The sequence below is a fragment of the Lytechinus pictus genome, chromosome 12 (genome assembly GCF_037042905.1).
Source record: "Lytechinus pictus isolate F3 Inbred chromosome 12, Lp3.0, whole genome shotgun sequence".
Taxonomy (NCBI): Eukaryota; Metazoa; Echinodermata; class Echinoidea; order Temnopleuroida; family Toxopneustidae; genus Lytechinus; species Lytechinus pictus.
The window spans coordinates 2045798-2117886 of record NC_087256.1 but is presented as its reverse complement, the minus strand read 5'-3'; the positions used below and the strand labels follow the sequence as shown (position 1 = coordinate 2117886).

At 34.3% G+C, this 72089-nt stretch overlaps 2 protein-coding genes across 2 annotated transcripts; both read right to left on the bottom strand.

Moving 5' to 3' along the window:
* Positions 1–1064: 1064 nt before the first annotated feature.
* LOC129273354 (uncharacterized) lies at positions 1065–16047 on the bottom strand. The gene is made up of 7 exons (XM_054910378.2): positions 15437–16047; positions 14428–14908; positions 11943–12139; positions 11189–11345; positions 10363–10545; positions 3272–3404; positions 1065–2896 (listed from the first exon to the last, which is right to left on the bottom strand). Exons 1-7 carry the CDS (start codon positions 15724–15726, stop codon positions 2676–2678), a joined length of 1662 nt encoding a protein of 553 aa, XP_054766353.2. The 5' UTR covers positions 15727–16047; the 3' UTR covers positions 1065–2675.
* Positions 16048–22253: 6206 nt separating this feature from the next.
* LOC129273353 (Kv channel-interacting protein 4-like) lies at positions 22254–46906 on the bottom strand. The gene is made up of 6 exons (XM_054910377.2): positions 46839–46906; positions 39132–39202; positions 35513–35620; positions 29340–29444; positions 28706–28768; positions 22254–27628 (listed from the first exon to the last, which is right to left on the bottom strand). Exons 1-6 carry the CDS (start codon positions 46891–46893, stop codon positions 27581–27583), a joined length of 450 nt encoding a protein of 149 aa, XP_054766352.1. The 5' UTR covers positions 46894–46906; the 3' UTR covers positions 22254–27580.
* Positions 46907–72089: the final 25183 nt, after the last annotated feature.

The following is a 72089-nucleotide window of genomic DNA, read 5'->3' as shown; positions in this document are numbered from 1 at the left end:
CATTGTCACCCGATGTCCATGGAATGGCCTTTTTAGACTGTAAAATTCAACAAATTCAATTAGCTTGCTCTAATTCTCAGCCAGACATCTTTCGAAGTACCTGGGAGTCTGGGATTGTACTTTCGTGGTTTGTGAAATAATCATGAATCCATATCAGCGCGGTGCACGAATGACAGTATTTAAAAATGTAAATTCAATCTTGTTGATAACAATATGCATCAGTTATTTCGCTCCGTCTTTTATAAACTTTTCTTCTGTGTACTATTGTTCGAGTGGTTTTTTAGCTTTTCCTCGTACGAAAGAAATACCCATCTCAAATAAGTTTAAGGACGTAATCAAACCGACACAGTCTTATTACAGAACTGTTTCAGTAAAAGATGGAGAATAGAATATGGAATATAGAATTATGACAGACAAAATGGTGTAGTATGTGTCACAAGAAGCCTAACCTTATTTTTCTTCATCATGATCGTCCCACCGCCACATTTATCATAATGACATCATCCATATCATTCATCACCAACATCGTCACTCGTTATATTAGTTAACAGCATCGTGTTCACCATCATCATCATCATCATCGTTATAACATTTTCAAATTTCGGTATTTTCAATAGTAAACTTTATGTTTTCCTTTTCTTCAGTGCTGCTTTTAGTGTGATTTGAAATTGTACATAACCAATTTGTCAGATTTGTTTAACGTCTGTAAGTCCCGAATACAGGTTTTATTAATATATCGTGTATATTCACTTCACTATCTTTCATTTCCCCTTCGTCTTTTCTCCTTTCATTCCATTTTTTCCCAAAACAAGTGCAGAACTATTAATGAGGGCGGAATTGAGTGCACTGTAAATATGTTATTTATGTTTCATCCTGGTTAAAATCCCCTTTCATAATTCATACTTCTCTGAGCTTATTCCCTTTTTATTTTTTTAGTTTGATTTATTAAAATCTTGCCAGAACATGCTCCATCTCATGAGCTTTTTTTTGTTACTGATCCTAAGGAATCTTATTCAAGCATTTTGAACAAAACTTATCGTAAAAACAAAATCACAGGACAACAATTTTTCGAAGTTTATAATTCTATATTTTATTATACTTTCATACAAATATAGTTGGGTGTATATTATATGCCATTATTTTCTGGGTGATCACCCATTTACATCATATAATTTTCTGAAATACATATTCCTGAGGAATATATTGTTTAAAGAAAAATATCCAATATGTTCAGATCAATGAAAACTTGGATATAATAGACTAATTAATGAACATATTTCTTATGTAATAAAAAATGAAATGTTTTTAGTGCAATGAAACTATTTTCAATTTAATACAATATATTCATTTACATATTCAAATTTCAACTAAAATACGTATAATGCCCAAAGCTAAATAATATTTATCACACTAATATTGCAGGTACTGAGACAAGCTATATATGTAATTACATAGCATTATCACATATCCTTAAACAAATTGTTCAACAAGCAACAGAAATTTTCTTACTTAAAAGTTAAAACTTTTTGTCATAACCCCTCTTGACATACATAAAGACATGTTTGCTTTCTGTAAGGTTATGCATACAATATCAAACATTACGAGATATATTAAAAAACTTCCATTTCTTTGAAAGAAATGAAAGTTGAATACTTGAGATAAGTTTGGTCTTTAACAACTATGTATATATGAACAACAATTCAAAATGAATTTCAATTCCAAACATAATTCTATTATGTATATACAGTAAATGCTACATACAAATGTTTTGATAATATTCTCAATCAAATATTGCAAAAGAAGTTCAACATAAAATTGAAATTGATGACAAAATAACATCCCATTATTGAATGAATATACATATACATACCTTACTAAATCTTGCATCAAATATTTAAAAAAAGGAGCTTATCCTGAAGTTCATATCAAACAAATATAAAAATAGAAATTCATCATCTTGCATTTTGGGTGAAATGTGTCATAATATTCCTGTGAATAGGTCTCCATTATGCAAATGAGGATCAAGAATGGAAGATCTACTTGGATTACATTGTTTTCAGTATTCAAAGGTCATTGCATACCATAGTTTTTAAATGAATTTAAGATTACTTGCTAAGAAACAAAAGGTTGATGACATGATTCAAGAACAAATGAGAGACTGTCTTAACTTACACTACATTGTTCAAAGTATATGTATGCTGTCAATGTGATGAGAGGAGCGGGGGGGGGGGGGGTTGTAGAGGATGGTGCTGGAGAGAATGGGTAGGGATAAACAATGAACCTCTTTTTGGAATGAGGTCAAAAAATTGACATTTTGCATTTTAGAACAAGAATCATCATAACAGATGATGGAGGATTGATGAAGATACTGGTGTAAGGAAAAGGAAAGGATGTGGATATACAGTAAGTAGCTTTCTTTCTTTGTTTCATATCGTCAAGAATATTGTCTTTAACTATGGAGAGGTTAGAATAAGGGTTTATGGTAAAAGACAATGGAGGATCACATTAGCCATAACACTGTCCGGATCAATGGTACTAGAGGAGGATGAATGCTTGAATGCATTACAGGATTGGTTTGTATAAGGCAACTACTATCAATGCTTCAGGTAAAGGCAACCATTCCAATATCAGAAGATCCTGCAGGGAGGCTGAATGTCTGCAGATGGCAAAGACCTCTAGGTTCGTTGACAACGGTAAGCTCTGATGACATCCCTAATAGGTGCCCTGCACATTGGACAGTGCGACCCCATGGTTGAGAGACGAAGGCCACACGTCAGGCAAACGCACATATGACCACACTGGTACAGCACTGCATCCACTTCTTTATCAAGGCAGATGATGCAGTTACCCTCAGAGGCTGGCTCCGAAACAGGGGCAGCAGGAGAAACAGCAGTACCTGAAAACATACAAGAATGATTTGAAAAAGAACATTATTAAGTGACTTTTCAATTCCTCTAGTAACACAAAGCCATCTGTCTTTCATTCTCATGTATGGTATTTTCCATATCAACAATTTCTTCAGAGTCAGTGCCATGGAATACCTCCCCAGACAAAGGTATATGTACTGGTATCCATGTCCTACCAACCCTAGGCGTTATCACCTCTTCATGAAATTTGTCAGTACTGAGCAGTCACTATCTGATGATTACCATAGATAAAACAGAAAGAGACATGTGCTTCTCAGCTAATCAAAGCCAAGGAAAGTTCTGTCAACTTTTCAGACAACAATCATTGATGAAATGCCTCCCTGATTGTCGAAGGCCACACCTACCATTCTGTTGATGAAGTGCCGCAGCCACCTCCTGTCTGATGGCTCTTTGAAGATCAAGCTGCATCTCCATGCTCATCCTAACCATCTCATGGAGTTCAGACATCTTAGATTTCAAGCTATCCATCTCATGGATCTGCAGGAAGAAAAAAAAAAGTAGAAAAGATTTGATAGATCATCCATCCGACCAGTCAATATGATGTTATACTGTAAGTTAACCCTTAGGATCTATGCCCAAATAAACTTGGGATAGGGTGTATGGAAAAGTATGCACAAAAATCAAATCATATTCAATGGGTTAAATTTGACTACATTAAGGGTTAGCTGGGTGCAACTGTTTATATTAGTCATATTTGACTATTTCCTGATCCAATCTGACTAAAACTGTAAATATGACTAGACCTATTAGTTGCTTCAAGTCAACTACTAATCTAGTCATTTAAAGTTCTTGTTTTTTTAAGAGTGTAAAAATGTTGAAATATCTGTTTATTGAACTTCAATTGACCAACAACCAAATTTGAACCACTAGACAGAATTTACTGAATTATATAGTGACTTATTGAAAAACTATTCTTATAAAACAATGCAAAACATCTCTGTGTAGGGTCTGCAAGTTCATGTATCACATTGCTGATAATTTCATAAAGAATAAACATATTGCAAAACTCAAATTCAATGTCTTTGTATTAACAGAACGTGGCATTCTCAATAAATAAGATTGCAATGTATTTTGCAATACATAAATAATCAACAAAGAGAAAGAAGTGTTGAAAGGCAGCTCAATATTCATCATTATAAGGAGAACATTCAATTATTAATCTTATCAGCAACAAAGACCAAGGCTTCCTTTTTGCATCAATCTCCAAACTGACCTTTGCATGTGAAATACACAACCTGTTTCTCAAACCACCCATCATATTCAATCCAGGGTCACGCTATTAGGACTATCTATTATTCAGGAATTGCAGATGTGTTTATGAGTATTGTCCATCTATTTATGATACATGCGTCCATACATTGAAATGCATGGTTCATGGATAACAAAAGAATGGACTTGTACAAAACAACCCATGCACAAGGCCACCCCATATTTGTTTATTCAAAGTATACTAACGCTTCTGCTATGTATTAATGCACATACTAAAAAACCAAAGCAAGCAACAATATTTTACTGGAAGCCTATCACTGTGAGTGAAGGGTAGGGGGGTTTATCCTTTTAATGAAAATCTATTTTTCCTTCTTGTACTTAAAAAACATTTTAGATTGAAAAATGTGAAATTAATTTTCTCTATGACAATTCTCCCCTAATCATGGTCATGATGATAGTGGGGTTTATTTGTCAGATATAAAACACTTCAGAACATTGTCAGGTAACAATCTGTGTAATTGTTTATCAATAAATAAAAGGTGATATTAATACACGTACTCCAACCCATAAAAGCAAGAGATTTGATATTGACACTGTTCTTAGAATCCTTCCAAGATTAATTCAGCATAAAAACCCCACCCACTTCAAAATATTTTGATGTTGAATAGTAATGTGATGTTAGAGTAAAAGTGATGTTATTTTGTAGAAATCTATATCATTTGTGATGTTACTTTGTGTTTAATACATGAATTGAAAATAACATGTTCAGTAGTGAAATGCAGGTAACATTTAAACTGAATGGAACAATTCTAACATCTTACTTCTGAACAAGCAGTATATTTCCCCCATTCCTTTACCCAATTCCAGTAGTTATCTAATCTAATGGAAATCAACAAACTTCAATTTCATGATTTTGTTTTTACAGTCCCTACCAACACTCAAGTTGTGAAGAAGCAGGGGTAATGAAGAGCACCCATTCACCTGTTAGGGTGTTCTGAGAGCGCCTCTTTTCTTGTAACCTCCCATTGGGAAGTGGGTCAAAGAGGGTAACATGGACACCCCTTATAACCCTCTCCATTACCCTCTAGGCACAGTTAACTTGACCACAGCTTTTTTCTCTGTCTAGATCGAACATGCCAAATATGATTGGGGGCGGGCGATATGAGAGGATTCAGACTCCATTCCAGTCTTCAACATCGTGGATAAAAAGAATACAACGCTATTCTTTCCCTATCAACATATCCATCTATTTAATACTCATCTAATGTTAAAAAAATAATTTTAAAAAATCCCAAGACAATAGAGTTTTTGATGATCACATTTTTAGTCAAATGGCTTTGTAAAGAAACATCTATCTATCTATCTATATATATACATCTATAGATCTCCCCCTTTACCTTCACATATTTCTCCTTTGCTAACCGATTTCCACTTATAATTCATGAATTCATTTTGAGCAATTATAAAAAAAGAAAAATTTTATCACTGTTTTCTTCTTTTTACTTCACTAATTTTCCTACCCCTCTCAAACTGGGTCTAGCTGTTATGTTAAGAGTCATCTAAATACAATCTTACCTTGTGAATGTATTTTGATGTAATCCATATTGCCCTTTTACTTCAACCATGCAGAAGGCCTATATGTGTATGTGGCCAATTTATTATACCCTTCCCTAACCATTATACTCCTTCTTTAATCATTAACATTAACCTAGAAAATGTTGAATTATTTTGAAGGGATTAAATTAGATGAACCATTAGGAAATGAGGTATTCTAAACAACCTCTCAACAAATTAAATTCCTTCTTGATTTCAAGAGTAAAAGACATACATGCAGGCCTATATTATTATCAGTAGGGTATATAATTGTATAATCTTGTAGAAGTACACAGCCTTGGCTATTCCCAAGAATGTTTACGTATTGAAATACCCATATAACATTTTCAAAAAAGAACAAAATTGCATAACAGACTATTTTTAATTCTTTTATCTTCTGAACCAAGTAACTCAACAATCTGAACTCATTGAGTTCATTAAAAACTAATTTTGGTTGCACTTTAAAATGCACTATTGTCCATAGAAGTGCTTAATAACATGCCTTTATGTTTAATCCAAATAGGAAACACGTTGTCTACATGGAAATTACATTTAACCACAGAATAACAACAAAAACCACCCCAAGGCATGGTCAGTTCATTAGTCTGGCTTATGGTCAAGAAAGTACAGTAGTCTGGAGTTTAAGGTCTAAACCTTGACCTGCAATCATATTTGAGATCTTTTCATACAGAAGAGTTAACAAAAATGGAGAGGAAGGGAGTGTGAAGGCAGGGGAAAAGTTTGTTAAAAGCGTCCTCCTCGAGAATGAGTAAAAAGGAACTGACCTGACCTGGTTCCACTACTATAACCCTATTGTCAGCATTCCAAATGTTTTTATGATTACTGTTTTATGGTAGTACTCTTGAATATAGCATTAGTCATTATTGAGAAAACAAAACCCTTTTTAAACAAGTTTAGCTGCAGAATAAAATTTATATTCTCATGTCTTCTCACCAATGCCAAGAAAGTAACATTTGATATGCCAATTTGTTTGGTGTTTTCCTAAATAAATTTCTTGTAGAGCAACTAATCAGTTATGCCGATATCTTCTGTGTAACTGCCAATGATCCAATCAATTTGTATTTGTTATAAGCATACACTGTTTTCTAATGAAACCATTGTATTTTTTTTATTTCAAAATGTATAAAAGAACTTTGTTTACACAGAACAAAAAAATAGTAGTTAGCATTCCATGTATATTATCCAATTGTTCTGTAGTGTGACATAAACAAATATTTTAAAATAAACTATAAAGCAAGTAGTTTTGTGATGAGTAAGGGATATTTCTCCGTTTCATTATTTCTGCCCACTTCAGAGTGATCTTTATAGGAATGATCATCGGTACATCATCTGTTTCATACAGTCATGCATCATCTATCCAATCTATCTAATTCATTTTAAAATGGCTAGCACAGGTCACTGGTCTCCGTAAGTGATTAATCCACTTCTAATTTATAAAATATAGCCTACCTCCTATAACAGTAAAGGCCTACACAAAAGCCAATCCATTTCTGATATACCCCGCCAAGGATTCTCACAGCTTTATACTGGTATTAACAAAGCATTCATGCAGTGCTAATTAATTATACATTTCCTACCATTAGGAAAACAAATTTTCTCATTATGCTTGAAAATGCCAATGTCAAGTTTGAACAGTGACATAACCTTCTAAAGCCTATTCAATTCACCAAGGCAACCATGGTCATTTAATGGGTCGTATTCTTATAAATCATTTCTCTCCATACCCCTTCCGTCCATTTTAATTTCACTTTGCAAATGCCGACTTAAGCCTTTAAATGTGCAAACCGGTATCAAACCCATGAGATTTATCTCCATGTTTAGTCGTCAACAGGTTGATGATAGAGTTATTGATTTCGGCATGAGTACTACTGTTACGTTTTCAATATCTGCGCATGAGTCAATGCCTATCATTAATTATCTAATACTATTCCAAAATTTGAAAATGCTGCACCTAAACTTTGGTTGTCCATTCAATTCATGTTGGGTTGTATATGGACTGGCCTATATTAAGTGATGATGATTTTCATTTTTTTTTTCAAATTGAAATGATAATTCTTTTAGCAGTAAACTAGGATAGCTAATGCTACAGTTTGTGGCATCATCCAATGTGGCACCCATCACCATTTCTTCTCAAAATAAATCACAAACCTTAAAAATAGAAAGGAAATTAACCACTAACCAGTAATACTCCAAATAATTTTCTCCAAAATTGAAATATTTATAAAAATGTGGTATAGTCTTGTTATTGTTGTTTTCACATTGCATTCTGTTTTTACAATTTCTTAGTTAAACTCAAACTGCAAGCAATATTAAAAACATAGCAGTTCTCTCCGCAAGCTTTGAATTTACTGTAAATATGTGCTTTTTTTCTTTTCATTTCTAAACTTTACTAGGTCATGATTTTTTCAAATGGTATGAAATCTACAGTACCTAAAATCAAAATGTTTTGATGAAACTTAATCCTTGGCTCATCACTTACAGTAAACGTGCAACTTTTGAATGTGAATAGGGTCTATTTGTGTTGGTCAGGTCATGTCCATAGAGAGTGTAATATTACTAGGGTTAGTGGATATAGGATGAGGTGACCATTACATTCAAACCACAATCTGACCTTCTAGTTGAACTCAATATGACCTCACACTGGACCCAAACAGGTCATATTTTCTGAGTTCTTCATCATGGTGTGTTTACACCATCATATATTCAAACATCCTGATATTTTAGGTTTTAAGTCATTACCTCCTTGGTGTAGGTACTTGCTTTACCAATCGAGACCATCAAAGTTTCAAACATTAGACTGATATTTAATCCCTACAAAAATGTGCAGGTTTCTGGGTGGATGAGTCTCGCTAAACAGGTTTAATGTTGCATAAAACATTTAAATTCTTCCTCTAGGGGAAACACTTGAGGCAAATACACTTGAGAAATTGTCTGCTTAATCTCTATTGAGCTTTACAGTTATTGTTTAAGCCCTGGTAAGCTTCCTTATTGTATCCTTCAAGTGTGTTGTTGGATGGGATATTTTCACACACAAAAAAAAATGTGCTTAAGATATTAAGACTCCAAGATAACAAGATCGATCTGGCGCCCATTTCATAAAACTTGTTATAATAACAAATTTGTAATAACAGTTACAAGCTACTGAAATCCTTCGTTTTGATTGGCTGATTGTAAATTTGTTATAGAAGTTTGCATTTGTTATTATAACAAGTCCTTATGAAACCAGACCATGATCTTATTTTCAACTAGAACATTTAAAACTTAAGTGAACATTATCATTATAACTGATGATTGTCTCTGATGTACATTTTCCACAAAAAAATATGCTTAAGAAAGTACTAAACAGATAATTTTCAGAAATATGCCCCAAAAATATGCCCTTTTCACTAAAAAATTAGTTAATGATGTTCTAACATTTCTGATATATAAATTTTGAATTCATGCCTGGCTATGAGAACACAACTAATGAATGCGCCATGCAGTACAGAGGGAAATGCACATGAAAGGAGAGATGTATGGACTGGTATTAAGATTGAGGTCAATGCGTTTCCAGCAGGATACACAAATATCCTTTCTGAAAGTGACCATGAGTTGAAACATGGTTGGATGAATTCACCCATTCATAAGGCCTGCACTTTTGTTGCTGACTGAAAAATCATTTATTTAGTTCCTTTTTTCATGTCCACTGCATTGTAGTAAGGTTGAGTGCCTTTAAATGGAGCAATTCAAGCAGGAATGATTGGCCTACATACATGGAGAGCTCTTTCACACTGCTGTACTTAAATTACACAATGTGAATCATCATACAACTGTAAAGACTTTACCAACAGATGGCGCTAGACTTCCAATGATAAGCAGCCCATAACTTGCCCCCCCACCCACCCTCTCTTTCTCTTCAAACTTTTCATTATCTGCAACATTGCAGTGGAACGAGCTTGGATGTATATGAATGTACTTCACTCCTTTCCTTCCATGCAGCGCACTTCTTGCGATCCAACAACAGATGGGGCTAAGATAGTTTGAATGACTGTAAATAAATCTTTGGTAAGCCATGAGTCACTTCCCAGATAAAGTTGGCACACGTTTGCACTTTGCATCCTGGCCTAATCCTACCACTGGAGGGTGCTAGAGCAGTTTGATTGCTTTCATATGTTAACTTTTATCAACCGTTGTTTGTGATGATATATATTTTTTTTTAAAGAAAATAAATATTAAATGAAATACCATTCAAAAAATATAAAATTTAGAATGGCTGCTCTTATTTTTAATACTTTAGTTTAATTCAGTTGATTCAAAGATTCAAGGAGGGCTTGAATCATTTTACCAATTACACGATTTGTACCATAATGGTTCACAAAGATAAATTAGTATAAGTTAAACTAAATTTCCAAAAGAGGAGTATACAGTCAGAATTCTATCCAATGATGCTATTATTCAAATCATCTAATTTTAGAATTTGTATTTGCTACTTTAATATCTTTTGATTGCTTTTGAACTGGTAGTTACATCCAATTCAGAGGGAGAAAATCAACAAAGATATCAAGCCACTATTATAACCATCATTGTCAAAGCACCCTCTCTCACTCAATCTCTAAGTGAGTTTGTTACTTACGAATGCAGCAGGTACTGTAGCGCCCCCAACTGCTCCGGATAGTCCATCATCCCTCTGTGTAGAAGGAGCGTGAATTCCGAGATGAGAGAAATCATTTCGTCTGATATGTTGACTCTGTGGGATTGTGTTGAGAAAGTTCATCACCCGTTCGCCAGACTCGGGCCCGATGGTTTCCAAACGATTCTGAAAAATTGTAAAATACACTTTAAATGAGATTTACAACCCTGTAATTCAAAAAATTCCTCGACGTCTCATAGACAATAACATAGATTGTGCGTCGCCACCAAGCGGCAACGACAATTTCCTGCCAGTTCAGACGAGCTGAAGAAGCGTCCCGGATCGGACGTGAAACTGTTCCCCGTTTCAAACCAGTAAGTCCAGATGATCAGATTTATTTCTATTCATAAAATGAGATATTGTTAAATAATCACACTGATCAGCTGATCTACACAAATAGCAAGTTAATTTGAATAAATAACAACTTAATTTGCATAAAAATCAAGTAAGCATAACAGTGACCAACTAAAAAATAGATATTACACCTCAAAATTACTGCTTTTTATAGTCATTTTTCATAAAATGGCATACAAAGGCAGAATGTGGTCTGTTTGTAAATGAGGGAGCGGGGAAGATTTGTTTATAGATTTACAAATTATAGCTTCATGCATAAATTGGCATCTAATTAATTCATATGAAATAGAACAAATAGATCAAGTGAAAGTTACCTATGGGAACCTGTTATTTTTTTGTGATAACACAATCTGCAAACAAGGACAAACAGGATTACAAAATACCCCTGGACTACTAGGGTTAAATTGACACTTACCATCATCAAGAATTCTAATCGTCCTCTGAAATCACTTTCTAGGGTCTCTTGAACCAACTGACGATGGACTAACTCACTGATCTCAGAGACCACAGCCTCTCTCTGGACCTGCTGTAAGACCTGGACCCGATTGGGAGGTCCCTGGGTTCCATTCACACTGGAAAAATAACATAGAGATAGTTGATATTAATTCAAAGGTAAGGTTTACAAACCCAAAGGCGCTTTTTAACTTTTGCCCAAAGATCTGTAACTGGTAAAATAACCTACTGTATTGGTTTGCACTGGAATTTGCTATTAGGTAATTTGACCCTTTTTGTATACTTGACTTCTGTACAGATCTCATATTAGCACTTCCATGTAGAATGCCTAGCATAGCACCATGTGTGTGGCCACTGTCCATTTGATAGTAATTGTCAACACTTGTCTACTTGGGTTGTTTGTGAGGTACGGGATTTTCTTTAATAAGATATCTTGCAAAGACAGACATTTCAAGTTGTTAGAAAGGCAGGCAGAAAGGTTAAGTTTGATTGGTTATTTGTATAACTTGTCTATGTGGAAGATTGACGACATATTTAGGACTTCATTTGGAAATATATTTTACATGCATGTTATGTACGTTTCTTTCACATAGAATATGTGTCGGCCAGGAAAAATGTTGCATATCACTGGCACAGAGTATTTCACTTCAATTTGCATTTAATCAACAAGATTACAAATCTTGAGTTTTCCTCAAAGTTGAGTTTTAAAATCTTACCTGTTTTGTACCAACCAAGGTGCAGTAGGCATGGGCCATCTGTTGGCTTGTTGTGGTTGTTGTTGAGGTGGTGGTGGTGGTGGTGGTAGTGGAACAGCATTCTGTGGTTGATGATGTTGCTGGGGTTGCTGTGTTGGGGGTGGGGGCGGGGCTGGAATGTGATGCTGGCCAGGAAATGGAGGAAGAGGTGGTGCAGCCTGTTAAAGAGAAACATAAGAATTTTTTTGGTTTAGGAGCTATAGCAGTTTAAGCATTGCACTTTTTCTGATAAACTTCATTGGGGATGAGGGGGTAATAGAGTTTTTGTAATTTTTATATATCACATATTCTAAATGTCACATTTCTCTAACAAAAAATACAGGCAAATTATGACATAATTAGCTAGTTAAGAATGGGTTTGGGGAGAAAAATAGAAAATGAAATAGAGTAGAGAGAATGTGGCTAAAGGGGGCAAAGAGTCAAACAAATATGATGGAGTGGGAGGGGAAGTGATTAAAAGAAAGAAAGCATTCAAAACAGGACAAGATAATCTATCAAACCCAAGAAGGCAAAATACATGAAATAAAAATAAAAGGAAGAAATTCAGAAAAATAAAAGAAAAGGGAAAGGGAGAGGTGGGAGCTAGAGTACCCCAATCCCCTTTCCCTGGGACAACAAAAAATGTATGTTTCTAATCACAGACCTTTAAAAGACATGGTAATAGATATTGATAGGTTTGAGAATCTGCCAAAAGGCATGATACCCTACCCCTGACGAGGGCCCCAAACAGCATAAGCCTCTCCAGGCATTGTAAGGGTGTTTAGTCATGAGTTATTTCCTACTAGTATCAAAGTCCAAACCTTTTCAACAAGTATGCTCACTTCCATGTACTGATACCAGTAAATGGATGGGACGTACATATTTATCATATCAGTTGACTTAATACCCTCATCATCAATAAAATACATGACATATTAGGAATGACATAATTTCTACATTTATTGACATTTTTCTTGATCAACATGCATGATCTCATCATATAAGCCAATACCTTTCGCACTGGCCTATTTCATCGAGAAAATAACATAATAATAGTTTGTTTTTTTTAGATTTGGGTAGTTTACTGCCATACATGTAGTTCTTGTCATGAACATGCTAGAATTGTCATAATCTAATCACATTTCTTAAAATAAATTAGCCAAACATTTGTCAGTGGGAAAAGAGTGTTGTCTTGTCTCATTAGCATTACGAGCCAGATTGCAACACAAACGCAATGTATTGCGCAAGCAATGAGTCATAGTAGATGCTACTACATGTTTGTCACATAACAAGGATATTGACATTTATATGGCATTAACTCTTAGTCTTAAAGGTCAAGTCCACCCCAGAAAAATGTTGATTTGAATAAATAGAGAAATATCAAACTAGCATATTGCTGAAAATATCATCAAAATCAGATATAAAGTTTCGCCTATCTTTCACAAAACAGTTACATGTACAACTCAGTTACATGCAAATGAGACAGTCGATGATGTCCCTCACTATTTATTTTGTTTTTGTTGTTTGAATTATACAATATTTCATTTTTTTACAGATTTGACAAGAACCAACTTGAGTGAACCATATAAAATTAAACAACACTAATTCCACACTTTCAGGGAGGAACAAATTGTTGTTTCACATGACAATGAGGAGAAAATTATAATATTCCATATTCCATATAATAAAATACAAAAGAAATAGTGAGTGGATGACGTCATCAGTCTCCTCATTTGCATACCGACCAGGATGTGCATATATAACTGTTTTGTGAAATTAAGCGAAAATTTAAAATGTCATAACTTTCTTATTTTACATACGATTTTGATGAAATTTTTGATGAAGTTATGCTTGTTGGATTTTTCTCTTTTTATTCAAATCAACTTTTTGTTTGGGTGCACATTTGATGATATCCTTCACATTTTGTTCTGACACTACTCAATGAAAAATTATGTTTGTTATTTAGTGTGTTAGGACCATTAGGTAAACATGTTACAGTCATCACAATATTATTACTACTCTTAACATTTCACCAATTTAGATAAATTTTGTATTTTATCTGGATTATTTGTGGGGGGATGAGAGATTGTATATTTATATATTAGCATATGTTCCATTTCTTCAATTACACAAACATAAATAAAATTGTGGTAATAATCATAAATTCCATTGAGGTGCCTGTATAAGAGGCGAGGGTGTCAATAATGGTTGACTTAATTGGTATAGATTTCTTAATTTCTATAATTTACATCTAGTTTTACAACATATCACATAAAAGTGGATTGATAATGAAATGGTATTACACATTATTATTTCTATTGTGGGGTTGTGTTCCCTTTATCCTCTAATAATGTGTTCAAGATGGTACGTAAGGGGGAGGGGTTACAAAGTCAGTCTGTCATTTTATTTATAAGAAAAATATATCAATCCTGGATATGGCCATTGCATTAAATAGAGAGTTACCTACCGGAATACCATTCAATCCTAACATCGATACTGATGGAAGGAGAGACTGTCCACTGGAGACTGATGAGACTGCGCTGATAGAACTCCTCGTATCAACTCCACCTGCTTCACCAGCAAGAGGGAGGCGCCTGTTACCAGGGAGACCAGCTGTACGCAACCTCAGAGCAGCCTCAACCTCCCTCTCCTGTCTTATGACAACGCCGCGAACCATGTTCTCAAGATCGCGACGGAACGTCGGGCAACGGAGACGCTGGGTGACGGACTGTTGCTGTGACAACCCTTCCAGCTCCTGCATAACGATACCATTCCGCCTCCTACGTCTTGGAGATTGATTGCTGCCCTCGTTGGAACCCTCACTGATACTGTCCGACACATCACCATGGAGATGTTGACGGAGGAAGCGATCAATGTTTCGTCTCTGATCACCCTTGCTTACTGGGCGATGACTGTTCTGGATCTGCCTTAGTTCATGGTTCAGCTCCCTAAAGAACATGATACAAAAAAAAAATTGTCAAAAATAATTAATTTAAATTGTTTTAACAATGCACATATGCATAACACTGTGTTCTATTATAAAGATGCACTTATTTTATTATTAATTTATTCTCATTTCATTTTGCAGTTGAGACCGTTGATCTAATCTAAAAATACCCCACATGATCCCAGGATTCTGGTCCCCTTTTTACTCCCCTTTAGTATCACCTTTTTTTTCATTTTCTTTCTCTCTCTCTCTCTCTTCAAAGCAATAGTTTCGACCTCTTTCTCGCACAGTCACATATTCTTTCCTCTATTACTCTATACTGAAAAATCCACTGTTTCATAGGTTCTTTTTTTTTTCAGTCCTCCTCCAATGATGGGAGGGGATGCAACAAAAGCAGGACAAAGTCTAAGCGGAGCATATATATCCTGATCAAAATAGACTGATATTTTGGTCTACGTAAACTAAGACTAATTTTAAACTAACCTTCCCTCATTGGCTTAATGATCATACTGCTTAGTTTAATTCATACCTGCGTTGTTTGATAAAAAGCTGATCAATATAATCCTGTTTTTCATTTCCATCTCTAGAGCCCCGTACATCTTCTGTTGAGCTCTCCAAATCACTCAGTTTGGCAGCAGCGGCTGCTAGCTCACCGGCCTCCAGTGGACTCTCAGCCGTGGTCACCATGGATGTCGATGCCTCTGCTTTGGGGTCCACTTCCTTCGGCGAGGACCTCCCTAAATCTGTTTCTTCAACATTTCTGGAAACTCGACGAATTCGCCTGCTAGCACTTCGTAATAATTTTCTTGCAGACTCCATAATATCTTCACAGTCAACACTAACAGCAGGCGATGACAACGGAATTACTTTCTTCCCACAAACAGTGTAAGTACCATACCTTCTGCACAGTATTGAATTTCCTTTTTATACCGCTCTCGCGAACAATATTGACAGTTTGATGTAATGCTCTAAAAATAGATTAGGGGATGTTCCGATCCGTGGGAAGATCGCGCTCTGATTGGACGATTCGTTGGGAAGTACCGTTACATCATTGTGTGGTATATTCGGCGCGAGGCTTCACTTTAGCTCTATTGACAATTCAAAAACACCACACACTGAGGGTAAAATCAATACGTGAATAACTTCTTCCATCATTCATAGCCAGTTGATTATTTCGCTATTATAATGGGACCCAAAATATACAATCGTTCACTGGCGGATCCAGGGGGGGGGGGGGGGCACAGCCGGCCGTGCCCCCTCTTTTGAGAGGCACAATTAAGATTTCTAATGTAAAAATGGTGTTTAAAAAAAAAAAATGTTTTTAGCTTGTCATTTTCTTTACGTGGACGAAATACCCTTAATTTTTGGTTCAAACCCTTTTTTTTTGCTTGACACATTTTCCTCGGGAAAATGTGCCCCCTTTAAAAAAATCCTGGATCCGCCCCTGTAATCGTTATCTGCGTTAGTTTATTAGTTGTAAAAATACTTTCGATTCCTTTTACTTTATTAAAAAAAAAAAAAATCGTTTTTCAAACCTAAAAATGGAGATATTGTTATTTTTTTAATGCTTATTTTACTTTTCCCCAAATAAACATTAATGGGTGCCTTTTGAGGATAAAACAAAATTGAACAAACAAAATACTCCATGAGATAGCCGTTTGTTTTTCTTCGTATTTCACATCAAATCAATGATACAATGTCATGAGATACACAGTGGTGGCATTAGGATTTTTAAACTAGGTGGCAAAGGAATGGAAGTGCGAGATAATATTCTAATAATATAAGCCCTACTGATTTGAAAAGGGACCTTTTAAGGACTGTTTGCAGTGACTCGTGAGGATGATATCCCACCACTATAGCGTACCTAAGGGGGGCAGACTGCCCCCCTGACGAGTCACAACTGATTTTTTTTTTCGCTTGTCAATTTTTTTTCTGGTAAGAAATCCTATATTTGTGGTTGAAGACCTTTTGTTTTGCTTGTCAATATTTTCTGGTAAGAAATCAAGTAGATGATGCGAGCGCGAAGCATGAGCTGAAAAATTAATATCCTGAGATGGCATTTAATGGTTTATTCAATAGACATGTATCGCAGTAAAAACTGAATTACACATGCTTTACAGGGTATCAATTAAAAATACATGGTAAAAAATACAGAGACAATTAAAATTATTCACATACATCTGCACAGTAATGAATGAATAACAGGAGAATGCATATGATAGATTGATAAAATCATTCATAACAAAACTTCATTAAAAAATCATAAGAAATGTTAGAACTGGACGTTCTAACAACTTTTTGTAACCATGAACAGGATGAATATCTAACTAAAAAATGATGCGAGCCCGTAGCGCGAGCTGAAATTTTCTGATTTTCAGCACTTTTTAGTAGAGTGAATTTGAAGAGTGAACATATGCCGTTTTGGAGCACTTTACACCATGAGTAGGATGATTATGGCAGCATACTATACATTTTTAAAAGTTTTTAGTATTTCGGGGGGGGGGGGGTCAACGATCCTGACGGGAGGGGGCAAGTGCTCTCGTGCCCTCCCTTGGTACTGGCATTGCAAATACACATAATTATATAGTTGCAAATATGTTGATAACTCGATACGTTTTCAGGATCACGTACATCCCATACATCCTTCTTTTGTAAAGTCATTGAAGGTAGAATGAAAATCATGGCATATTTAAAGAAAGAATTCTGGGGCCTGTTTCATAAAGAGTTACAACTGTTGTAACTTTGCCATTATGGCAACTACCATGGCAACAGAGCTCAGCAGCCAGTCATAATCGAGGTTACCATGGTAGTTGCCGTAATGGTAAAGTTACAACAGTTGTAACTCTTTATGAAACGGCCACCTGGTCTGTATTTTGTAATATTTAATTCAACGGTTTAAAGCTTTCGCTTCTATTATTGAACTTATTCTCTATTTTTGTTATAAAGCAATCCATCAATCAAATTTCAATTAACATTTCTTCTTTCCTTTGTCATTAACATTTTTTTCTCTCCATCATTTAGCTGACTTAATGGTATATCACGCAATAACAGAATGATAGACTGATCTATCTGTTTCCTATTTGTGTTATTCATTGAATCTAGTGCTAACCCATTCGGATACTGACGTATTTCCACAATTTCCTTGCAAACGTCAAATTGGTCGACCGCAACAAGATTTCGATGGTCAGATGTTATTTCCTATCCAAGGGGCATATTCATTATTATACAATGCAATTGATTCTTTTACAGTATCTGAAATGATTGTTTATCATACCAGTGATAATGAACAATCATTTACAAATACTGGTACATTAAATGAGAACCCATCGTTGGTACACGATTTCTTTCAATGAGAGTAGCCTATTTGTGTTTATATTCTACATGTATGTCACATGTCAGGCGTATCCCGCCACACACTATTGATATTTACAGAATTACTCATTCTCCTCTTAACAAATATGTTATATAGATATATTCTTTGATAACAGATGATTTGTTATAATATGATATTTTGAATGAATGAATTAAAGTCAGAGAGGATATGTCACAGAAAGCGGAGCAGACAGAAGAGTTGTATCCGAAACAAAATAATGACAGTAAAAAATAATACCGAAGTCCAACATGTCCAAAGTTGATTTGTATGAACTGTTTATGATTAAAGGAAGTACATGAAATGTAAAGTAGTCATGAACATGAACCCATCATCCAATAGAACGAGATGAAGTTTGAGAAGAATAGACAAGATGAGGAGGAGGAGGAGGGGTTGGAGAAACGGAAGGATGAGAAGGACTGAAGGGGAATAAAGAGAGGGAGAATATAGAAGAGAAGCACTGTGTGTGTATGGGGGGGGGGGGGGGGGGTTAATGGAACTCCCGAACAAAGAAACATCACCGAAAATTGTTTATTTAGAATATTTCATTATTTTATTTTTATAACTAGCTTTTATGCGACCTATATAATATTATTCAATTACATTGCGGACGTAGACCACATTATTTCGTTATCTTTAAATGAGACCAAATAATTTATAAACTACATAAAAAATAATTAAAATTATGATGTAAAATAAAATTCCTATTAATATATAAAAAAATTATTGTCAGTTGGAAAGTTCGTTGTATTTCAGCAAATCATGTCCAAAATTTATCCCCTTTCTTTCTTATTTTTGGGGGGCTCGTTAATACGCAGTACGGTGTTTCAATATTACTTCCATTCCTTTGAAGTCGCCCCTTTCTAGTTTTCCAAACAATCCTTTTTTTGCGAACAGTTTGCAGTTCTGCAAACAACTATTATTCTTTTCATTTCAAGTCAATAATATATCTATGTAAATTTGGATTCGTTTGTATAGCCTTAAGAAAGACTGATAGCAGTTTTAATTTTTTCAAAATTTTTTGCCGGTAATTTCTCAACGCATTTTGAGTAAACGCGCTTTAAACAATAGAAGAGACGAAACAACCCCCCCCCCCAAAAAAAAAAAAAAAAATGTTTTTGTTCAATCGTCATGATTATTTCATTTAATTAGATAATTTATTGTACAGGCACCATAAAAAAAGTTTGACAAATAATTATATGTAATGAAGTGATCAACCGTTTCAAAATAGGTTTGGACCCCTGCCCCCCGAGAGAGAGAAAGAGAGAGATTGAGAGATAGTGTGCTTCCCCTGATATGATTTAAGTGTTATATTGAGTGTATAGACAACAAACACAGTAGCCAACGCCCACCTATTATTACGTCAGCAAAGATCACACAATGCTTGAAGGACTGTGTTATTGTGTTTGATTAACAGGGCATAGTTTAGTCAACAATGATGGATGACTCATTGCTTCTCTCATTGTACTAATGGTCGAAGTGTAGAATAAAATACGCGTAATAGATTGGTATCTTGTTGATCATTGTAATGATTGATTTCTTGTCAGGGTGTGAAAACAGTGGCATCAGCACCAACACTGTCTTCATCAAACTTAGTATCAGAAAAGAGGGGAATGGGAATGGTGGGGAATCAGGGCTGATCAAGTTTGACCAATTGGATGGGGGGGGGGGGGGGGTAGGCATCCAGATTAAATTTTAAGTACATTTTAAATCGATTTTTCATCTATATAGAACTGAAAGCGGATCATTCTATAAAGAACTTCTAGTCAGGAATAGGATGAGTATCTATGTAATTGATGCGAACGCGAAGGTAAGCTTAACTTTTTTTTAATCGACCTATACCGGGCCTGATAAACGACAATATATGAACTGTTTGGAATCTAATAACGCGAGTGCAAATAATGACCCGGAAAGGAAATACTCTTTGTCGGAGTCGAAAATGAATGACACGCTATTTACCAAAAGGTAATGTGAGCGCGAAGCGCAAGCTTAAATTTCTTGTACAGATGAAAAGCGAGATATTAAACACACTTTTTCATTATGAACATGTTTGTTCTTTCCCCTTCCTTTATCTTTATTCTACTCCCCTTTTTTCGCACCAATAGTATATTGGTGCACCCAGGATCCACGTCATGATGGTGTTGAACCATGATAATGATAAAAAAAAACTCGATCTGTCCCTGGTAAACACAGAAATAGCGCCCTCTTTTGGGTTTTTATACATTGATTTTCAACAACATTCCTGTTTGATGAAACTGCAATTTGTTAAAATAAATTATTGTCAATATTAGTGATCTTTGGGGGAAATCGTTACCACCTAATTATAGTTGAAGAAAATTTTTACGGGGGTGATCTTTTGGTAGGACTTAAATTTAAAATTTTTTTTTAGTAAAGTAAATGAGTGAGCAAAATGAATTGTAATTAATGTCTGAAGACTGGCTAGTTATTGAAAAAAATATGGATGAAAGTAATGTTAAGAATAACCAAATGATTTTATAAAGAATATGCACTTAACACTTTTTAAAATTTAAGAGCACCTAACCTCTGGGGAGGGGCCAGGGGTATGTCCACCTCTGAAGGAGAATAGGGACAATATAAACGTGTGTGAAAATTTTGTTTTGATTCCCCCTTCCTAGCATTAGGGGGGGGGGGTGTAATTGGTGTGAAGACATTTTGTTTGAATCTTACAAAACAAAACTGACAGGAAAGTCAAATTGTTTTAACCCTTGACCTCATTGGGGGTATGCCAGATAATTTTTGAAGAAAATATAAGCCCCCCTACTGGTCAATTCTGGATGCGCTTCTGGTAGCCCCCACCCCCCAACCAGTAGGGGAAGGCGGGGTAAGTTGAGCATAGGGGCAAGTTGAGCCACCACCCCCAGGCCAATAATGAATGAGTCAGACATTATGGTGGTGTCATGTATTGATGACCATTACATAACCCTTAACCCCACCACATTGTTTTCAACTTTGAAACAAAAAGTATTTTTTTAGAGGGAAAAATACAAATTTCAGCCAAAAGAGTAAAAAAGGGTGTGAAATAGATCATTGCTTTTTACCCACACACGTCTTTGAATATAATAAGGAAATAAGAACAATATTTTTAGTCCAGGTATAGATTCTCATTCTTGTCATGGTCTTTTACATGATGGATGCATAGGAAATATGTAGATGTGAAAATATCGCATGAAGTTCGGAATAGGGTATTTTGAGCCAGCCAACATGGGGCAAGTTGAGATATAGTAATTCTTATGGTAATGTATAATAAGAAAACAAACAAACCTTAAAAAGCCATTGATATCCAGGCAGAAAGGAGCAAATTCACATGACAGTTCTTTTACTTTAAGAGGATGTTAGTATTAATAGCGAATTAGCAAGTGAAAAGACTTTAAATAAAAAATTGACATGCTGGTTCTTCCCGCATACATTTTGTATATAGTTTTTGTGGCTCAACTTACCCCAGAAGGTGGCACAACTTACCCCACAGATGGGGTAAGTTGAGCCATTTGACATCGTTTTTTCAAAGGTCACAATGACTTTAAGTGTGGGGGTAGTAAGTTATATATAGGTGAAAAATATTTCCCAAGAATCAAATTTAAAGGCAAGGTACTTATTTCTACAATATTATGGTCATATCAATTCTAACATGCAAAGTGTCACAACTTACCCCGCCTTTCCCTACACCTGTGGTTTTCAACACTAATATTTAATTTTTGTGTTCATTTAAACAGGCGAGAGTTTATTCCTCCCATTTGCTGAAAATCAGAACATCATAAAAGTCAGTAGAATAAGTTAATCATGGGGATGATTTTTACGATTGATCATACACAATCAGTATAATCCATCAAATAAATCAGCCCCGAAAATCAATTGCCAATCATCCTTTATTATCAGGCCCTTGTATGCCAGGCGGAATTTAAAGTAATTTTACAAAAGGCAGAATAAAACAACACTAAGAATGCAGATGACATTGTGCTCGTTTCCAATCTTCGTTTTATTGTGAAATTACGTCTCATAATGTTTGGTACAAATATTGTAATATGTTTGTATATTCATCAGTTGCATTCAGCACGGAGCACCTCATTAAAAGAGAGCAGTGCCTAACCATGCTTGAATTCAATGAACAAGAGAAATATTTACAGCAGAAAATGGGCAAAAATCCCATATTGTAATAACCCTTTCCTTCTATATACCATGAAATGATGACTAAAATTACTTGTATGTAGCAAAATTCTCTACCATACCGAAATGGAAAAATACACATCTGATGGAACTAAACAGAAAGAAAGATGTACAAAGAGAAAGATTACTCACCTGGCATATTGAATTTTAAATCATTTTGAATCTGGAGAGTACTTGTACACATTGTTTTTTAAGCATTTCTTGTTACATAGACATCTGTCATGACAAGTTAAAAATGTTTTGAGATATTTTGAACAAATGGAATTGCTAAGTATAGTTTTTACCTCATTTCATCCTTTTATAACTAAAGTTTGATTGTGAATAAGTTGAGTAAACATTTATGCCATGGACAGAGAAAGAAAGAAATAGAGAACGATAGACAAAAACATATTTGTTTTATACAAGCAATACAACTTTACAAGCATTGAGAAATTCTTTCATTTTCATTCTTTGAAAACAATGCAGAATGGTTCACAATTTAAACACATATATCCAAAAAGTGTAAGAAGAGAAAGCAGTGAAAACACACATTCATGATTGAACCATAGAATTATTTGATCAGACGAAACGATTAATCACTTTTCTATTATCTGATACTGACGGTGAATATGATTTAAATGCGAATAGCTAACACATTCTGTTTTCCATGCATAGAGCTTTCACTTACTAAACTGGAAAAAAAAATCAGAGTATATTTTAAACAAATTTTTGTGAGTTTACTAAAACCATCAGGAATATATATTAGAATCAGAATAACTTAAAACCCTGTCCCCAGTTCTTGATATTGTTGTTTTAACGTAACAATTTGTAAGGCTCATTTTTAATCATGTGAATGATATAATCCTAGATCAGTAGCAGAAATTATTTTTTATTTTTTATTTATTTGTCAAGCCCTTTCAGTTACAAGAACTGCTCCACCAAGGGGCCCTGTATCAACAGAAATTAAAAACATAACAAAACAATATCACACAAAAATCGTCAACAAAAATGAACATAATAATCACAATTTTTAGTGATATTAATGAAAAAGTTATATTAGGAAACAATCTCTCTTCTTTGTTACTGTCATCACTTATTACCGTTTTATATTTTGTTTCCAGTGACAAGGGTTAAAAATAAAAATATACAGCAACTAATCAGGCTTTTATGTCATATTGAAGTTGTCTATACATATAAAATGATGTGCCTCAATCTAAGCCATATTTCCAAAATGTGCACAAGAAAAAAAAGTCCATCTCTCAGATTCTGTTCAAGAAAGACGATAGTTTGCCTTTTCACTTAAGAAAGCAGGGACAACCCCTTCCCACTTGCGTCAAATACCTGTACATCTATAATAATTTTGTGGGTATAATGCAATTTTTTCTGTTGACTTTATATGTAGAGTAATACTGCATATGCTTATTTTGAATATGTGATTTTATATGGATTGAATATGATATAATAAAGATTATAATTTTTTGTTGACATTTGCTGTTTTGGTTAACTATAATACATGCCCTTTATACAAATAAAGTTGGGATAATGAAAAATGAATGCAATATCCACAATATACACCATAGAATACAAAGAGAGGTATTATGGTATGATAAATATACACATAGTAGCAATGAATTGCAATGCTTTCACAAATATTTTGCAGAGAAAAAAATTTATCCTTACTGAAACAGAACAAATGCAACACTTATTCATATCATACACTTAAAATGAAATCCAATCTCCTCATATCTTATAGAATCAAATAAAAATACTGTCTATTACTCTGGCCACATCCAACTACATTCACACATCATCTCCATATTGCAAAACCCACTTTTATTATTCATTCAAAACGAAGAAAAAACAAAAACAAAGAAAATATTTTTCTCAGAGACAGATATGATGTACCAATGTGATTTACATATTTTATCTTTTCCTAAAAATTACATCTTTGAAGAAAAGTGATTATATCATATTCCATAAGTAATGTAGATAATTCATAATTTTCTCTTGATAAAACTCTCATACAAAGCTTTATTTGATCTTAGTGTTATATTGGTGTGTTCAAATTTCCCTCTTAACCCGTTGGAGACTGGATAATTTTGCTATAACACATGTTTTCCATACACACCAGCAGGCTAAGTCTACAACGGGTTAATGAATTTAAAGTTACACCGACAAATCTAAAGCTATTACATTATTTCAAATGGCATGTTATCAGTCCGCTTACAATTGTTTGTGTGACTTAAGCAATAAGGTAGAATGATAGGGCCTTCACAATACAAGTATTGTGTATGAATAACCTGCTATAAAAGTCAAATATTACATGATTTATTTTTATCGATAATGGCATAGATTTAGATCAGATTTGCAGATAATTCAATAGGAATATATACACAGAAGTACTACAATAAATCAAGAAGCTTGAAAACGAAAAAAAAATTCAATCCAACATAATAGACAGCAATCAATTCTATTAAACATTGCAAATTTATGCCTTCCTAAATAGCAATAACAAACTAAAATCAAATATATCTGAATATTTTTGTTTAATACCATATTTTGTGAAGTACTATAAATGATAAACTTCTGAAATGCATAAATGTATTTTTTGTTTATTTACATACCTCAATAAAGCTTCCAATAAATATGAAAGGCACTTTGTAAAAATGTGATCATAATCAGAAGAGGAAAACAATATCATTTTAACTGATAATAGCATAAAATATCAAACTAAAATTCATAATAAAACTAAACATTTCATCTAAGGTCGTAAACACAAAAATAAGCAGTTCATTTTGATATATAGAAATGGAATGCAAAATGTACAGAGAAGTAAACTACATCATTCAATATCTTCACTCATTGGACCTTGACAGTCCTTGTATAAAGTCTATGGAGATTGCAAAATTTAGTAAACTGGTTAATCAGTTTAACATACAGTCTACTGATGAGCTTTAGGGAGAAGTTAATATCATATAATATTGACTGCTCTGGAGGGGAACAGTAAATATGTTGCCAGGAACAGAATAGTACTGCTCTTAGTCTTTAGATAAGGGCAATATTGCAAACATTTTCCAAGTTCCCCAAAATAGACAGTCAATGCTATCATTACCTAGAGTGGTATAAAATGCATGATTCAAGCCTATTTTTCCAAGTTATTCAGGTATTTAATTAATTCTGGATTAAAAAAAATTGTGATGTATTTATACCATGTCTCTTTTAGATGTAACAGTAACTGTGCATTGCACTTTGATAAAAGCACAGGATGCAATATAAATAAATATTGCCCTTTTATTTGTATAGCCATCAATGATGGAAATCCAAAAGAGGGAAAAAGAGAAAATGTTGCCCACTCCCAATTATAATTCCAAATAGTATGCAATATATATTTGCAGCCAAAATGCTTAGTATAGCTAATAATATCAAACATTGCCGTTTATGTCATGAGGAGGAATATTAATTTGAAAAATACTAGATAATAAATCAAATTTATTCACAGAGAGCATTATGCTAATAAATGCCAACTTCAAGATACGGTATACATATTTGGAAGAAAATAATAAATATGAGGAAACATTGATTAATGAAAGAGTTATTGATTGTTAGTAAACAGTTCCAGCATTCATAATGGCAAACTATAGAACTTGCATTTCAATTTCGGCAAGGCAAGCATAAACACTTGTTCTGGTAAATTTTTAATTATTTGCTCCAAACACCTAAATTTTCAGGGAAAAAATTGTACCATACATCAAAATGACAAAATCATACTCTTGCAATGCAGAGTAGCTACACGTTTTAAAATCAACAAGAAATTGGATTGTCTTACAATTAAATTTGCTTTCAACAAATTTATCTATCTGGCATTTGGAGCTCACGTAGGTATTAAAGATATCATCAAATTCAAACTGTCCCAATAAACCTATTCGTTTACCTATTATGCTATTCATCTAATCCTTCTAACAAGTAATCAGAATTCATTGTACTAGTACTCTTTTACTAATGATAACATTCCTTATCTCATATAATACAGGTATTATGTAGTAAAAACCAGCTTCACCTTCAATAAAGAATTTCTTTGATATAGCACCGGTATAAATCAAGACAATAGAGTTCTCCCCCTCCTTCAATCCTTCGAAACCTTTAAGAATAATTAGACTTGCATCCATGCTCTCTGTTTCTTTGTTTCACTATCACTGCATTTTCACCATATACCCCCGCAGAATACAGGCATTTTTTTTCAAAGAAAAGACTGGCGCGGCAGTCTATACAGCACTGAGAGTAGAAAAACTGCAAAGAGGTTTTTGTACAAAGTAAGAAAGGACACTTCAGGCTAAAATAGTTGGGCCAACTTTTGTCTTTTCAATGAGTACAATTGGATAATTTTACTAAGTAAAAAGATCTTTTACAAATTCCTTTTCTGTGTTGATATTTAATTTTTTTTTCTATGCATAGAATGTACTTACAGCAGATAGGTAAGATCTTTGATACATGCGTAAGCACTAAACTTACTCAGTTTCTCTTCAACAATTTATGAGGTGGGAAAATCATGTAAGATACTGAATTCATTTCAATAAAAACCTGGATAATTCATAATGCAAATTTTATTTTCCAAAGATCCATTTCATTAAATATTTTAAAGAAAAGTGGACGTGAACAAGGGGAATTGAAAATTCCAATAGAACTGAACAATCAGCATGCTTTTCTTTTGCAGAATTAAACCATTGCGATATATGAATATGAATTAACCATGGTATTGATTACAAAGACCAAACAATTAATACAGTAAAATCCAGTAAAATATTGTCGGTAAAAGTTCAGCCGATTAAACTCGTAATCAACAGATGATTTTAAGGGTCTTCTATTTTAAGTTTTACTTAGATTTAGATTGGTCAATCACTGCTTGGGTTTTGATTCCATTTTACTAAACTAGTAGTGCAGCGGACGAATCAGAAGCTAGATGTGATGTCACATGATCAACTGATTTGGGGACAAAGATGTATAAAATCTTGCAAAGAGTCTGACGATTTAATGGTGAAAGTTTTTGCTCCTAATGTATTAAAAATAAGTCTGGAGGATATCTCTCCTTGCTCATCCAATGTTCTAACATTTCATCAGCTGAACCAAAGAGGGCGCCAGTGCAGATCATAAGATCGTGTCAAACACGTGCATGGACTTCTTGATGTTATCGTCCTAGAAGGAACAAAAAATATAAACAAAATGAAATAAAAACACTGTCTTCTGAGCTTGTTATAGTGCACAGATACAATAGATTCCAAAGATCAGTAGCTGAAAATAATTTGATTTCAACTATCATGATGAGTGATGAACTTTATTATAAATTCAAATTCAACTAAACATGTAAAATAAAAATAAAGATAGATGGAATTGATTTTGAAACTGAATCTATTTTATCTTTTTTATTTTCGTTCTGTATTAAATAGAAGTATTTTCACACAAATTACTATTCGTTCTGACTAAATCTTCTAAAACCATATTATCCTCAACTCATTAAACCTGTAGTATTGATGGTAATTGGTGATTTTTTTACCTGATTTCTAAGAAAACATGAATGCTTGCAGGCAAGTAACCAGAGGACCAACGGCTATAAGTCCCATGATGCAAAATTAGTGTTAAAAATCCTAAATCACCCCGGGCCAGTTATTTAAGTATATAATCATGTGTTTCTTGACCTCGATGGGTCCAATAAGAACTAAACCGCAGTGATAGAAGAGGGCCACAAACACGCAAAATGTTGTATACGAAACTGGATTTGTGTACGTATCTTTCTTCCCTTTAATAGTTTCCTTATTTTGGGGCCAATTTTCTTCGTTCAAAACTGAAAACAAATTAACAATGGATTTCAAATACAATATGCCTTTGAAAACTTGATTGAATATCAAATACAATCATTCCAAAGGGCCTACTACAGGCAGAGCTGCTGTTTATTGTCTAACCCTTGCTCAACCCTTATGCATGCCTGCAGAGGTGACATGTTTCATAAGAGGGATTATCAGGCGATACAGGAAATAAAATATCTTGGATCCTCTAACAAGGCTTTTCGAAACGGGTATAAAACCACAGTTCAGATCTGAGCCGCAGTCGTCTCCCAAACGAGGGTTTGACATAATGCCTCTCCGATGGACCTGGTAATAAGGACACTAGCACACTCGGTTGGGGATCAAACCTCGAGTCACTAGATCCAAAACCCCCGCTCTACTGATTGAGCTATCGCGCCACTCATGTTAAGCTATGATAGTGAATACTCACTCTTTTACATGAATCAATGAACTCATCCATGGAAACTACACCATCTCTGTTCATATCCATTTTCTGTAGAGAAAGATAGTATTCAGAACAGGTAGTCAAATTACTTTGTCATCTTTAACTTTGTCTTAATAAGCATTGTCATCAACACCATTTATTTATGTATTCATTTATATTAAAGTCTCATTTGTATGCATGCCATATAAAATTCATTGATATTAATACTACAATATTGCTGCTACGTACATTATAAATGGTAAAGATATAATACATGGTGATTACTTCTATAACATTATGTTATAAAATACTAAAACATCTTGCACTCGATGATAATAAAAAAAAAAAACCTTTTGCCATAAAGAGGTTACTTTCCTTGATAAAGAACTAAATTCTTGGTATTCTATTCAAGGGAGGTAACAATGTATTTTGATGGAAAAGGGAGGGGCATACAAAAATGATATAAAGATGAGATTACCCTTTTTTCCCTTTAAATTAATATTATTAGCATATCAGGGGTATATCTCTCAGTTTTCCCTTTGTGCTATTCTTTATACACTCTTTTTTTTTTTGGGGGGGGGTAACAAATGTCGTGGTACCCCTGATCTCATCAAGAAATGATGAGAAAAGATGAACTAACCTGGAAGACTCTTTCGACGTGTTCTACCGGTGAGATATCTTCTACCGTTGGCTCGGAGTATTTACCCATCATATCGTAGATAGCTTGTACTATATTTAACATTTCCTGCAAGAGGCAAACAAAAAATTCTCTGATAAGTAACGAAAAAATGACTCCTTCACCTTTTCTCACATTTTTTGTATGCATAGAAATAATGGGAGAATAATCTAAAGGCTAAAACTGCTAGGTTATCTCCAGTAGCTGACAGGAAGCACATATTAATAATAATGTAATATAATAAACTGAGAATATCATCTCTAAAGTATTTAACTCTCATTTGTTTTTACCAAGTAGTTTGTTATTGATTTCTGGGCAGTACAGGCAGTTATATCTTAACATGATTACCAGTTAAACTACTAAGAAAGAGGCAATGCAGGCAAAGTTGCTTTTAGAAACCAAAAAAAGTCTCAGCAAATTGCTGGTGAATCACACCAACTTTTTAAAAGTGAATGCTGCCCTCTTTTGTCTGAACTCATCCAATGATTTTCTGGGGGGGGGGGCGTATCCATATGGGGTGTTTAAATGATATGTTTACACTGCTTTCCCTGCCTTATATCTTCACTTTCATCACCTTAACAGAACAGTCTGGCTTATTCTAGTGCTCTCTTTTTCTTCTTCCCTTCATTCTATAATGTTAGTCTCTGTGGCTGTAACATATTTCCATTACTTGGCAAACCCAATAGGACCAATCTCCAAACTGATTTATATGCATTTAGGCCACCGTCTCCAGCAGACCTCAGCCATGTAAGCTCTATGCTATATGTATGCGTTAAAAATCCTCTCAGTCACATTAAACTTGACAAAATGATGAACGGGGGTGTTAGGGTGCTGCAAACTGGAACATAAAGGGACTCCTGGGAAAAGTTAGAGCAAGCAGGTCGTTTGTCTCTGAGATCACACCAATATAAGATGAGGCTAAGAGGTCCTTGACTGGTATGGAGTAGGAAAAAAAAAACAATAAGGGAATGTAGAAAATAAGGGAGTTATTATCACTGTAAACTATGGGTCATCTAGCCACTTTCTGTTCATCAAAGTATCCGCAAGGATCCTAAATCGTCTCTAAGAGCATGTGAGCTAGTAAGAAATGATGCCTGGTAGGTGGATTTAAAGAGATCTTGCTTGGTACCACTAAGGGAGCCTAAACGAGCTGCGATTGGATGACCCAATTTAATAGGACGCCCCCTGCTGACAACTGATTATCTTTGATAGGTAGACCGTTTGGTAGCTCTCCTATGAGTTGGATGGTGACAATGTTCTAAGGTAAATGCCACACTACTGGGGAGGTGCATTGCTGAACTGTTAGGGCCACATGTGATTTATTTTTAAACAGTATATCCTTTGTAAAGGGATTGCTTGAAATGTCATACAGATAGTAAACAAGAAGGATTTTGCCAAACTGTTATAATTTAAACTACAAAGTATATGGTATATATTCTATCCTTAGTAGTCTTAATGAAGCAGCTAGCTATCCCTTTCCTGCCAATTTATTTTTTAGTGAAGAAATGTTCCTCTTTTTAAAGAAATATTTATTTGGATTTTGTTTTGGATGTTAAAGTTGATGCTGGTAATTGATGTTTTGATGATTTTTTCCAACTAAACGGTACGAGCTAGAGAAAACTGATCATGAGTAATAATATAAATGAAATTTGATGACCCTAGTTTGCAGCAATTTGTAGAGGGATGAATCACTGGTTGTAAGATTGTGATGGTCCTTATATTAATCTGATAGAAATTGGAGAATTTCAAAGTCAACCATTGCAACAGACTCCTTTGTGACATTCTGCAAATTATTCATAAGATTCAGAGTGATAAATAAGAAAGAGATTCGTTATATGACCCAGTGTTTATTCTTTTCCAAGGGACATTAGACATCCTTTTTCTTTTCATTTTATAGGAACATAAACTAAAGAACTGGTTTCATCAACTTTCAGTCAAAAACATGAAACAGGAGGAGTAATTGGGTTCAGCCACATTTGGAAAGTAATATAAGATCCTGAACCAATACATCTGTAGCCATGGACTTGATTTATGATGTAAGAAGATACTCTTAAAAATACAAATGAGTTGAATTCCGTGGCATAAAAAAATCCCAGCAGAGATATGAAGTATAAAGGAAAATACAAGGCTTCATAACAAGAGATAGGATAGAAGTGTAACCCCCCACGATTAATGCTACTCTGGAGAAGGGGAGGGGGCATATCATCCGATACTTTCAACATTTTCCAATGCAACTCTGTTTATATTTGAATGATAATTTGGGACCACTCTATTCTTTCATCCTTCATAAATCTGGATAGCAACACCCTCTGCCTATTTGGAAAACATATCTCAAACGGACCCAACACCCTCTGCCTATTTGGAAACATATCTCAAACTGACCCAACACCCTCTGCCTATTTGGAAACATATCTCAAACTGACCCAACACCCTCTGCCTATTTGGAAACATATCTCAAACTGACCCAACACCCTCTGCCTATTTGGAAACATATCTCAAACGGACCCAACACCCTCTGCCTATTTGGAAACATATCTCAAACTGACCCAACACCCTCTGCCTATTTGGAAACATATCTCAAACGGACCCAACACCCTCTGCCTATTTGGAAACATATCTCAAACTGACCCAACACCCTCTGACTATTTGGAAACATATCTCAAACTGACCCAACACCCTCTGACTATTTGGAAACATATCTCAAACTGACCCAACACCCTCTGACTATTTGGAAACATATCTCAAACTGACCCAACACCCTCTGACTATTTGGAAACATATCTCAAACGGACCCAACACCCTCTGCCTATTTGGAAACATATCTCAAACTGACCCAACACCCTCTGCCTATTTGGAAACATATCTCAAACTGACCCAACACCCTCTGCCTATTTGGAAACATATCTCAAACGGACCCAACACCCTCTGCCTATTTGGAAACATATCTCAAACTGACCCAACACCCTCTGCCTATTTGGAAACATATCTCAAACTGACCCAACACCCTCTGCCTATTTGGAAACATATCTCAAACGGACCCAACACCCTCTGCCTATTTGGAAACATATCTCAAACTGACCCAACACCCTCTGCCTATTTGGAAACATATCTCAAACTGACCCAACACCCTCTGACTATTTGGAAACATATCTCAAACGGACCCAACACCCTCTGCCTATTTGGAAACATATCTCAAACTGACCCAACACCCTCTGCCTATTTGGAAACATATCTCAAACGGACCCAACACCCTCTGACTATTTGGAAACATATCTCAAACTGACCCAACACCCTCTGACTATTTGGAAACATATCTCAAACGGACCCAACACCCTCTGCCTATTTGGAAACATATCTCAAACTGACCCAACACCCTCTGCCTATTTGGAAACATATCTCAAACTGACCCAACACCCTCTGCCTATTTGGAAACATATCTCAAACGGACCCAACACCCTCTGCCTATTTGGAAACATATCTCAAACTGACCCAACACCCTCTGCCTATTTGGAAACATATCTCAAACTGACCCAACACCCTCTGCCTATTTGGAAACATATCTCAAACTGACCCAACACCCTCTGACTATTTGGAAACATATCTCAAACTGACCCAACACCCTCTGACTATTTGGAAACATATCTCAAACTGACCCAACACCCTCTGACTATTTGGAAACATATCTCAAACTGACGCAACACCCTCTGCCTATTTGGAAACATATCTCAAACTTGGGTACTTGAATATAGGCCTACTCCATAAAAATCAATTTCACTGGAAATATGTCATCTAACCAAATGTATTATAAACAAATTTTAATAAATCTTGTTTTCCTTCTGGAGGGTATTAAGAATACTATCAACTGAAGGAACAGTGACATATAAATTTTAAGAGACATTCAATATGATTGTGTTGGGATTTCTATATACAGTTAGGTTTGCATGAGAACACTTTCCCTTGAAGCATTTTTTTTCTTCAGACCAGTGCAAAGAAGGCATTATTAAAAACTTCAATTTCCAAGTCTCTGGTCCCAAGAGATTTTATTTAAGCAGATTCGCCTGTAGCCCCCCCCCCCTTTCTCAGAAAGGAAATCAATTCCATTTCCTTCTTTTTGGTTACTTATTTCACACTTAAATCTGAAATGTATGAATCCCTTTTCATAAAGAGAGATTTTATTTTTTATTTATTTTTATTTTTTTAACAACTGCTAAGTATGTTAATACTTAATATTGCATGACTGACACTTAACCTGATGTGAATGACATCATTATCCCTAAACTGTGATATAAATAAAAGTAATGTAATAAAAATAGCCTCAGCTGGGGAACTGAATGCAACATGGATGTCTTTTTAATTCGTGATGTCATTAGAACAATCATTATCTCATTAGGTCTCTTCTCTGATTTTATCATTACAATCCTATCCCACGACACCTGTCATTTGGACTTGCTTAGTGATAGCTTGTTGATAGAGGACCATGTTCATATCATTTGAACCGCCACTGCACAGCTGGTTTCTTTTAACCTATTTCATAAGAAATTTTGTTCAATTTATTGACCTTTGGTCCCAAATAAGGAGAATGAAGATTGCTGGAAGCATGGAGGTAAAAAAAGGAAGGACTATCTCACTCGTTTCATTTAAAGCCACATTTGATGCCACAGTGGAAATTTGCAAAATATTGATTTAAAAATTGTCAAATTCTGAGTTTTTTTTCACATTTTGAAACTTATCATACAATATGCCGCCCAATTTCAGGACATAAGGCTTTGAGAGATATTTCGTCATGTGGGTAATATCCACGTTTTGTGTTCAAATAAAATTGGAAATATTCGCAATACCTATTTTTAACACAAATCACTTTCCAGTTTTCCCACGTACCTGGCGGCATCACAAGTTGCCTCCAAAGGCTACAGTGCACCTGTGTATTCTTGTGTACTTCTTTAGAAATCAAAAGCTGCATGAATTAATTTGCATTTCCTTGTCACTCCAAACGTTTTTACCTCCATGCTTGAAACAACACAGAGTGTTGCAGTGTGGATATAACTGATGTTCAGACTGCTAAAATGTTCAAGTCCACTGTGTAAACATACTGTACACACTTATACTGTGGAAGTGTCTGCAGTGTGATATTATCTTCACATTGGTATTTCAGCATTCACATCTTCATATAATTCTTACGTACACACTGTGACCACACTAATCTATCCAGCAGGGAAACGGGATCAACAAATACCAAACAGTATACATAATCTTAATGAATTAATACTTGCTTGCTTGCAAGTAAGAAAAATAAATAAATTGTATATATGAGACATGAAAAAAAAAAGAAAATGAGGAAGCAAGCAACTAAAAACCCTATCAGCTAGGTACAATTCATCCAAGAAAAGAGCTGACCTTTTCACAGTGTATCGCTTATCACTTCAAACCTTCTAACCAACTCATCATTTATTGTACATGATAATAAATAAGTGGGAGCTAATTTAGGATAAGGTCTTTTAAAACGTAACTCTTTCACCTGAATTTTAGAGTAGATTGTAAATTCAATTTAGAATTTGTTCGAGATCGTCTGATAATCTGATATAATCTTGTAATTAAATATATAAATTGAGAGCTAGATGGACCTGGTTTTCAGGTGAATCTTTTTGATAGAGTGTATTTATACAATGCAATTTAAATGTAATTACTCAAAACAGGAAACCCTTACCTTTCTTAATGCTTCTATCTATCTAATCATAAAAACTCCACTATTTCCAGGTATAAGTTGTTTGTTTTCAATCCTTTTCTGTACTTCCTTATGTTATTTCACGATGTAAAATAAATTTGAAAGACTATAGAACCAGGTCCTCGATAAATACACTGAAAGTCCAGTTTCATTATTGAATTTTGATGATACTAACCAAAGTAATGCAAAATTTCATTGAATCTTTATTTCAAATTTGTTTATATGATTGTGTTGCAAAGCCACTTCCTGGCTTGTTATGAATTTTTCCAAAATAGTTACAATAATAATGGATTTTCCTTTCAGACAATTATGCATTTTCCTCATCATATGATCTTATTTAGACCAGTTTAGACAATACTTGTCATATCCATCAAAGCCTGTCCTTATATTATTAGAACATTCAGTAGGTACTTACCTCTCTGGTTATGTATCCATCTCTATTGATATCATAGAGATTAAAGGCCCAGTTTAACTTTTCTTGTAATGATCCTCTTGCTAGTATTGACAAGCCTTGTACAAACTCCTGCATGGGGGATAAACATTAGTCTAAGATAGAAACACAAAGATGCTAATAATAAAAGAAGTATAAATCAAGACATTCAAAGTAAAGCAAAGCAATGATAATTCAAAAATTTTGAATGAACGAAACGCCTCAAGCGCATTAAGGCCTTTAAATTGGATTTAAGGGATAATATCATGAGGAGACGGTTTGAGCACTTTTAATGATATTGTCTGTTGAGAGCCAGAAACTCATCATAAGGCTGTCTCTGTTAATAGTAATTATTGTAAACTCCAAGTGATCCATGTCCTCTGATTGGTCAAAACTGCAAGAGTAAAATTGATCATGACTTCCGGCATATTGTTGACCAGTTTTATAGTTCTTGATTTCACATTAAATGCAAGGAGGGAAATGATATACAAAATAAACCATGGATTATTTATCCGGGGGAGTTCTTTCACTAAATTTGGCCCAAAATGCTTAAATACATTTGTTTTGTACTATTAGATATGAAGCAGTTACTATAACTAACCCTTATTGCAATATCACATGATACTTACCTACCTGCTAGGTTTTAAAATTGTGATTGCGTATGTGTTCCTTGAGCAATAATGTCGATAACAAATCATGATTTACCTCATTTAGATTCAATCCCATGATATCCAAATTTTACTCTGTATAATATTAAGCTAGATTATCTCCTTAAATTTGCACGACGAATAAGGTTGTGTCTGATTAATTCACTGTTTGAGCAAGCTTAATTGCAGAATATACACCAGTACAAGTACTTTGAATTTTTTATGAATAAAAGGTATGACTTAAAATAAAGTTGTAAGTTTTACAAGTTTTGCAAAGGTGTCTTCCCTCATTCTTGTTCTTAATATCCCCCTTAATAACTGATATTAAATTATTTTTAATACCGGTAGTAAATTCATTACTGGATAATATTTTTCAAAATGTTTTTCAATATTTTTCAAAATGCATACAACAAATTTAGTTTACACAAAATCTTGCAATTAATTATGGAAATGTTACAAGCAAAAGCAATAAACACTCCAAATCTTGTCAGGAAATCTTTAATTTTATCATGAATTAAATGTTTAATGTTTCATTTCATTATGATAAAATTTCATTCATCTGATAAGCAACAAATTTGTATTACCTGCACAGTTATAGGCCTAAGTTCATGTAAAATAAAAAAAAAATAGAAAGAAAAGCTTTCCCATCTTTTATTCTTCACCCTGCTTGCATCTGATCAATCAAATACAGTTAGACGGAAGTATTTGATTCATAGTATGTCTGTAGAAACACTACAAAGGCATCGTTACCTCCCATTTCCATCTAAATTTCAAGTACTAGAGTTATCCGTCATTGTTAAAAAAACATGCACAAACACACACAATCTCTTCTAACATGTTTGTCAGTGTTATTGCATGTAAGCTCCTCTATCTAGTTTTTACATCGAAGGAATATAACAGGAGAGGGCGGTGCCTGCCCACTGAGATTTCTTTGAGTGAAAAGGGGTTGAACAAACATCATGCAAGCGGACGGACGAGGGATCCTTTCCTATTTCTAAAGATCAAATATAGACAGAAATGAGTTCTTTTCAGATGATTGATGTATTCTAGGGATGTTATTCAGTGATAATGAAATGTGACCTATTTTGGCTCAGAGTTCACTATCCCTGTTTCATATTTGTTAGCCAGGAACAAACAATGTATTTCTATACTGATGATTGAATTCATGTCATTTTCCAATGAAACTTCACTTCTTATGCAATTTCTGAAAAGAAGAAATTCAGGGACAAGTATTTCTCACTATAAGAAATGATAGCACCGGAGAGTGGATATAGGGATGGGGGAGGGAAGGAATGGACTTACTTATTTATTCAAAAATTAATGAAAGCAACTGCATGGGGTATTTCTCTGATAATTTGAATCAACATCAAATCTACACTATCCTTCAAGTTCTCATCAGACAATATCACATTTCTATTTCTAGAAGACGGACTACAAGAATTGGAGTGGCTTAGCAGCATGTCAATACTCGAGAGTGAGACTTTCTTTTCATTTGAGAAAACTTAGCAGACACCACTATCTAATATTCATTTATATGACAGAATATACACGATTTAGAGAAGCACTGTATGTAGCATACATCAAGAAATAAGTTAACATTATATGATGACCGCAGAAAAACTTTATCAAAACTTTGTCCATACACATAGTGATAAACCACCTCAAAATAATACAGAAGACACAAACAAATTAAGATCAGAATACTGCACTTTGCATTACAAACTCTCAAAGAAGCAGGCAAGTTAATATGATTGAAGATAATCTCAAAGCACAATTATATTTTTTCACCCAAGTTTATATTTATGGTAGGTTGCATTTAATTCTCATTCCACTTCATTTCATATTTGATGAAAGATGGTTTACCAGTATTGCATGAACAAGGCTAAACAATATGAGTTAATGCTAGAATCAAGGCGAAAAGTTAAAAAAAAAAGATAGGCAAGCAGAAAGGAGAGTGCATGGGACTAAGGATATAGATAGGAAGAGATAGAGAAAGCATAGAAAGTCTTGTACAGAACGGACCAAGTATGCTATTTTTAGGACCTATTTAATTGTGGGACTAAAGATTGAAATCATTGGAAGGTTTTCTATCTCATGATATAAACCAATTTTTTCTAGAAAATATTTGGACTTAACAAGTTGAACTTTTGTAAGAAAAATAAACATTTACAATTAAAACATTTTTGTAAAACTCTGGACAGAAATATAATTTTGCAATGGATCTTAATCAACAGAGGACTGCATCACGAATTGACAAATTAAAACACTTGAAAGAGTAGAGATAGTTTAGGAAGTGAAAATTTCATTTTTAATGCATTATTTCGAAGATGGAAATAAACTGCAATTAGGGTGAGTATGAAAAAAATCCTCACTTGACATCTAAAGTAAATGTTGAAGTTTTAAGTACCAGCTTAGTTCATGGGAGGCTTTCACAAAATACTTGGAAATTTATTGTAACTTTATTGCAAATGAGTATTTCAAGGCAGTTAATACTGTCAATGATTGAGACAACTTCTATGGCCATGAACTGGCAAGTCATGAATATGCATCTCCCTTTCGTACACATCTTCAACTGTCTATCATTAATAAAAATAATTAAAATTGAGCGAGTATATTCTTTTATTATTCTTAGATTATTCAAGCTAGAAACCACTGCATTAATCACAAGTCATGAATCTTTTAGAAGTACATAAAGCTAAACATGAGAATTTTAAAATCTAGTGTTCGTTTTTAGAGTTATGTAAAGGAGGGAATTCCATGCCGTGGTAGGGAAAGCGAGGGATTTGGCGCACAAACTTTCTGGAACTTACCTCGAAGGAAAGCTCACCATTACGATCGAGATCGAAGGATTTGAAGACATAATGGGCATAGTGGTCCGTTCCTGGGTTATGTGTAACGGTGTGGGAGAGAGAAAGGGAAAGGGAGATAAAATTGGGAAGATAACTCAATAAACTTACCTCAAAGGTTAATGAACCATTATGGTCCGTATCAAAGGAATTGAAGACATAATGGGCATAGTGGCTCGAATCTAGGAAAGACAAAAAGGCATAATAAACAGACTTTGTTATCTCATTTTAGGAAGAAAACTACTAGATCACCCCATCCCCAGCTAATTACCAGCTGAAACCTGGCCAATTACAACATTTATGACATATTCATCAACATCAGTATCACTATGGAGTCAGGTGGTCATTCCTTCAGGGGTAGATGAGTGGATGTTCTGGTAGCTATTCCCATGAGAAGTATGTGCTTTCTGTATCAAGCCTAAAAGAAATGAAGAAAATTTGGTAGTTAATAATGTGACATCTGAAGCAGGCAAAAACTGCTTTTTATTTTCAGGGGCTACTTTTTACAACTCAATGTCTAAATATGTAACATTGGATAAGGTATAACATTGAGATGAATGGGAAGTTCCAGGGCACTTTTGGACATTTCAGGGGCTATTTCGCCCCCAGCCCCCGAACAATTTTTCCCCTGATCTAAAGAGTAGTGAATCTAGCCAGGTTAGGCTCAATACCATCTCAAGGGAGTGTTGTGGCCCAGTGGATAAGTCTTCTGACTTTGAAACAGAGGGTTGTGGGTTCGAATCCCAGCCATGGCGTAATTTCCTTCAGCAAGAAATTTATCCACATTATGCTGCACTCAACCCAGGTGAGGTGAATGGGTACCCAGCAGGATTAATTCCTTGATTGCATGAGCGCTGAAAGGCAGCTCGAGCTACAGCCGGGGTAATATAATAGTAATAACAACACGCCTCAGAATAGAATATTTCTAGATAGATGGCGCTATATAAATGCCTATTATTATTATCTATTCACAATTTTTGGCCCCTCTAACGTATTCTGTCTAATCCGGCTAGATTCACCAATGAAGAAAAATGTTAGTCTGTAAGAATCTTTCAGACAAAAATGTCTGAAAAATAATACAAGGCCAGTGAAATTTAACATGCTTTACTTTACAACAAACAAACAAACATGTACATGTATGTTCTCCAACTATTTGGTATGTTTAGAGTGCAGTTGTATCACCTCACATATGATTTTTTATAAATATTTTGTATAAAAATGAAAGGATTTTTTCAAACTGTCTCATCAATTTAGCAAAATAAAAACCTTCATTTGTGTAGTTTCTGTGTGAAACAAAAAAAATTGATGTGTAACCATCATTAATGACACAACTGGCCAATTATCATCAATCTTCAGAGGAATAACCTCTGGTATGAAGACAAGGAATGAAGAGATTCTGAAATACCCCGGTGCTTTTGAAGTTGGCTTTCTTAATTACTGGTCCATTAGAGTATTCATTATCATGACTTTCTCCGACAACATTAATGTGACAGGAATATCAAATTAGCATCAGCTGCTGTTAATTAGGTAGGTTAGAAACAGTCATAACGCAGCTGGGAATGTCAGGGTTCCCACAGAAATTTGAGAACAGAATTCCATGACTAAATTGCTGCTTTCAATGACTTCCCGGGAGTTGTGTAGAATTTGGGATGTCACAAAACTGGGGAAAATGGAAATCATGAACACCAATTATAATAGTATAGTATGATCACAGAGTATGAGAGTTGCAAGACACGACAAACTGGACAGCTGCCATAGCCAAGAGGTAAATTCAATTCCATGACTTTTCACAAATTTTCCAAATTCCCTGACTTTCAATGACCACAAAATTTTCCAGGATTTTCAAATGACTTTGGGAACACTGGAATGTGCTTTACAAAGTAATATCAATGTTATCTGCTGAAAGCTTAATCTGTTATTAATAGTAATAACCAAATTTAAACCAAACCAGAATTTATTGATAAAAAATGCTTGTGTGTCATTTGAATCTGGTTTTAGTACCAAGGCATTGATGTAAAGATAACACTTGATATAAAATGTATTTCTGCAACAAATATCTTTATGTATCTTTTTTTTAAATGAATATTTTCAAATATTTTATTTGGGAGCTACTTCTCACAGCCTACCACAACATAGGATAAGTTTTATCATTGCTGGGGCCCGTTTCATAAAGCTGTTCGTAATTTTCGAATGACTTTACGCACAACTGGTGATAATTTCTTGTTGTAAATGATATATCTCTATGTAACTGATTTAGCGCCTAAGAACAGGTTCCAGTCGTGTGTAAAGTTGTGCGTAACTTTACACACAGCTTTATGAATCACCACCCAGGACTCGTTTGATCATTTCAGGGGCAAAAATACCCCAAGCCCTGCATAAATTTTTCCCTGATGTAAAAACTTTGCTTCAGACCCAGCCAGCTTGTCCGATTAGCAACATTCATTCATCTCATGTTTGAGGCAATGTTTGTATCAAAATGTAATTCAGGGCAGAGAAGACGTGTTGTGATGGGATCTCATCGATTCCTCCTCCCTCCTCCTTCCCCTCCTCTCATCAAAAATACAGCAAGGGAAGGATTCCATGGAGATGATGAAGACACAGACACGCACATCTCATCAATGTTCTCTTCTTGTGAGGAAATGAAATGTATTCAGATCCATAAAAACAGAGTGTTTATAAGATGAAACCCACAGACATGAAGAAAAAGAAACATCCTGATGTTTAATTTGATTTGCATGTGGGTGGAGGGAGGAGTGATTCCAATTCAAGGGGTATTATGTTCATTGTAGATACAGGATTTCCACAGTTATAACATGTATACTGTGTTATTGTAATGATTGTATTGTTATGATATGCTTTCAAAGAAAAACAATTACTTGTGTTTTTATCAAAGAATCTTTACCATTTACCTTACTTAAAATGGATGAGACTTTTTTTTTTTTTTTACTGAGGGATATGAGTTTGTTAGATCTAATATTTGGACTTATTAAAATCATGCTTTGCAATGTGAATTTATGTGATTGCTTGATCTAAATGATATTGTATAGTTTAATGACATGCACTTTTTAGACCAGGCAAGTTTATCATCTGCTATATCATAAATTTGAATCAAATTGTTCATGAATATTATGAGTTTGATCACCCATGTACCAAATACCCAAGATACAAGGTGTTTATAAAACAGCATAGCATATGACAATGATATCTTGCAGAAAATTCAATTCTCCTATACTAATGTGCCCCTAGGAGATAGCTCCTATTTTTTAATATCAGTCAAAACTCCATGGCTTAAGGCAGTAATGACAATATATAGAATCCATTATCAAAGGCTTTCTGTAGAATATTGCTACAAATCCCTTTTTACAACCCTTGATATTTTACTATAATCATTATCATATAAGAATGATAAACACCATATGTATGTGGTGATATCTTGGGAATACTGAAATGGAAATACTTGATACACTATCATGAATACCAACATTACAATAAAACCATTACTTTTTATTTGTGTATTCAAAGGGATGCTCCAGGCTGAGAATAATATGATTTAAACAGATTAAGAAAAATCAGACAAACAAAACTTGATCAAAATCGGACTAGGAATAACAAATTTATGTATGGCATTTTAAAGATTATCATTATTCCGGTGAAACAGTTCTAAGCATGTCTTCATGAATATTCAATGAGCAACTTGATGATGTCAAATCCCCACTTGTTCTATTGTATTTTATTATATGAAATTAGGTTTATTCAAAAATTTTCCTCCAAGAACTGACAAACATTGATTGACAACTGATTTAGTGCATTACATATTTATTGCTGCAGCTTATTTCATTATAAAGGAGACACATTATTCACACATGTTTGAACAAATATAAAACAATTATGATTTCATATAATAATGTAAGAAAAAGGAAAGTGGGGGTGTGACATCATCAGCCCACCTAATGAATATTCATGACATTTATATAATTATTCTCACAGAATTTTGATCTGTTTTTTAAATTTACTCTATTTATTTACATATAAATAGTTTCAGCCCGGAGTATCCCTTTAAATTGGGAGTCAAAAAAATGTGACAGTTTCATAATTAAAATTTTAAAATTTCAATTCAATTCATTAAAAAACAATTGAGTGAAAATAGCAGGTATAATTAAGCATTTTTACTTTTTATCTCTTTAATTTTACATTGAACAATCTGTCAAAGCCAAATGATAACAAACCTCATGCCCATTGCATACAATACATACAAACTTTTTGATATTTTCAAAATACTTTCCACAACTTTTTTTTACAGTTTATAAGCCTACATTAAAGCAAGCACGTGTGGTGGTATTGAATATGAATAATGGAGATTAAATAAAACCCATTTTACATCTTCCTCCTCAATCAAATCCGCAGAGCTCTGGATGTACAAATAAACTGAGCAACTCTTACTTGAATAAGCTTGGATTACAGCCCTAATTTATCTGGTATGTGCTATGCTGATGACAGACAATTCACCTAACCTTGCTTCAGTCCTATCTCATCTGACCTGTCAATCATTAGGATATTACCATGGCAACCAATTTAATCCTATTCGTTTTGATCCATTTCTAGTTTTATTCCCCGTTGTGCATTCACTGTTATATTATCTTCATGCTGGATGGTGGCACTAATTTAATGGGTAATTCATGGAATCCTTATAAGATACTGCGGCTGTATCATGTTCTTATCTTCACATGATTATCAATACAAAGGGACATTGAGTATTTTCAGAACTCAGTGACTTGCTTTAAATAAAAAAAACTCTTCTAGTTACTTTAAAATAGATTTCCATCATGTTCAATTACCTCCTTAATTAAATGATCATATTCAGGATCCATTTTCCCTACGTTTTTAGACTGATGTTACCCAAGAATCTTTTAAAACATCCAAATAGAGTTTCATTCTCCCTTAATTACTAATTCATGAGAACCTTCATAAAACTTGCAAAAGTAGACATGACTCATAGATGGGCTTTGCACGAATGGATCTACAGTTAGCATGATATGATATACAGTGGTATATCACCCTGCTTATCTTGTTCAGTTATATTTTTATTTAAAAGTCAATCTAAATACTATCATTTTATTAAACATTAATTTCAATTAATTATAAAAAAATACTATTGCATTCCACTCTAATAACAAACTAGTTCAAATGACTAGTACTTGGTAGTCAACTGTATAAGCATTAAAATGATAAGCAAAGTACAAGTCAATTAATTGACCTTCATTCACCATCAGAATTGATATAGCTGGTGAATGTGAATGGGGTTCTTTCTAAAGTTTCATATCTGAATAACTCCAATTCTCCAACAGAATCATAAAGCTGGAACACTAAGGATGGTATTATTTCTTTTCAACCATTCACCGAGCACAGTATCCATGACGATATCATGTTTCATCATTAACATAATTTTATAATTAGACCACATTAGAACCAATTATAATGACTGTACCATCTGTTCAAATTTGCTTTCATTGAAGTCATTATCAATGAGCATGGTTATTGATATCCCTCTGATTCTTGACTGATTGAGGCAAGTGCCGTTTCTCATAACGTATTAGCAATACCAAAATATAACATCAAGATTCTACATACATGTCCGATGCCTTGATGATTATTTGTTTTTCAAAATAGAGGAATAATTCCAGTTGATAGTATCTCCTACAATTATCATGGCAACAAAGCTTAACTACCATATATCTACTGGTCACGAGTCATTAACTCCAGGTGATAAAAAAAGGGAAATATGAAGAGGCTTGTGAGCTATTGGCATTTTTTTCTAGGAATCCCTGGTGACCCATTTCTGAATCCATACTTTTAGAGCGTGGAATTCTGATATTTTATGAGTTGATGGTCGAGGTATATTTGATCTTCGAGAAATAGGACAGAATTAAACTGGTTGTTATAATCAATGAGATTGAACAGCTCATTTATAAAATAAAAGAAGAATTTGATGAAGAGTTAAATTAGATCCCCTGCATATCACCTCAATTTTGCATAAAGAATCAGGTCACACGACATTCTTGGCCAAGTCATGACATTTTGGGCCCTAAAATATCATTGCAGAAAAAGAACAGAGCGCTGGGAAACTATGAATTCATATTTGCCAAACAAATATAGTGAGGGTATCAACAACAATTCAAAGTAAAACTTTTTATTGAATAAAAGTGGCTATACTAAGACAAGTTCATTAATATCTTATTTGCAATATCTTTAGTTATACATAATGCTCAGTGGGAGGCATATATCTTATGATTGGTGTTGGAGTGACAGAAACCCTAAACAAATGATACTCCACAGCACGGAAAAGCCAATACAAGTACAGTGATTTATGTCCAGATTTCTTTCTACACACAACCTCAGCAATAAAACCCAATACTTCTAAAGCCTAGCTGTGGTCACTTTATTGCAATTCAAATCTCAGATACTTGGAGCGGATCCTAAAAAATAAATATGATTTATTAAGGTCCTTCTCATAGAGTATGTGTATAGAGGACCTTGGCTTTGCTCGGTACTTGGGACCTAATGAAATTCGATTAGGGCAATTTCATCCCATACATTTTGATTATCATCAATATAAGAGGAGAGCCCTTTCATCCAGCTGCTTCCATTATTCTTGAAATCCTGGAAATATTCTGGAAACATTCTGGAAATATTGTTATGGCATGGCTTGGGAATCAAGTAGTGTTGTAAAGGAAAGAAAGATGTATCAGGGATTTTCAATATGATTTCAAGTGATGTTTAGTAAATGGTGATATAAAGAAAGATATGAACGGGATTCTCAAGGAGAATTCTAGTGGTAATATGAGAAACTGGAATACTCATACATTCAGATGAAATAATTCATGGAAGAAAAATGCATTAGGACCTCAAATGACATCTTATAAAACTGTTTGGAAAGTAAAACATGATTTTATGCACAACTATGAAGTGCCAAAGTGGGGATGTTTTTCTCCAACATGAGGGATACTAATTAATTTATTAGAAAAATAAACATGTCTTGATGTTAAGAATGTTGATTCAGTTTTTAGGTAAAGGGCCTGTTACGTACATGTGACAAGCCATTTGATCATTTAATCGTATTCTTGATTATCATGAATTTAAATTTGTTAAAGACTCAAAATGCACTATATATTTTATTAAAAAAGGTCAACTTAAACGAGACATATTAGATTCATTATATTTTCTTTACTCTTCTATGGTTTCATTCAGTGATCAATTGCTTATGAATTTGCAGAAGTTGAAAATGTGAAATTTGGATTGTAAAACAATTACTTTTAGCCTCCCAATATATTACTGAACGAAGAATGGAATATTGTTTTATTTTGGATAACATGCAACACAATCTTAATGCAAAAAATAGAACAGATAGGAAGCAAATGGTACAGACATTTTTTATCATTTCTGTTATTCATGAATTCTTTCTTTTAATCAAATTTTTATTACGGCAAACAACAAGGTGTGGAAAGTGCAGCACTGTCTTGGAAGAAAGATCAATACCCACAGGAAATCATTGACTGAGAGACATCGAAGCTATGAAAAAGGATAACTAGGTAGTGACTTGATGTAGATTCAGAAGGGGGATTGGAAGATGGTCAGAGGGAGCTTAAGAAGGGGGAGGAAGGGGGATAGGGTGATGGGAAAGTAGAAAAGGAAAGTTGGGGTGGGGAAATTGGGTGTTGGGTGTCGGAGAAGGGGGAAGGAGAAGTTGAGGTGGGGGGGGGGGGGGGTTGAGAGTGGTGTTTCTGGAAAGAGGGGTGATTGAGAGAAGGGGTTCTTTCTTACCTCCTTGAGGGAAAAACTGTGCATAGATGGTCTTGAATGTATCCTCGTTAACCATTCCCGATGGACATTCCTATGAAACAAAAATAAAAGAAAGAAGACAAAGAGAAGAGGTTTATTATACAAATATAAACAGAATATATAAAGAGTACATGAAGAAATTTAGAAGCAAACATAATGGCATTTATTTTCAACATATTAGGTTATGTTTTTGTATCATACCAATCATTTGTTTTATAATTTACAAATGAACTAGCATTCTTTACCCCTTTTCTCTATAGAGAGATACATGTAAAACAAAAACACCTATTTGAAAGGTCATTTAAAAAGAAAACAAGGTATAGATTCTTGTTGAATCTGTTGAAGAAATATGCATGGAAGGAGAGAAAAACAAATGGTTAAGAACAGAGAACATTAAAAAAATGGCAGCATACGTTTACAAAAAATACAGAATAATCCCACCTTAATGCAAATAACACATCTCAAAATCTCAAAGCAATGGCAAAACATCAAGAAGTAGACAATTTTTCTCATTCTGAACTCATTATTTATGCATTAGTCTTCACAAAATCTTACTCTGAGCAGTGATGAGCCCAGCTTTTGACAGACCCTTGTGAATTCAGATTTGAAAGATTACAACATTGTGCCTACACAAGTGCCCAAATACTATTTAAGGACATTGCCTCTATGCCTACAGCAACAACATGGCATTTGGATAGATAAGAAAAAAATGGAAAGACTGCCTCATTTGGGTGTATGTTCACATTGGTAAATTTATCACTTGGTTTAGCAAAGTATTATTGATTGAACTACATTCAAACATAAACGGATGGACCATAATAAAATGATAGTTAAGAAAGTGCAGCAAACAGACTTTATACTTCCATATTATTCATTGTTTAACATGGAAGTGTCATTCTAGTTTCATCCATATATTCATATCGTTTCTCACTGATCATACAAACTGTTACTTTCATCCAAATGTTTGGATTTAGAAGGATTTGTTAAAGACACACACAAACACACACAAACTTGGAGGGCTTTTCTTGGAGATAATTAGATGTAATCATATATTACACACCTTCTGCCACTGTGAGTGATGTTTCAAGGTAGACGATTCGAAGTGGAACTCATAATAATATGAAATGACTTGTTTCATATCTAACAAAGATATCTTTATCTTTGTTTCCCCATAGAATATCTATAATTGAATACTTCACTACCCGTTTTCTGACCTCAATGGCTAACCACTCCCCTTCCTCCCTCCCCCTTCAACACCACCCTCTCTCTCTTAAAAATTGCTCTTATTCATTTAGAAATATTTTACCATTTTCCTTCCTCTCACAAGTCTTTCTATTAGTTCATCTAGTGACCATTTTCTACTCAAGCTGTCTCAAAATATTCAAGACATCTATAAGGAATTATTCATCAAACTTCAAGTGCGTTCACATGAGACTCAATAATACAAGGTCAAACATTACACAAGCAGACATTGCATTCATTTCATATAGTTGGGGATTAGAAGCATTTGTTCTTATGTGAAAACCCCCTCCATTCTCTCATCTAGAGATCTGATCTTTAAAATCAGATGAAGAAGCTTGACATGTGAAAGAGCATTGATGCCCTCTGGCTGCAAGGCAAGCAATAATCCAGCGAATCAAAACCTTTTATCACCTTTAAGAGTTGGCAACATATTCCTTAACTCTGAACATAATAGTGAAAAGTATCTCTTAAAGATGATAAATAGAGCTACCCCTAAAATAATGTTCTGAATTCAAGTATCCTGAATTCACCCTCGAGTGGTATTAACAAACCATGATACCTTGTTGGGAATACAATTGAAGTAAACACAAAATGATAATCTTGAATAAAAGTTATCAAAAAGCATTTGAATTATTACTCAAATTAATTACAATTACAATGTCATGTCAATGATAATTTTCTAGAAAAATTACAGAATATTTTTAAAAGGCTTAAAAACATCTGAGTTTCTTACTTGAAATTAAGATAAAATACAACCATAGGTTTTGTTTAAAAATGTCTGCAGTGAAAATAAATTGACAATCTGTTATATTAACTTTAAATGAAATAGGTGCATAATTTTTCAACAATATTTTTGGGGATTGACAGCAGTAATACTAGACAGTGACTACTCACTGTAAATTAAAACTGATCTTAATAATCATCTCTTGTCTTAAACATGTGTTACATTTTCAAAGTGACCTCCATCCTGCTGCTTTACAAAATTAAAACAAGTTATGTCGTCTCCATACTTATTTGCCCCCATCCGTACCTCGAACGACATCAAAAATTAAAATCTAGGCTTGTCAGAGGCACAGCGGCTAATTGGTTGCCAATTTTGAGCAGTGTTGTGATCACGACAGCCACTTGTACTATTCTGCTAACGAGAGGTGACCAGTATAAGGTATGTCGTAAGTTAATTGCTTGGGGATACATTAAAATTTTGAAGAAAAAGTTTGCTGCTCCTGTACACCATACGTTCAGTTATTTCATTTATGTTTTTATTATATTGTTAATTGTCCTCCTTATATTCAAATTATTAGTAGACCTAATGTCAAAACCTTGTTTCAAAGCTACCATCTGTTCTAGTTTTTTTTTAATTACATAGACTAAGATGATATCAGGTGAATGATATTTGTAATAATTCAAACTGGAATGATCTCCATTTATACACTTTTAAAAATGAAAGAATGGAAAGAGGTATAGGATGGAGGAGTGAAGCGTTTTTATTAAGGATGGAAAATGCTAACACTCCTCGGCACTTACCATCTGTTTTCACCCTTATTGCCTTTTGTGTTTTTAGAGTTCAGATATCAAGAATAACAGAGCCCAATGAAGCAAAGCTAAGAAGTTATCTCTGCTGGGGAAAGTTGCTGATATTCTCTGTCTATCCTCAACTATTTGAAGAAAAAAAATCTTCAGAGGGCCTCTTCAATATAATTTGGATTGAAGCCAATGGAACCTGGTCATTGAGTGTCGTCTCTCTGGTGTCAGAATTCATACCCTTCCCTGACACGATAGATAGGAAGCTAGAGAGATGCCGACATTAACCAAAGGTGATGGAATTGCAAATGCTTTCCCGTTTTCTTGGTACTTGTGACGGGAGAACGACAGAGGCACTTTGATGTGAAGTTTGCATAAATGTGCATTTAAATTGTCTGCTGCAAAAGATACAACCTTCATGTAATATGGGTTGTAGAACTGGGACTATCCTAAGCAGTATTTCATCCTATATATTAAAAAAGCCAAATACTTGAGAAAAATAATTGCAGTTTTAAATGACCATTTATTGTGAAAAGCAGTTACTTTAAATTGCCCCTCAGAAAATTACAGGGTTTGTATAAGATGTGTCTGAGTGACTGAGATCCCCCCAAAAAAAATTATAATAAAAATAAAACTGTTGAAAATATTCAAACACATACTATGACAATAACAACTGTATCATAGATTTGTTTATAGTATATATGTGAACCATTAACTAAATTCTGTCATATTGACATTTCATATAAATATATCATTAAGAAAAACTCTAAAATATTACATTCTGTCTAAGAGGGTATAGCAAGACAATATTTGCAACCAATTGGAAATTTCAGTTTCAAATTCACAAGTGATAGATCAAGTTTATCTAAAGCAATTTGCAATTAATAAAAAACCTGTGATTGATTTCAGGGCCTTAAATTGACTTGCAATTGATTTCTAGATTCTTGCAATGCCTCAAAAGACTAGAAGTCATGTTTCTGTAGACCACTGTTTGTCTTCACTCTTCAAGAATTCTGAACATAAAAATACGGGATCTAACAACCCATAATACCCTCTTGCCTCGATCTAAATGCCTTTAATAATACATTATCAGCGCATGTCATTTCCACCCCTGGATGTTGTCATGGAAGACACCATACTAATGAGGTCTAGAGCTCAAAAGTAGAGGCAGTCTCACCTATATTTTAAGTATTAATGCTTGATTACTAAACAGAAGGATTTTAGCAGCTTAAAAAACACTTTGTATACAAATTTGAGTTTCAGGACTCGGTGAGGTAAAGAGTATATTAACATCTGATACTAATGAAGGCCAGGAGAGAAGGTGTGGGGATAACGTGTGTAGAAGAGAAAATAGAAGAAATAGGTGATGGATGGAGATATTAAGAAAGATTGAGACAGAGTGAATGAATAAGAGAGAGAGAGAGAGAGAGAGAGAGAAGGTGGAGAAGAAATGAAACAAGCATAAGTAAAGACTGATGAAAATTAACTAGATTTTGAATTGTGGATAAATATTTCCATATTTATCCTTCACAAACAATTCCAGCCTCATTGATACTTAAATAAACATTAAGAAAAATGGAGGCACACACACACACATAGTTGGAAAACAAATTGACAATTAATAAAAAAAATATCAGACTATGTACCATGCTATAATTCTCCATTAAAATGTTGAACAACCCTTTACAAGTTGGGTCATCCCTTGAGACTTTCTCTCTCACTCTGCTATAAGACTTAAGTCAGTCCAGCATGTTTAATATAACTGGAGGTAAATGAAGCAAACTGGTAGAGAGAATTCTCAAGAGGTCTTCACATGATGGATGTATCGCCACAGGAACAGCTACCCCCCTCTACCTCCAGCTTATTGATTTCTAAAGATGAATATCTGGAGGTCACTTTATTGACTTTCTTTCCTCATCTTCTTTCCTACTCTATCACACTTCTTCTTATTTTTCTTGTTTATTGACTCATACACACCTCCTCTGGTCTTCTTGCTTCATTTTCTCCATCAAAGTATCACTTCAGGTCTTCCTTGTCTGTATTTATGTATGTCCAAAGCCTTCCAGAGATTTTGGTTTCAACTTCCCAATTGAAAGCATTTCAAATATATCTTTGTAGACATATCACTGAAAGTATAAATATTTCAGTCTGTCAACAATGCTGAATCTAAGACTCATCTATAAATGCTCAAAAGGCCAACAGAAGGCCAATTGTGGTAGTTTTTCAACAACTTTATCCTTTTCAATCACATAATTTATAATGACAAATGCATTGAAAACAATATTTGTTTATACCATGGATTGTTGTTGACTGTATATTTTGTATCATGCATTTTTGCTGAAGTGGAATAAAATTAAACTAACCTGAACGACATTTCAGCGCATAAGTGATACTATCTAAGTGAACAGATTCCAGTATAATTCTGACTCCAAGGCATGCTTGAGGTGTCAAATTAGCCTGATTTTATTTATATCAACCCCCTAAAAGGTCTTTTCAATCAAATTAATTTGCTGCAGATCCCAATTTCCTCTCTATGAAAGAAACTCTTTCTCTCACATATTCGATTCCCCCACCTATATTCCTCTGCTGTCATTCTTTAGTCCTTTGAATCTGCCCCCTCCCTGCTTCAATTTTGCTCTCCAAATTCACATACCAAATTATCATCTGGCCTCAATCTCTCAGTAGCATCTATTTCTCTTTTTGTTCATTTTCTCTTAAATCTTCCTTCTATCTTCTCGATCTCTCAACATTATTCTTTTAATCTCCTCTTTCCATTCTATTTCACACAACTCTCCTTCCTATATTTCTCCCTCCATTCTTCTTACTTCCTTGATACAATGTAATGTCTTTAGCTGCCACTCCCTATACTCTTCTTCCATTTCAACTCTCTCCTTCCATTTCATCTTGCTCCACAACCACTTCTCACCTAAAGAAGTTACGTTTGGTTTTATTTGTATAATTGCATTTTTTTTCTCTCTTTCTATTTTCCTTCTTTGCTTCTCTCATCTCATCCTTCCTATCCCAAGTCACCATCTTTGATCAATCTTTCTTCTCTGTCTGCTTTCACACCCCTAGGGTACAAAGATATGTAGGTTGACGATACCTGAAGAAAGGTTACTCGTTTTCCCTGACGAAAAAAAAATTCATTACCTGATATTCTGGAGGTGTAAAATGTCAAGTATTTCAATTCTTTAATTATGTGAGGTATTTCAAAATAGTTGTGTCCATTTTAATGGAAAGCTCCCAAACAATATATTTATTTACCTTGTGTCATTCAATATAATAATTCCAACATTTTTTATGAAGAATATTGGTGACATTTATCCACTGATGGATCTGTATAATGCAATTGTTGATGGGAGTACATTTTTATGAAATTTTTCCTTTCAGAACTATTCATTAGCAAGCTACATTGATAAGTTATGTATTCCACTTGCTTTACTTCAACACATCAAAATTTTACATCACAAATATGTCACAATAGATGAAGAAAGCACAAAATAGAGCATTTTACAAATCTTGATTTGAATGCCACTCCTGATAAGATCTTGAATAAAGATTAATTATTATTTCTCTCTGAGCATGGTCAGACAATTGCGCTCTTTCATCAGACTTTAATCCAAACTGTCATTGCGACACTGTGTGTCATTTTGCATAGCCTCAAATTGGCAACATCAAAAAGCAAAGCTAAATGCTGCTCATCAGGTATGCCAATTATGTTCAAGCTGACATGGTATTCAAACTGCTATGTTCAGCGATGGATTTCAACAAGACAATAAAACAGTTTACATTGTCCAGATACCCTGGTGTGAGTTTAGTATGATATAGCAGGCTTGATGGGGAATCTTCTTTATTACACACTAATTCTTAAAGCCCGTTTCAAGTTGGGTGGAATTATATTAGGCTATCATTCCAAATTTTCAATAATTAAAAAAATTAGTGACTATTAAATCCTTTTCATCCACTGAGCTTTATGTGGAAATTTGACTTTGTCCATTAAACTTACGTTGCAACCTCTCCCTCTGAGCATTTAAAAACATTTTGTACATTTTATAGCAACATATTGACCATTCTCTATAAAAAAGGCTCTATCTTTGCTCAACAAAGAATCAATAGGAAATCTAATTTGCCTATTATTACACCATGACAGTGAGGGTTACTCATCATCACCATTATACAGAAAGGAAGTCTTGTAATATTTACATACTGTTGCCATGGCAATTCCAGCTTCCATATTCCCAGGGCACAAGATGAGTGAAATGCATTAGATTCCTAGGTCCATAGCAACCTATTGCATGACAATTAAAATATTCATCTTCACCGCAGTGTCTTTGAAAAAAAATGTCCTTTGTAAACAAAGAGAAGCAGCCTGAATTTAAAAAAGGGAATGGATGATTACACATGTAAAGTATATTTTGAACAAACATGTATTTTAGACACTGGCGTAAATCCCGGGGGGGATGGGGGGGATATATCCCCCCCACTTTTCGAGGAGGGGGGGATGGCCTGTACAAACATCCCCCCCACTTTTTACGAAAGAAATGAAGAAAAAAATCACAAGAGATAATTGTTTTATTGGTGAAAATTCTTCCTAAAATACCGCTTAACAAATAAAACAATATTATTGAATCATAAAATGCAAATAAAGAGCCATTTCACCATTTCCAAACGAAATACTTATGTCCTTATTATAACATTGAAGAGAAACCCCTGTTTCTTCCAATTCATCAATGTTGGGGTCTTTGGGAAGGGATTAAGATGGAATGTCAAATTTTTTTTAATGTAATCTCTAATAAAACCATTAAACCATCATGGGGTAAAAAAAGATAATAATATTGGAGGGGTATTTGCCATATGGACATACAGTGGCGTAACTACGGGGGGCATGGGGGGCACATCCCCCCCCCCATCGGCTGACAAAAAAAAAAACGGGGAAAGGGGGAAAGGAGAAAAAAGGGAGAAAGGAAGAGAAACGTAGTGGGAAAGAAGAAAATATTTATTATAATGTTATATTATATTATAATTCTGTTATGTTACATTACAACTTTATGAAACATAATTTGCCCAGGGCCTACGTCTTTTTTTATTGTTCCTGGTGCTCGCATTGTCTGTTTAACGAGATATATAATCCTGTTGTACTAAAACATCCCGTTTACAAGTCAATATAAACCAAATATATTTCCTAGCACTTGAGTTATCATTGTTTTATGTAGTGACATATGCTTCTTTTTCATGACTCAAAAGTGATTGCCCCATGTTAAGGTCTTCTTATATATGAAACATTTCCTGTCCGTGATTACGTTCGCACTGGATTGGTGAGATATGTCTGCTCTTCATGAATTCCTAAAATCAGTCCTTAAAATGTCCTTTCTGATCTGAATATCAAAAATTTTCAGCTCGCGCTTCGCGCTCGCATCACTTGGTTAATGAAATACGTATGGTCCTAGTTAATTCCTACAAAGAAACCTTAGAATGCCCCACTTCAGGTCTGAATTATCTAAGTTTTCAGCTCGCGCTTCGCGCGCGCATTGTTTAGCGAGACAGGTACCTATCATGATTACACAAATTTGATTATATTGTCCCTTTTTAGGTGTGAATATAAAAAATTTCAGCTCGCGCTTCGCGCTCGCATTATTTGATCAGTGAGATACATATCCGTTTAATGACATTGTCCTTAAAATGTCTCTATTAGGTCAGTATAACTGGCAACTTAGCGCGCTTCGCGCACTCACTTAGTGATTCAAAAATTTTACTGGTGCCCCCCTCCCCAATGCCGTGACCCACGGTACGCCACTGTGGACATATCAATGACAATTCCTTGCATATCTAAAAACATGATTGCAAAAAAATGCCAAAATATTTCAGTCATCCCCCCCACCCATCAACACGGATTTACGCCAGTGATTTTAGATGTCGACGTTGCTGGCTTTCCATAGATGTGGGTGATCGCATCAATCGTAACTCTTTGTAAGACGGGGCCCTGGTTAAAGTGTTGAGAAACAAAGGAATGAAAGACAACCATGTATGTACTATTTTACTTCATTCCTAACAAACAGGATCAAATGGTCTGCTATATTGGAAACACAACTGAACAAAATTGTAATTGGATTTATACTGTGGGCGAGCGGTTTCATATGATCTGGTACTACAAAACCAAAGAATCAAAGATAACAAGGAAAGCAGTGAAGGCTTGAATATTACATGTATTATGGCTACTAAATGATATGTAAGAAAATGTTTGTTTGACTGGAATAAAAATCTTGAGAGTGCATGTTTATGATGTTTATTCAGCTGTCATTGGAATGATGAATGGGACAAATATTAGTGACTGGTCCTATCCTATATCTGTGGATTTGACCCCATAAACCAATGATACAGTATACATTCTCTTCATTTCTACCCATAATGCACCTTCTCCGCACCAGTCAAGTGGTTAAATTATGAGCTTTTGGATGGATAGAATGTCAGCGGATACTCAAACTGACCTACTAAATCATAGCTCAACATTTCAATGAAAGGATTTGAGATAAACAATCTCAATGAATCAGGTATCAAGATCCTCTCGTTGATGGATAATACGGTTCGCTTCTGAAAATTAGTGGGCATATCCTTTCATTATGATTTCAACAGTTGCTGCTAGAGTTTTACTGACTATCCCATCCCCAGCCCCCCCCCCCCCCAAAAAAAAAAGAAAGACATGGTATACTAAAGTAAAATTATAAATAATCTTAATAAGATGTAAGGGTTTAACAATATAAGCAATCGAGACGTCTTTTATCTGAATATGATTGGCGTTTGCAGAATGTAGTGGTGAGGGAAAATCTTAACCAGAATAAATGTAGTACCTTACAATCTACTTTAGATTTATAACCCTCCACACACTGAATCACATGAACCAGTATGGTTTAATTTCAAAAGATTGAGTCATAAAATGTATGCTAGGTATTATATCTTTTCCTATTCTGATGGCAAGCTCTTGTATTCCCACATAAAATATGGTATGGATAAAAAACATCTTTGACATGGACCTTCTAAAAAAAGTGAAAATACTTGCGAAAAACTCTTCTTGAATTAATAATGAAGGCTCAATACATGTTTAAGGTATTGTAGAAAGATACCCAAACAAAATAAGATAGATGTAGAATTTCAGAAGAAAAACACAGAAAAGGCTATAAAGCCTGAGTCTTTGTGTCATTCATACACTTTCATCTGCTACATGTTCCATGCTATAATCAGAATAATTAATGTTAGATACAGACCCAATGTACATAACATGACTGAAACATTGTCACCTGCAGAAAGTGACTTGTTGATCCACGGAAAATTGTAGTTCTTGCGAATACTATCCTCGCTCAAATTCTGCTGATAGACTTATCAAAACAAATCGTCATGGTAACTGATGACTACTTGCGAAGGTGTTTCCTTGGAAACGACAGGTCGGTGATTGGTAAATGAAGGCAAGGCGTTTGTAGGTGGATGGAATGATGAGGATAGAAAGCCTGGAGGATATCAACCTCTCATGGACGATATCATACCAGATGGTCAGTGTGCTTATTTCAAATTGACTCAGGTATGACTCGAGGGAACTTCTAATTACAAGATACTTCTAACCAATCACTTCGCAGTCGTTCTAGAAAGTTTTCCGGCAGCAGTTTTGTAATTGAAACCCAGCACTTACAAGAATACAGCCTCCAGATGAAATAATTTTAATATTTGCTGCAAATGTTAATGTTCGAAAGGACGTATTCATTTCCAAACCATCAATTTTGTTGAGATATTTTGTTTCGTACTAAATGAAACCTTGGAGGAAATGATCATTTGCTGGCCATGCGTACTCCAAGCTCTCATATGATAGAAAACAAACTTTTCTCCTAAAACTCTTAAACACTCATTGCAAAGTGCTTTAAGGTGTGATATGTACTAGTACTACTTCCGTATCAACAAGCAAAGGAAATAGTGAGGTTTCTTCAAACATTTTGTTTCTCTGTTGCCAAGTAGATTTAAAAAAAAATTCTTATCGGGCTTTTTTTTGTATTCTATCTCTTTCAATAAGATTCTACCATGCTGGGATCAATCTAAAAATATCAGAAAATGAGTTAACATTTCCACTAAAAACCCCCACTTACATGAAGTCCTTCTGCCTTATTCATGAAAGTGTCCCTAATATTTACGCAGAATCTAAATTCACATTTTAAACAGTATATAGCATGACTAAATTATGTTTTCATAAAACAAATTCTGCCTGTATTTTTTAAAGAGTTTTAAGTTCTTTATAGATGGTTTCCATGACTCAATATTACATGGAATTGAATCAAAACTAAACTGCATGTAGTTCATCACCAGTCAACTATGCATTTAATTTGAATTCTAAAGGTTTATTTTTCCTACTTCATAAATGATTTAAATTCATATTTTCAAGTTTTAGATTAAAATCTGTATGGGCATGAATTGAAATCCAGCTGGTTTGGATAATATAAAATCCACAAAATTATATGTTTTCTGATACCTTCGCCATAGTGTCATACAATGTAATTAGAGTCAGTTTTAAGAGATACACACATTAAACACTTATGTTGTTTAGATACCGGGAAGAAAACCCATTTACTGCAGTTAATATTAACCCAAGCAACCTATTGCTTGTCATATTCCATTAAAACAAAATAAAAATATGAGTGAGGCACACAAACTCATTGTTAAGACTAGAATAATTTGCAATAAATACCTTAACAGATTTCAAATATAGTAAGTTTTAATTTACAATTATTCACTTGGTATTAATAGTCAAGTCAATGGCAAAACTAAAATGTAGTTATTATTTTTTCCATTATAATGATGAAAAAAATTGAGGCAAAGTAGACAGGGTTAATCAAAACATATTTGCCAGAACAAGCAAAACTAGAGAGATTGCTTGCTTTACATTTGACAAAGAAAACATCCCAAATATTTCCCATTCTCCTATAAAAACAAAAATCTTGCTCATTTGTCTTACAAGATGAAGGTAGTGTAGATCCTATGTGGATATGTAAGTCGTTAAAACTAGAGCACAAAACCAATGAAGAATACACGCTGACAGGGGAAGATGATATCTGAATTACGACCGCAGTTATCGATGGCGAAGTCTCGAAGAGCTCTTGCGCAAAGCGAATTTACGACCCCTCTGACGCACACGCTTGGCATTGATCCCTTCTTCTCTGAGTGCTAAACCAAAATAAACCGGGCACCATGTAGGGTTGAGAAAGAATTGGCTTGTCCAAGATGACAGGCTTCTGTCATTGGACTTAGTTCAAAATATAGCTCTTAAAAGAAACATTAAGCTTATGTTTGGAGTGTCATGATTAATCTCTACTAATATAAAGTCATAATGAAAAGGTAGGTTGAATTTAAGACATTTTGAAGAGATATTACCCATTTATTGAAACAGACAGAGCAGGACACGTAAGAAATAATATTTATGTTACTATTATCTCATGAAAGCTTCTTATCTGATACTGGTGTAAAAAATTGGTAGGGTTATTGGTGTGAATTACAATCAATCATCATCTTACATTCCAATCTTTAAAAAGGGTTGTGATCTCTAAATCTTTCTCCATTCATCAATTTATTGTGGTGAAATTTGAATGTTTGGATAAAGCATCCTCATTCAGTACCGATGTATTTTCCCAGAAGAGATTAGAGAAAAGTCTTCCTGTAATTATTATCTCATGGAAGTTTCTTGTCTTAAAAAGTCTATTGTCTTATTGGTCATAGTATTTGATGTGGTCATCAATTCAAACAGAAAAGAAAGATACATGAATAGATTAAAATTTAATATGTCAATGAGGGCTTCAATTTTGTTTCATCTATTCTAAACTGGAATTTAGTGAGCTTCAATCATCTTGCCTATTTTAGTTAGAAATGGTTCCGTATAGGATTCTCATATCTGCTCACTTCTTGGCAAAGATACTCAGGGGGTTGTGATGAGGAATGGGGGAATACTATCAAATATTATTGGATACACTCTAATTTGAATATACTTCATAAGGGATTAATCTACCCTTGTACATTAGAAACAATTTCATATTCAATTCAATTCATTTATTTGACATCCTTTAAAAATATACAAACACATGTACAAGGAAAATATGATACGACGGACTAAAGAGTAAAAAGAATTAAATCACAATATAAGCAATCAAAATTAGTAGAAATGTAAAAGAAATGAAATGAAAATGTAGCGGATGTAGGAAGTCGGAAAGGCCATTGACCTGTCAAAGCCGACTCCCTTGATTACTACATTATCATATGATTAAAAACACATATTTGCATCAAGGCCTATCTTGCCCATAAGAGTGGATCCCTGTAAGGCTAAATCATACCAATCCATGGTATAATAACACATTCTGTAACACTGAAGAGTAGCATGTTACCATGCTTGTATATATTTACACCCACTTCTGTCTGAAGCCTACTTGATAATAACACATAGCTTCTCCAGACTGTCACTGTTCCTCCATCCAGTCTCTCTTGGGTTTCCATTACCCCGAGGGGGTTCTGAGATACATCCAAGATGCATTAACAGCATCCTGCCGGGAATAGGAGACATGGACACAGCAAGTTGAACTCATGTGTAACATTCGTGAGATGGGGGATATTGACAGGGTATTTGAAGATAGGAACACCTATCCCATGGGGAGCCCCTATATCTACACAGCCCAGAACATCTATGTGTATCATTAGTTAGATGTGATGAAAGGCAGTATCAAAGTGGGCTTACAAGAAGAGCAGCAAATGATCACTTTGCTCTAATTATCTTAAATTTGAAATCAATCTAAGGGGATTAGATCATGGATGAATACAATAGATTTTTGAAGATTTGAAATCAAATCTAGTTTAAAAATTCAAAATCAAGTATAGTCTGTATCACATTAAAATAACTGAAATTTCGCGTTGTTTCAAAGGAATTGACAAATGATTTCATTGTGATATAAATTATTAACTCAAATAAAGATCAATGATTCATCAATTGACACTTGTGTCGACCGGAGTTTTTCAAGAAAATTTTGGAAACCCTAAAGCTACCATAACATGACATTGTGGTACTAATATATTCACAGACAAGGCATAGACAAACAAAATCTCTCCAACTACAAGTACAACTATAATTATAACACATATCTTTTATGTTGTATTGTAAGTGATATCATGCTTGTGACGCTTTTCAAAATGCTGCAGAGGTAATATGGAATCATTTAGAACGACAAAAAATAATTTATTCATTGCAAAATAAAGTTTTGTTGTCGGCTCAGAATGCCTCAGTTGTGATGATTCAGATGACAATAAGAAGGATCTTGGAAAGACAGGAACCAAGGAAAGCATTGGACAGGAAGGTGTCATGGAAGACTGATGTATATAATTTATACAATATCCTGTCTGGGAACATTCATGTATAAACAAATCATTCACGGCTACATGCCTCAGACATGATAAAGAATTAATAGGGTTCAGGAAGACTTCTTCAGCCTTTACTAGGAAATTTGATAAATTTGTGCTGAAATAACACTTCTAATCCATATTAACTGCATCATCCTATGCATCTTTGTTATTCTTTAAAAAAAATAGATTTATAATATAATTTTTTCCATTAGCATACCTAATTCGAAAAAAAGAAACTAGACCCAGTATTGAATAATCCAAAATATTTGAAACAGCGCATTTATTACTTTGAAAGTCCCATAGTTCTATACAAACAAAATCAGATTTTTTTGCTTAATATATTAATTCGTAACAATGTTTTGAAATCATGGATGTACAAATGAAATTATATAAGGGGTTTCAAGAAAAACATTAGACACACACAAAATTAAGATATCTAGAAAGAGCACTTCTGATTAACTAATATCTAAGAACAATGATTAAGGGCGCATTACAAATTTTCATATTAATTTTATTATTATCATAATTACATGGAAATTAAACAGATAAAACCAAAAAAAGTTAGTATATATGCCATGAACTCATAACATCTATCTTCTACTTGAGTCTGGCGATATATTGTTGCATTTCTCTGATTCGAAACCATGATTAATCCCTGCCTAACTACCCTTTTCTACAAACAAGTCTAAGATAATTAGACACATGGGACTTATAGAAACAAGTAACCATGACGACATGGCCATAATCATCTCTCAGAGGTAGTTTTATATCATAACTGTCGTGCAGGAGCATTGGAGGGAATCTTGATAATAATGGATATTTTGATCATAATCACCATGGATGAGACAAGAATGATAACTTTCATAGGTCATCAAGATAAGATGTTTTTACAGATATAATAAGCTTCAATATTGTCAGTTGCTACAATCACAAAATCTATCATTGGAATTCTAAGATAGTTTAAAATCACATTCATTGTACAGGCAATTGTAAAAAGAAAGGATTTGTTCATATACAATACCTTAAATATAATTAACCTATAAAGACTATAGAATATGCTTTGAAGTGATTAATTGCATTTTTATGTGAAATTTGTATATACAATTCTAATAATCTTTTGATAGTCTCTTCATTATGTTAATCTCATGCAATAATTGAACCGATGTCTTTTAAGATTAGAGATGCACAGATAGGCAATTTGATCTACATAACTGGGAAATTGAAACCGACACCAGTTATTGTTCCTAGTGAACCAAGTGCTAAGGTGTTGAAATTACACCCTACAGATTGAACATAACACCAATGTGTGTAAAAGTAACAACCAGAGGTGTTTAATGTAATGACACCCTTGGGTGTTTTACTAACACTGTAAGTAAATTAAACACTGGAGTTATAATGAATGGTGTGGTCATGCATCTACATACACTGGCTGTGAATAGTTAAACACAATGAAGCCAGGATGCCAAAGAGTGTAAGGTAATGAACAGTTGACCTCTCGCAATTGTGGAATATTGACACACAAGATTGCTTTGCTTGTTTCACAACAAGCGAGGGCTTGGCTATAGATTATTGGGGCTGGAATACAAGAGGATCGCATTCTCTCAACGAGACCTAATCAAATTTTGGTGGGACATAGAAAAAGAAAAAAATCAAATCACTGCATTGATATATATTACTTCAGGACAACTCTTACAAAGACAAAAGGCGGAGAGCTCTAGTAGGGGAAGGACAGATGTATATACTATCAAACAAAGCTGTATAAACTCAAATGACCTTTCTCAATGTTTATGTGCTTCAGTTTAGAGATGTAGGATAATTTCCTTGACCCGACCTTCTTTCTTATGTGATTCCGAGAAGCACCGCTAATAATTCTTTTTTATTTGACTTATGACTTGTTTCAAACTGTTGAGTGATGGTGTAAGGCAATGTTATCCTGCAACCTCACTTTTCATAAAAAATCCTATGTTATTTGTGAAAGGTGGAGTCCATTAAACATGTGCTATTATAAATGAAACGGGCTGTGTCACATGATTATAATAAGCCAAACTCCACAATTATCAATCTACCTGTGGCATAAAACATTTTACTAGAGAAAAGGCAAGTACTCTCACACCAAAATTTTTTTCCTCTTAAGTTGATAGTAATAATGATATATTTACCCAGGGTAGCCACTTCAGTTCCAAAAACTGTTCTAACAGCGGGCCCTGCTATTATTAGCAGAATTGTATTCTTGAATATTGATAATAATTGAATATGCATGTTTAAATATGGTTCTTCAGATGAGGATATGAATGATTGAATTGATTTGAAGAACAGCTGAACAGTTGAGAAAATATAAAAGGAGTCTTCTTACTAAAGAATTGAAACCAAACAATCTTGTCAACATATTGTAAACTACATATTGTAAAATTACCTTACTATATCGTTTCATATGAAAGGAGCCCCCCAAAAAACAATATCTAAGAGTAACTTTTAAGGCTAAAATTGCAAGTCTGACAAGCAATGTTTTTACTGTATTGACAGCGGGAGAAAAACGGTTGTGATACTAGCTAGAGCAATGTAAAGCCACCTATCGAATGTCATCAGGAAAGAAAGCAACATGTAATACAATCCTGTTTCCCATGCAACTAATTATGCATTCTTTATTGTCCTAACACATCAAATACAAGATTTGTTTGGGTTGCAATCGTTTCGCTCAGACCACAGCCTTGTTTAGAGTATGAGAGGGTAGGATACACAAGTATGGAAGCGAAGAATGTAAGAGGGCAAGGGGGAAAGGATACTACCTTACAAACAGTGGATGTAAACATGGAATGGATGATAATCTAATCAATTGAGATGAAGATTGGTATAAACGATGTGAAAACAAGGTTCATGTTTTACTTGGTGGAGTAGTATAAGAACTTTGAACTTGGGGATGATCGCTCCACGCTTTGTTTGGGACATGGTTGCTCTAGTTATGCATGATGGAAGGACATAGTGTGAAAGTAAAAATATATTTACAGGAAGATATTCAGGATTAAATGTATTTTAAACAACTATCCATATACAATGCTACTTAATACAATTAGAATATCTCTCTCCAAGATTCTTTCAAGAATAAATCAAGTTGTGATTTGTGCTTGTATTTATAAACAGGTTGTTTTTCAAAAGAATATATTGGCCCGTATTCTGAACTCTGGTTTAAATTAAACCCTGGTTTGAAGTTGTGGTTTAACTATGGATAGCCAATTGGGGCAAAAATCCCTAACAGTACAAATCCACTTTATTACCTAATTTGACACTCAAATTGCTCATATTAGTCTGGGATATATGATAACTGAAGTATTTTTCTTCATTTGAAAGTAAAAGGGAACGAAATAGTAAACATAAGAAATATACAATATAAACAGATATTGTGAAATTTTGGCTCCCCATAATTTTAGACCTGAGTTAGACTGCGGTCTAAGTTAAACCTGACTTCAGAATACGGGCCACTGTCTGCTACTCAATAATGAAATAAGTCCTTGAGCAAAAAAAAGAAAGAAAGAAAACAATTGAATCTCTCTATTCCTTTCAAGAAAAGACAAGTTTCAGATATCTTATCAACAGCCGATGTATCATTCAGTTCTATGACAGATTTCATCAAAATCTGTCACTCAATTTAAATGTACACCTAACATAGTAGTTACAAGGTTATGGAGAAGGGACATGGTATCATTTTGCAATTCAAAACTGGATATTTGATGACAAGAAATTATAAATGTATTTTGAAATGACGAATCTCCTATACCATGTCCTGATATCATTACTGAAGACATACTCGAGAAAACAGGAAGCTTAATTTGATTTCTTGGTATTTTATTGAATTTCATATGTCATATTTCTCTTCTTTCTTCTAATATCATACAATGATACATGAGACATAATTTCATTTTTCACATGATTTTGAGCAAGCAGAGAAAATAGGGGACATTGCATGGCAGAACAGATGATAATTATTACTATGAAACAAAGTTTCTCTTATTTCAGTAAAAATCAATTCTCATCCACAAAACTTGAAAGACCAAGTTCAAAATAATCATGATGAATATTGTTTTTTTTTCTAGAATCTCAATTGGACCCGTTGGAAAGATAAAAATCTAATAATTGATGGGCAATATATGTTTAGGTAAAAGAAAATAAATAGATAGGTAGAAAAAATGAAAAAGTGGGCAAAATCAAAGGCAAGGTATAATCTTAATAATATTGAGGTGTTTGGTAGATTAACTTTATGAACGATCCCATGCAGTTCTACATTACGAGACTTAGAAATAGTTGAGAGTCCGAGTTCTAAAAAAAAAAAAATTTTTATTTCTTTTCATATATGTTTTACTTTGTTTTATTTTAGTTTTGTTCTGTAATTCGTTATATCATTATCAATGGATTTTATTTCATGTTATGATTTGTCATATTGTCTTACATTGCACTGGCCCCATGGAAGAACAGCAACAATTATAGTTGCAGCTGAATATGGGCTACCAGCCGTAATTTTATCTTGCTTGTATGTATTGTACATTTTTATTTGTAAAACTGTATATTTTTAATCTTACGGAAATAAAAACAACAACAACAACTGTGATATTAGGTTAAAAAAACATGAATACTAATAACTATCCATATTTGTTGACAAATTTCAAACTCGGTAATGGTTCCACTGACCAAGAAAATGTCACAACTTTGTCACAATGTGTACTACAAAATATGAGAGAAATTTGGAAATCTTCAACATGTCTCTATAACATCATGGATTATCTTCCATCATATCTTCATTATTTGTTGCTATTATTTCATTTGACTTTGAAGGCAAAACCTTAAAAAAAGCCAATTTGAAATGGTCTCCAACGCAAGGCTCTAAGTGTGTATGGGTGTGTGTGTGTGAGAGAGAGAGAGAGAGAATAAAATTATGTGTGCGAGGAATAGGGAGGGAATGTGAATAAAACTAAGAGGGAAATAAAGGGACAGAGAAAGAGACAAAGAAATAAAGACAGTAAGGCAGATAATACAATAAAAAAGAAAAGGAATAGTTGTGCAAGGTAGAAGCGTAACATAAGAAGTCCCTATCAATATTTCATTTTGTCTTGTCTGTATCCAGCATCCCTAGGGCCATGCTGCCTGAACTTTCAAACCATTTTACCCTCGCAAAAGAAACAAAAGAGAAAAAAGGGAGGAAATAGTGGATTGGAGAAGATTAGAAGCATTAGAAAATTGGCAACAATTGTGTTCAGCCAATTCTCTTGAACCAACTACATTGGTTGATGTAAATACAGGGAAGCTTTCTGTTTCATCAGGTATACAGGATAAAAGAATATATCTTAAAAGATGTTTTGTGAAATTTTGCAAATATCAGATGGTTTTCAGCCATCACTTCTTTCCTCATGTGCTAAAATATAAATCAATTCTAGGGCAAATTGATAAAAGAAAACAGACAAAGTAAATATTAACAAAAAAGTAATAATTACAAGTTAAATTGAGAAAATTATCAAGCCAAAAAGTAGAATGAAGAGAGTGGTCTGCAGATGTAGAGAGATTTGAAGATGAGGGAAGTAAAATATGATATAGACAGACTCTCTGAAGACTTTGAGAGAAGCATGTACTTAAAGAACATGGCCCAAGATGAACGGAAAGACAAATATTGACTCCTGAAATGTATGTGATGAACCACCCAAAATACGCCTCGTCCCCTCCCATAAGCCCCTATGGATGGAATGCAAAGACGTCTTCGTAAAAGGGATAAACACTCCATAATCTAGGGGCATCTCCTCTTACCATCTCAAGATAAAAAAAATCTTTGCTTCATCTTGGGATAACTAAGTAATGGATGAAAAAGATAGAGAAATCATTATTTTCTTCCAAAGTAGTTTTAATCACAGAAAAACAGAATTTGGATGATGAACCTGATATTTCCCCTACCTTAGTGTGGAGTGAATGTTAAATAAAGTTATAATTTCAAGGGATAGAAATGACAACAAGAAAGGAGAAAGAAATATAGACAGAATGAAATGAAAGAATGAAAGATTGAAGGGAGAGAAAAGAATACTAAAGTGAAGTCCTTGGGTGTTTTTCAACGAACAAAAACAATTTCCTTACCGTTTGCTTTTTAAGACCCTCTATAAACCTCAAGTGTAGTTAATTTCACAGACAGTATCATCTGGTATTTTACATGTAGAATAAAGAGTAACGAGTAATTTTTAATTCCTATCACGTACAATATTCACTGGTGCTGACGGTGAAAGCACGATACTAGATCCCAGGGAATTATTGCACTGGTAAGAATATTTGTACAAGGTTATTTATGAAGTGCCAATTGAATACATAACAGCCATTACAAGCAGAACATCAAATAAATGGGGTGGCAGTTGCAAAAGGGAAACACAGAATTGTGATTCTTTTTATAAAATTATATCAAAGGGAAATGAAAGTGACACATCATGAACTGCATACATTACTTTTGCTTATCATAACTCAGTACAACTCTTCTACGGAGGGAGGTAAGGAGTTTTTTTTCATCATCTCTAAAATGTTGACTCTCCAGTTTAATGAATATTCACGCTTAATGTGTTACGCAAGAAAAATGTTGTCTTAAAATTTTTGTATTTATTAACAGTTCTATTTACAGATTCATTTAAGGTTGAATTAGTAAAACAAATCCACTTGAAAAGCCACAATCAATTTCAATTACACTTACTTTCATTTACTTCTGCTAAACAGTAGTTTACTATTGACTTCCAGACAATTAAATATCATAATGTAAACAATAAAAACGATTGAAAATATCAAAGCAATTGGAAATATCAAAGTGATATTCAGATTGGCACTATGAATATGTCACATCAAGCAATTACTTCATAGTTCTGCCATTGACAAATTTTATTTTCATCATTTGGTGACAATGCGCAGACCATTAAGCAATGGCATGACAAACCAGTATCAATACGGTGAGAGACAGAGCCAAGAATAAATAGAGAAACTGGCTGGAAATGAAAAAAAAATGGAGAGATGTGTTCAAAATGATGAGAGGCAGACCACAGGGAAGAGATTGGAAAGTAAAGGCAAATAAAAAGGGGAAAATATCAGAAAAATAACTGAATATATTGACATTATTACTCATAGATGACAAAGTCCAGGGCTCCATTACATGAAAATTAATATATTTGGTAACTTTGCCATCCAATAAAATAACTTCCATGAAGTATTTGATTCTGATTGGCTATTGTTACTAAATCAGTTCCAATTTGATGGAAAAGTTTGGACCCAGATTTAAAGAGACAAAGTATCAGAAATTATTTCAAACATCACCCATAGATATCAACGTCACTGCAGTGAAGTAACATAATCATTCACACAACATGATTTAAGGAATTGGTGTGAAAAATGGCTACTGATACCCACAAATTTTCAGACAAATATAAACAATGAAAAGAATGAAAAGAGTTGTGATATATAGAGGGTCACATGGTTATTTCCAAGCAATGTTTGTCAGATAAGGTGGTGAATGTGATGGTGTATAGCAAGATAGCAGGTGGTTGAGTGGAAAAGGAGATGGGTATTCTCAAGAACTGGTGTCACAATCATCAGATCATTTCCAGCCTGTATCTCTATATGTAACGGATGAACACGAGATGGAGTGAAGTGAAGGGAAAAGGAAAAGGGGAAGGGGTGTCACAATCATCGGTTCATTTCCCTCCTCTCATCCCCGTGTCACGGAAGCAGGATGAACCTGAGAAGGGGGAAATGAAGGGCGATCAAGGATACATCTCTCACTGGATGGTGATCGTCATGACGAAGAAGAGGGAATGTTAGGGTACAAAATGCTTTACCAGGAGCAAGAGGAGGGGGTGGGTTAAGGCTATTGAAGTATATTAGAAAGTGACAATGAGGAGAAAATAAGGATGGAGATAAGGAGATAAGGAGAGGGTGAGATGTACCATTTATGAAAGTAATGGGAAGATTTTGTAGGCGTAATATAGCCATCTCATCATTTAAGAGCAATAAAGGGCAATATACACTAACTCTCTTTAGAGCATGTTTTATACAGAAGTTTAGAGCATCAAAGTGTGTCCCTTTGTTTCAATAAAAGTCTTGATGAAATTGAGCCACTGAAAATGATTCTAGCCATGCTCTTGAGAAGGGGATGGTCATAACACTTCATTAAAAATCCAATACTTGTACCCGACTCTAAGTATTTATCATATCAAAGTCATAAATATAGCATCACATAATTAAAACTAATTTCTATACAAGCAACTGTCTGTCAATTCAGGAGTTAGAAAATATTTTTCTAAAAGAGTCTGTGAAAAGGATCAAATATAGATGAAGACAGAATTAAAAACATTTTATAATTCCCAGACAAAATAGAAATATAAGAAATCATACAAAATTGCATGAGTGAATAGACAAAAAAGATACTTGTGTGAGATATGCGACTAGTAGTAGGTTATTAAAAGAAACAAGTTATCTTCAGGATTAGTGTTTAAAATATCAAGGTTTCCTTATAAGAGAAAAATACATTAGATAAGAAAGATAAGCTAGGTTTATAAAGACCATGCAGAGAAAATTATCAATAATGGAATTACATGTACTCAATGAGCCGCAGCATGAAAAACAAGTCTAACAAACATACTCATGAAGGAGGATGGGGATGAGTTGTACAGAAAAATATAAGAGCCGAGGAAAGCTAAGAGACATAATAGGATATATAGACTGAGAAAGTGAGAAAGAGAGCAAGGGAGAGAGAGCATAACACTAATGAATAGAAAGAGGAAAAATTAATAAAGGGGAGGGGGGAACACCGGATAAATGGATTGAAAAATGCATATCAGTTAAAGGGTTCAATAGCTATGAAATAGATACAAAGAATATAATTGGAGAGAAATGACAAAATTAAGAAAGGGAGAGTTTAACAAACAAATGAAGCTGATTTTTCTTAGGGAAAAATAGGAAAATGAGGAAAGAATAAGATATAGGAATGGAGCTTGAAGCAAAATAAAGTACATGAAAAGAAGAAGATGAAATGGGAGTTGATCCGGGGAGAGTGAGAGATGGACTTGCTATGCATTATTCCCACCTGTGCCATGCAAGTCAATTACTGAGTGCCTGAAGAAAAATACAGGGGCACGTGCTCTTGCCTTGCTAATTCAATTTTGAAGAAAAAAGGAGAAAGAATAAGGACGCCATGGCAGCAAACCATAATAACAACCAACTCCATCAAAATGGCCTTTTCATGGGAAAGAAGGAAAACATAAATGAGTGTTCATTGCATCTCAATCTCAACCAGCTTGACTTCCATAGTGCTACTTTAACAGTTATATGAAATAAAGACATGAATTTGACAAACCATTCTATTTGTATTTTTGTATTCAGGTATGATTGCCATTTTGCAATGGAAGTGGAATGCCCTGTGAGGTAGCAGTAGCATCAGCATCAGCACTTTCAGTAGTAGCAGTATTAATAATAATAAAAGTATTATTATCAACAGCAGTATTAATTTTGAATGATTGATAATGATGGCGATAAGATAAATCTTGAGTAGATGTTGAAACACTGTATTTAGTACATATTTTTAGATTTTAGAATTAGCATCATTTGAAGAACTCAATTATTGATATACATAAAATAAGGTTTTCTATCTTAATATCAATTTTTGAAAATAATAGAAAATAACATTTCATCATGTAATATATCTAAGGTAGATGTTAAAGTGCTAAAAATAAAAAAATATATAATAAAAAAAAATGATCAGCTGTGTGGTTCATGCATTAATTCCAATAGTAAAACTACATGGATATCAATCAAAGAAAGATAGACATAGAGATCCAGAACTAATTGTGCACCACAATGTATTTGATCTGTGCTACTACTTGAGCATTAACAAGTGAAAAAAGTGGGGAAAAATGAAAGAGTAAAAAGCAAAGAATAAAAACTATTCCAAATAAGATTGATATCTAAAGACAAGATATGAAGGAATTGATAGATTAAAAGGGGAGAAAGAAGAAGAAGGGGAGGATGGAAAGAGACCAAAGGAGGGCAAAAATGAGAAGGGGGATAGATATATTGAGAGAAACATGGAAAGAAGAAGACGGGGTGGAGACAGGAGGGGAACGGGTAGCATGAGATGATGAATAGAGGGACTGGAATGGAATAGATTCACAACTATTTTCTGACCTGTTTGAAGCCTCTATACATCAGCTGGAGTTCCTTCTTGGAGAATTTGGTCATTTTACAAAGCTTGTCTAGCGCTTCTGGCTTGTAGCGGACTGTCTGCATATCAATCTCATCCAAATCATGGTCTGGAAGAAAACAACAAGCAAAACACAAACAAACATGAAAGAAACAAAAATAATCTAACAAACCAATAAATCATATATGAAATTAGATAACAATGACATATCCATTTGAAATAATGATAGAAATACCAACAATTTAAGTTCAGTTCATTTATTCATTACAAATTAATTTTGTCAAATATTCACATACAAATTTATTCAGGCCTGTATAATAATCTCACAAATTATGTAAAGGCCTTAAAATAAAGCAAATAGTGGCCTTGTGCATGAGGGAAAGTCTTCTGAAATAAGATCTTGAATTCAAAGTGGATTTTGTAATGCAGTTGTGATATGAATGGTTATTTCTTATAATTTTTTTTGAATAATTCAACCAACCAATTGTTCAATCAAAATGATTTCATCCCTTTCTGATTTTGAATGAAGAATCTTTCAAATACACCTGTGGGTCTCCTGATTATAATGAGTATGCTGCACCCGTTTCCATATCAATGAACTCTTAATTATGACCCCCCTGTTATCGTACTGATACTCCGAAAGTGATAACCTCAGTGATATCTGGTCTTCCCCTCGAGGTCTGAGAGTTTCATTAACGGGCAGTTCAAACAGCATGCATGCATGAGAGAGAGACCGGAGGAGGATTCCTGAAAGTGGTTACCTACATCAGGCTATGCACGTAGCATCGTTATCAAGGGAATTATGAATAATCATATGCCCACGGATGCATGTGCGCTGACATGTTAGTCCCATGGTATAG

What these genes read in the sequence shown, in the direction of transcription:
- LOC129273354 (XM_054910378.2), bottom strand. Translation starts at nt 15,726, where the DNA reads ATGGAGTCTGCAAGAAAATTATTACGAAGTGCTAGCAGGCGAATTCGT. An exon ending in GATTAGAATTCTTGATGATG is followed by an intron (nt 10,546 to 11,188) that starts GTAAGTGTCAAT and finishes ACAATTTTTCAG; the next exon opens with AATCGTTTGGAAACCATCGG. An exon ending in CTACAGTACCTGCTGCATTC is followed by an intron (nt 3,405 to 10,362) that starts GTAAGTAACAAA and finishes TTCTTCCTGCAG; the next exon opens with ATCCATGAGATGGATAGCTT.
- LOC129273353 (XM_054910377.2), bottom strand. Translation starts at nt 46,893, where the DNA reads ATGGTTAACGAGGATACATTCAAGACCATCTATGCACAGTTTTTCCCT. An exon ending in ACAGTTTTTCCCTCAAGGAG is followed by an intron (nt 39,203 to 46,838) that starts GTAAGAAAGAAC and finishes TGTCTTTCCTAG; the next exon opens with ATTCGAGCCACTATGCCCAT. An exon ending in ATGGTTCATTAACCTTTGAG is followed by an intron (nt 35,621 to 39,131) that starts GTAAGTTTATTG and finishes TCCCCCATGCAG; the next exon opens with GAGTTTGTACAAGGCTTGTC.